Source organism: Falco cherrug, chromosome W (assembly GCF_023634085.1).
Source record: "Falco cherrug isolate bFalChe1 chromosome W, bFalChe1.pri, whole genome shotgun sequence".
Lineage (NCBI taxonomy): Eukaryota > Metazoa > Chordata > Aves > Falconiformes > Falconidae > Falco > Falco cherrug.
Genome location: NC_073719.1, coordinates 16,057,486 through 16,127,653, shown reverse-complemented (window position 1 = coordinate 16,127,653; position 70,168 = coordinate 16,057,486). Strand labels below are relative to the sequence as shown.

Here is a 70,168-nt window from a genome sequence, read left to right as displayed (position 1 = left end):
TTCCAAACGATGCTAAATGGAGCAGGTGTCATTCTTGGTTTTGTTGCTGTGTTCTCCCTGAAGCGATCAGAACAAAATGCACAGTTGAAAAAGAGGAGGATTAGAGTGTCTTGGTGTGACAGTAGTATTGCCCTTTCTGGCCCGTGCTGTCAGACTGAAAAGTTGTGATTGCTCTTGGCTGAAGCCTGGGAAAGATTTGAGTCAATCTGAGAGAAAGCTGTTCTGTTCCAGTGCCTCACCTTGTCCAGTTTTAAAACGTAGAAAGTCTCTCCAGTGCCATGCGTGAGTGTGCTTGAAAGCATTGCCATGTCAGTCAGGGCTGAGTACTCTGGTGCTCACCTCAGGTCTTGGAGCAGGAGGAGAAGGCACACTTTCCACTGTCTGTCTCCAGAGAGTAGAGTGGTGTGGTAGATGTTACCAGAGCGTGTGTAGCTGCTGATCAAATGCTACAGAGCGGGCCTGGCAGAACCTGCTGTATTCCAGGTGTTGTGCCTATACATGCTCTTCTGTCGGTGCATTTTACCATAAGCCTGCATTTGGCACAGTGTAAGTAGTCCTAGCTGAGGCTGGAACCAGCAGTTCCCCTCTGCTAGGACGGGTGCCCTCACTGGTCTCTAGCTCCTTTCCCGTTTTTTGTGTGCATGTCTCCACGAGAGCGAATCCTGAATAAGTTTTACCTAACGGACTAGCTTAAAACAGAGAAATGAAGATAGTTTAATCTGGCCAGGAACCTACTGAGACTGAGCCTTGCGTGTGTCTAGTAGAGAAGAGATTGGGATGTTGGCCCCTGAGATAGAGACAAGTTGTGTGTTTGGGGTGAGTTTTTGGGCTGTGAGCCTCTCCTCTTTTTAAATGGCAATGCTTAGGTGTCTACCTTCTGGGAAGGTGCAGGGTAAAAACTGCTAGTCAAGGAAGATCTTTTCTGGTAGTGCTACAAAAGGAGCATTGTTTCTTGGTGATTTTAGCATGAAGATGTCGGGTGGTGTTTCTATGGTACTTCTTGCACAGTGGATGGTGGTAGTCAATGGCAATTTCTGGAGCTGTGGACTGGAGAGCAGGTGACCTAAACTCCGTATGCCACAGGGCTGCAGCGTGCTGGAGCCTTTTCCTGAGTGTGACCCAAACACGTCTTCAGTGCTGCTTGTAGCTGTGTCAGCTGTTGTGCATAGCCATCTTCTGCTGGAGAGGAGGCCAGAGAGGTGGCGATCTAAAGGAAATACCATGATGTTGTGTGCTGGGTGTGAAGAAACCCTTGAATAACACTCACTCCTTAGTTTGTCCTCAGCAACAGAACCGCTGTGCATCTTTTGGGCGCAGGGGTGATGGGGAAAAGCAGAGTGAAATAGAAGGGCTCAGTGTCTCCCCTCTTCCTGCATTTGTAGGTGCCCTGACAGCAGTGGGAGCAGAGGAAGAGGAAGATGCTGAATCTCCCTGGGATTCTGAGGTATTTCCTGTGAAGGAGACCAGGGTTCCCACTGGTGGGGGTGGGGAGTGAGATCCAGAAGCACTCGGAGCTTGGGCCCGGCCGCGGCTGAGGCTTATTTCCTCTCTTCCTGGTTCTGCTGTATGTTTGTAACTGGGGGCCCTTGAAATACTTGTGCTGTGTGCTAGCTGTTCAGCGAGGCTTGGGATGCTGGTAGGTCGAGCTAATGATTTGGGTCTCATGGCAACTGGCCCTTGCAGTTGGGTTTCTAGTACAGTATTGCGGCAGTGAAGTTTCTTGCTGCTTAAAATACTCTTGAGCTCCTCACGGGGGCTGGCGGGATTGTTGCTTTTTCACCACACAGCTCTATTCCGCTGACGTGTTCAGTGGTTGCCCTTAGGGTCTGCAGCCTAGATGATTAGCTGCTTCGGAAAAGAGCCTTTCTACCGTTTTGGCCCTTTTGGAAAGTAATGCTCAACAGAGATACCACACGTGCTGGCTGTGTTGGCCCTTTTAGTTCTTCCTGTCTGTGGTAATGGGTTAGAAGAAAACGAGCAGAGTCTGTAGCTTACCCCCTCTGACTTTTCTTGTGAGGAAGAAGAAACTCTTCCCCATCTCCTTCTTACAAATACAAGGCTAAAATATTATTGGGGGGGTTTAGGTAGCTTTGGTTTCTGTAAGCTTTGTCTTGCTCGTCTTTGTTCAGCCCGTGCAACTGGGAGTAGCAACGTGTTCGCTCCCCACTGCAGGATGTGTGCCTGGGGAACATCAGCACAAATTTGAGTGTCGGGTGCCAGTTCAGTCCGAAAGTTGGGTCCCCCCCAGACCTGCAGTTACAACCCACAGCTCGAGTTACCGTGTTAATTCTCTCTTGCGGCTGTGCAGTTTGCCAACGTGACAGAAGAGTTTAGATGAGTTGTGAGGTTTTTGCCTAAGATCTGAAAACACACAAGTCTGCTGTGATTTTCCAATAGACTGTGTCTTGACGTGCCCTTTCCAAGGGGCTTATCAAAGGCTTTTGTGATTCCATGCTGTGCAAGTTGGCTTAGCAGGAACATTTTGCGTAGAAATGAGTTGAGAATTTGTACCGATGCTCACGCCCGTGTTTTATGTTACACAGACGGATTCTGAAAGCCCGGAAGAAGGATCACCTGGTGTGTTGCTTCCAGCTGCAGACAGACACGGAGCACGCTCGCGGATTGTTTCAGGGGAGCGCCAGACTGGTAACTTCGTGGTGGACTAAATGTTTGTCTGTAAACACGTATAGGCTGAAGTGAGCTGTTATCGATGTCTGCCTGAGGAATGCGCTTACGGTGTGGGTGCGCGCTATAGCAATGAAGTGCTTAGTATTTGTTAATTAACACCAGCTATCATGGCGCTTGCTGGCAAGTTTGTAAAGGAAGTTACCTTGTTTGCATGATGTGTGTTCTTTGGATGTGTCTGTATTTTTTTGGATTCAGGTTCTTGTGGCATAGTGATGAAAGTGTATGTGGTTTAGGGCTGACCTGTCTGAACACCTAAACATCCTTGGATGATGATGTAGCAGGAGAAAGCTATGATCTGGCCAAGCATTTTTTCCCCCCGCCTTAATTTTTTTTTATACCTTTCTGTTATGCTTTGCCTAGGAGCTAAAATGTGAGTTCAGGGTTTCTGCCTGTACTTTGTGATGCTGTCTCTTGAGCATCTGGAGTGTAGAATGGCAGGGAAGTTTTGCTGTTGGGGTAGAACTGTCATCTGAAGGATTTCTTTTTTACTAGATGGTCAGTCCTGCTTGTAGTGTAAGTACAATAGAATAGCTGAAGAAGCTAATCCAGTAAGCTGGAAGCAAAACTTTAAAAGCTCCTGGGAGTTTGTAAATCTACTTGTCGAGTAGTTGTCATGAAAGTCTGCTTTGTATGAATCTACTAAGATGAGTTTAAAATCAGTGTAAAAAGGGGATAAAAGGTGATTATGATAATCTTGCTAAGGTATTTCCATACTGCTAGACCACCAAGTTTCCTGAAATCCAATGCTGTTTGTTTTTTAATTATTTTTTTAAATACAAAAGTTTTGCTATGGAGCCATTCTTAATAACGTTCCATACACTTCTTTCATGAGAGGACTCAAACTGTAAGATGGCTAAAGCAGAGGACCTGAAAAATATAGGTGGGCCAGTAGATTGTGTGGGTTTGTAAGTGATTTAATGTTGGAAAAGAATCTTAAAAAAAATGAAACTATTTGGAACTGTGCTATAAATGCAGATTACAACCAATTGTCATTTGGGTTTTTTCTTTTCTTGCAAGCTGAACCAGAACAACCTGATAAGAACTAGTTTGATTCTTCCTCATTGAATGATGTGTATGAGATTTCTATGTCTGCACCCATGTTTTCTCTGTCCTGTCGATGGAAAGGAAAATATCCCTCAACATCACGGTCATAGAGCTGTTATTTTATATAATTCATAGTGTTCTTTTATGATAATTCATTACAGCAGACCAGCGTTGGCTTTTGAAATAATCTTTGTAGAAAGCAGGATTCAGCTCCTCCAAATAAGTATTTTGATCTTGTTTTGTTAACAAGCAAATCCTTATTGCTTCCTATGGATTGTCCTAGTTCTGTGAGTAGTATTTCTTAAATCCAAGGTGCATGATGGGAAGCATGCACTGTCCCTTTCTTGTATACCGATACCAATGCTGGAGGATAAGGTAAATTGAGTGTTAAGTATCGCAGTCTCGATGAAATAATGCTTGCAACTAATACTTAGTTGTAGAAACTACTGATGTTGAATGGAGTAAAAAGTTTATAAATTAAATAAAAATTGAATAAAATAACACTTTCTGAAACATTTTTCACTTCCAGGCTTTTTGGAGAAACCCAACAATTCCCAGGTAAGTATTTGTTCATGTCAGACTGACTGCTTGTTCTGCTCATTAAATATTATGGAGTTACTTTAAGTGTGATTGATTTTTTTTTTTTTTTTTTTTTTTTTGTCATTGGATTGTCTTTCATAGCTGAAGGCCCCTGAATCTGTTTTGGAAAGGAGTGAAACCTCTCCTAACAAAAAGCAACAGAAATCAGGTAATGTTCACTTCATGTGGCTCTGGGTTTAGCTTCATAATCTTTCTAGACAGGAGTATTTATTAAGGCATCTGATTTGTTTTGCAGATCTTTTGGAGGAATTCGGCTTAGGAGATGCAGAAGATGTTGAAGGTATTCGTAACAATCTCTTTGTAGTGTTCTTTTATGGACAGACCCATTGTACTTGCAATTTTCTTTCTAATATTAAATTAATGGCTCTAGCAAGGCATCCCGGGAGCAGAAGGTCTACTGAAATATACCTCGGTGTATGTGTTTGCTCCCTCCTCTAGTCTGCTTTTCCGCACTGTCCATACCCTTCCATGATGTACGCTTCCTACACCGTACTTGCTGTCATTTCCCCTTTTCAGGCAGTCCTGAAGTTTGCTTCTCTTTCAGTTTCTCAACCCCCCCCTTCCTGCCTTTCCTGGGTCTCTGAGCATGTGCTGTGGCTGATTCCAGGCTAGGGATCTGTAGGCTAGGCTGTCCAGGAGCTGCAGGTGAGCCACAAAGGGTAATTCTTGGGCTCGTGCCGTAGCTGTAGTTTTCAGGAATTATTACTTGCCTGGCTTTTCTCTACCTGCCTGGCAGTTGTTTTGAATCATGTACAAACACGTTCCTCTGAGGCTTCCCTCTCTTGTTTCATGGAAAATGACCAGCAGGCTCAGAGGCAGGGGAAGGAAGTGAGGAAGAGAGACAAGACGGGAGGAAATGAGTGTCAGCGTGTTTCAGGAATTCTCTTTTCTTCGGAAACAAGGCCAAAGTTGAAGCGGCTAGCTGGTCGGCTATGTATTGGAGACAGGATATGTAACCTGAATGGGTTTTTAATGTCTTTGTTCTCATGTTTATCAATTTGCATATTTGATGATTTGTGTTGTATTTTGTATTAATCACACTTGTTAATCAGATGAGAAACAATTTGCCACTCAGGTTTTAGAGTTTCTACAATTGGCTATTGACAATATAAACCAGAGAGAGGTGAACAGATATGTAGACAAGTAAGTGGACTTGTAACTTCTAAGTATAGAATACAAATAGTTCCAAGTTCTTTGGCATCTTCGCTTTAGGGGAAGAAAGAAAAAAAGGATTGTTGATCTTTTGACAATAATAGAGGTGCAGCTTCTCTCTAGAAGTATGTCCCTCCTTCTCCTCTCGCTCTTCTCCCTTTCATGTGTTTGCAATGGGTAAGCAACAGGTCCCCTTTTGCCCTTTATTTTGCACTGACGGTGTTCTGGTAAGACACACAGATATTGTTAGAGGTTGTTCAGTTAAAACGTGAGTTTTGGTTATGTCTGTATTCCACAGTAATGTGGAGTGTAGCCCCATAATGGACCAGTACGTTACAATTTTACAAACACAGAAAGGAAAGGTTGCCTTTTCATGGCTCGTTTCATGTCAGCTGTTTTTCCTGTGTGGCTTTATTCATTTGCGTCATGCTGGTTTTTACCCATATGTTATCTTGAAGGTCAGGTGCTAAGAAGTAGATGTAAAAATTTTTCTTTCAAACATTTTATGTTGGGATTTGGGTTTAAGCAATTTAGATTGCTTCAGCAAAGCATCCTGATTCCTGCAGCACAAATATTTCTGACTCTAAAGGGCTTGAATGCCATCCGTGACAACTTTATTTGATAAATCTGGAGAACAGGTACAGTATCTTGCATAATTAAATATCCAATGAGAGATGGAATTTCCCATTCTATTTACTTTGTTACTGACTCATAGGAATACATTCTTAAAATTATTTTTGAGTCAAAACAAAATAGCGGTGTTCTCATGTTTTCTGTATAGCAAAGTAGGTGCTGTCCACTGTAATCTGCAAAAAGTCGTTATGTACATTATGTACAATTTATGAAGAGGGAAGTCTCAGAACAGAGTGGAGAGGTAAAGACTAAGTGGAAAGAACGGCGATGACTAGAAGTCATCTTTCAGTGCTAGCTAGAGAGCAGACAGAGTAAAAGGTGGGGGAATGACAGGCAAAAATACTGGAATCTGGTTTACCCTGTGAATTTTTTATATACATTTTTTTGAATGACGGGCTCTTCAGAAGCCTTGGAGTAGGGTTCTGCCAGTGTTTTAACTCAGAATTTCTCCCTGTGCTAAAAGTGAAGAACTCTTGACGATGAGGAGTCATCCTCTTTCACAGTGTTGACAGAAGCCAATAACACAGAAAATAGACTCGTGAATTACTGCTCCAAGAAAAGAAGAAATTTTACTTGCAACAGCTAATGGGAGGAGTCCTTAGCTTTTTAGTTGATGTTTTTTGAGTTATTTTTCCAGTGGTTGGAAAAATAATTACTGACTAGAGTTACTGACAGGGTGAGAACTGGGATTTTGCAGGTAGGAGAACACTGTAGCCTTTCACCTTTCCTGCTTCTTCCTTGTTCTGTACCCATCATACAGAAATGTCAAGATTGATTAAACCCTATGGAAAAGGATTCTTAGGGGCTCCAATGTTATCAAAATCTTACCTCAAAAGGGAGACATCAGACTCAAATAGCTGCTGCTGAAATCTTTCCTGTTGACCGTGATGGGCAAGGCTGAACAGGAGTTAGGGTTGCTTTTCATTCTAGCAGCATGGTGCCTAATTTGAAAGTGACTGCACTCTGAAACAGAATCCAAAAGACGAAGACGCCTACGTACTCTGAACAGAGAATGTGACTTGCATCCTTAGAAGGGCAGTACAAAACTCTGGGTGCTCGCAGGTCTGCTTGTATCCAGTTTTCAGGCAGATACAGTTGAGCAGAAAAGCTTATTCGGTCTGTGTTGTGCAGACCGGAGAGGTGTCACAGCTCTCCTGCATCCACAAAATATTGAAGTCTATCTTCTAAGCAAAATTGTGGTGCCCATGTTACATGATGGGGGTGATGGCGCATATCAAATTGTATGGTAGGAAGCTGCCTGCTTTTTGCTGTTTGTGACCTGAGTGAACATTGGTGAAGTGACAGAAGAAATGTGGTAAGCATACCTTCATGGAAGCAGAGTAGGAGCAGCCCCGTCTGTCTGACCGACTGACCACCCGCTGCTGTACTTGGGTGGAGAGGCTTCTAGGAGTAGCACGTAGACAATGAAAGTTTGTAAAAGGAGTCACCTACAGGAGAAAATGCCAAGAGTGAGGTTGGCCTTGTGACTCATAAATAGCGGACCCTTTTGTATTTTTGTGATTTTATCTATGTTCTTCCTGTCTTGCTCGCTTTTCTTGTGGGAAGAATGTTGTGTCCCTCTCCAGCAGCGAAGCTTTGTGTATTGAAAGGCTATTAGGTAGAAGCCATAGGATGATGGAGCAGGAAAGGAGATGCAGAGTGATTAAGGTGAAAAGAATCCATCTCTGGTTTTAGATGCCACACTTGACCTGCTGGGACTTGTTTCTTTCTGAATACTTGTTCCTTCAAAATGTTCCATGTGCCTTCCACACAAACAATACAATGAGTTGCTGCTTCTAAATTGTGTCTGGAACTATCTGGAGTCCAGTTCTCAGATATAACAGAGATTCAAGGTAGGCACCCCAGAATGGGGAGCCCAGACTGAGTGAGTGACTGCTTCCGAGGAGTTTGTGACCTGTCCAGTATTAGGTAGAAATTCTGAGAGAGGAAAGGATGGAATCCAGTTTTCAACGGTAAAAACATCCGGATCGTGGGTGATTTCTCCACATTTCACAAGCCTGTCTTTCATTCAGCGGCCCGTCCATGTCTTCTGGGACAGATGGGGCAGCAGTTTGACTGAAATACTCTGCCTAGATCCATGTCTAGAGACAGATTTGTGTCGTGCAAGGAATAAAGCTGGGGTCTTCAAGATTTCAAGCCTGTGGCTTTGTTGTTCGTGATTTTCTGTGCGCAACACATAGGGAAACTGAAATTGCGGGAGGAATACTGTGTGGCGCACAGTGTGTCAGAGATACAGAGGTGTATATCTACGTATGAGAGAGAGATGTTGTGCATGTTTAAGAAACAGGAATGGCCTCTTTGTGACAATGTGTAGTGATTTTCAGCACATTTCCCTTATACATTAAAAGGTAGAATGCCTTGGAAGACAGGAATTCACCCAGATGCATCTTAAATCTGTGTTACGATAATTTTCTCTCGGAGTGCACAAATTTGAGGGGATTTATTTTATGTTAAGATTTTTGTCACAAGTAGGATGATTCAAGATGCACTCTAGGTGTAAATAAGTAGTATTAAGTCGTGCTGGTTATAAAAATGTGTGGTTTTTCACTGCAGGTGAGAACTCAGGATCTACCTTTCATATGTCATCATCAGCTGAAAAAGACAACGTGAAGGATGCCATTGAATATTATGGGGTGCAGGTATGTAAGCCCAAATATTTTTGGATTACAGTCTGATTCAGTAAGTTGTATTATACACTAAGGTAAAGAAAACTTACCAGTCTGAATAATGCTGAAGGGAGAGTCCTGTAGGTGAAGGCTGCGTTACAGTCTGAAGGAAAGTTGGATACAGTCGTCTTATGGTGGGGTAAAATCCTTGTCACTATGTCGGATGCTTGCTGTTATGCTGATTTGTTTTCAGTTGGTTTGCTTAAATTTTGAGGGGTGTTTTTCCTCTTGTGCACTGCTGAGAAACAAATGTGCGGCCACATGTGGGGTTTTTTTTTGCCTGTGCAAAATGCACATTCAAGTGAAGAGGGAGATTTGTCTGTGATATGCTGATCTGTTTGATGAAACATGCCGGTCTTCCTCTTTGTAAGACAAAGATCAAAGAGAGCACCTTGAAATGTGGTGACCTTTCTGAGGCTTCCCCAGCCTCTGCAAAATACGCTCTTGTTTGGCCACGCGAAGTGTTTGAAAAGGGTTTTCTCAGAGGGTATCCTAGAGGGGAATAAGGCAGGCGTCCTGCTTGTGTTGGGCGTGCGGGGCAGGGCTGCACAGAGGGGTCTGGCGTCCTCTGGAACACCCGAAGGGACAGCGTAGCAAATGATTTCCACCCCACAGCCGGGCATCACGAGAGAGGGACGTGCCTAATTCTAGGAGGCAAAGCGCAGGACTTAAGCCTGTTGCAAGGTGGTAGTAGTTGGCCAGTGAGCTTGGGAAGGGGGAGGGTGAGACAGGTGGTGTCTGGCTGAGGTGCTCCTTCCCTCTTGTGAGCGGAGGGGTCTTTGCCGCGGGAGAACAGGGCCTGGCTGACAAGAGAGGAGTGCGAGGAGCGTGATGGTCTCAGCCCGCTGGGACACCAAGGCTGCAGGCCCTGTTCAGAAGGCACCGTGAGGGGAAGGAGCGTGTGGGCAGGACTGTGACACGGGGCAGAAGCAGAAACAGAGCGTGGGGACAGGGACTTGAGGGGGCTGGGTAGGGTTAAGGCGTGGTGCGGTTTTCCTGCGAGCTTGGGTTCCTGATTCCTGGGATGAGGGCAGGAGCAGGCAGGTTTCCCTAATAAATCCTTTCCTTTGCACCTTGGAGTGGAATTTATTATTTCTGAAGCTTGGGTGAAGAAATAATCCTCCCTTAGCCAGTTCTCTGTGTGGTGAACGGTAAGAAGCTTGTCATGTTCATTCCCGTTGGGTTAGCTTAGGTGGCCGGGGACTGTGCAATGCCAGACGGTAGAGCGCGATGGAGGGAGGAGGGTGGGTGAGAAAAATGTTGGCAGTTTTAATGAAAAATGGTATTACAGCAATAAACCGTGAAAAATAAACATGCTCTGTGACAAGCGCCGGCAGTTACAGAAAGCCAGCAGGCTAAAAGGTAAAAGCAACCCTAATGCCTAGGCAAACCTAACCCAAGAAACTGTTGTCTCTGAGTCCTTCTCTTGTTAAGAAGATGGTGATGCAGTGAACCTTTCATTTAGCGTCCCTTGATTGTTCTTATAAAAATGGCTTTCAAAATGCCTTATTTCTATTATATGATGAGTTTGCAACAGAAGTTGCATAGATCAACTGTAATATTTTTTTTCTTGATAATCTTTCTGTCTGTACCTGTTTACTTAAGGATAAATATATTTTAGAAACTATCAACTTGATAGAAAAAACAGCACATGAAAATCACACTGATAAGGCAGAAATTTCACATCAGAAATTTCACAGCAGAAAATGAGGAATTGCCCAGTGCTGACAAGCAGTTCTAAGTCCAAAACCTTGGAAAGAAAGAGATGCAAGAATGTGGGTTGAAAATGAGAAGGGGGAATTGAAAACAAGTTTTAAAAACGTTACAGCAGAACTAAAGCAGCTGCTTGGTGAAATTAATGAAACTGGGAAAACTCCTTCCCTTGTGGAAGAAATGTCAGAAGATGGCTTCAGTGCCGAGTTGAAGAGTTCTCATGTTGTTTCATCTCATGCAACAGAATCAAGTAACAGCTTAGAAAGTAAAGGTGAATTTGGAGACATTAAACTTATGCTAGGTGGAAAAGTACCCAAAATGGAAACTGTAATCCGAGTCTTGGTGTCCTTTCTGATCAAGATAACTGAAATGCAAACATGGAAGATACCTGGAGTACAGATGAAGAAGATTGCACGTATAATATGGATGATACGAAGGTGCCTCTAGCAAATGGAAGCAGTAGAAACGTAGTGGGAGGTCCTGAATACTCCCCGAGATACAGCTTAAAACCCAGTCTTTTGGATGACATTTCTAATATTATTCCTACAATAAGACAGTTTCTCCACGTGGTGAAAATGGACTTTTTGTAACAGCGAGGGAACTTGGAAAAGACTCTGGATTTAGTGATGTTTTTCCCAGGGACTGCTTTATCAACAAAACAGGAGAAGCAGAAATGGGAAGTCTTTTTGCAAATGCTCAGCAATCATACGTCATGCTGAAAAGGAATCTTGATGAAGAGCTAAAACAAGATACGGGAAGATTAAAGGGTAAGGTAGGAATGCTGCAAATAGTATTCCTGGCTTTGGAGAAAGAGAAGGTACAGCTGCCAGAAGAGGTAGTTCACCTGCTGCTCTTTATTCTTTAATCTCGCTCTGGATCAAGGGTCCTGTTCACTTTAGCTATTCATCATTAAAGGAGGATGCTTCCTACAAATTGGGTTTTGTTCTAATGGAAATAGGTGACTGGTGAACAAAGGGAGCAGTGGAGAGTTGTCTTTTTCCTCATTTTTGGAAAACGGAATGCATTATTGCTCCAGTGTAACAGTAGGTGGCACTTGGTTCCAGTGCAAGTAGTTATCACTACATTGCCTTAAAAAGAAATCCATACAATTCTGTCTGTTCTGATTCTGAGTCAAAGAATGAAAATAGCTTCTGAACAGGGTCTTGACTAATAATTCATGTGCTGTGATATCTGCATGGTGTGTCTTCATTGCCTTTCACTAAAATTCCTCTTTCCTGTGAAACCATTTGTGTTTGTGGGTTTGGGATCTTTTTTTTTCTTTCCTCCCCTTGTTCAGGGAGCAGTACAGTACAGTTCCACTTGATATTCTTTTCTGGCGGTGTTCCAACTGACATTGTGCAGTCCTCCTAACTCTTTGTCCATCAGTAATGCTTTCCCTTTTTTGTTGTTCTCATGTTTTAAGAGACGCCATTGTTTTCTTTCTAAGGGCTGTATTCTTGTTATCTTTAATCATGAGTGAATTCAAAGTACTTTCAATGACATAATATGCTTTGTAGTGTAATTTTGTGAAAATGCTTCTCTAATTTTATATTGTTTCAGGGGTAAACCCTGAATTAATCAGTCTTGGATGTGGTGTTTCTGTCTTTTAGAAATACTAAGAAATACATGAAGCTTAACTTTCTTTTTATAGGTTGAGAAGGAAAAAAGCAAACGAAGAATTTCAAAAGTGCAGGCGGTGGCAAAACAGGAATGTCTTGGTAAATTAAATATACCATCAGACAACATCACTAGTCGGCAAATGAAAGAAAAGATTACTGTAAGGAAGAATGACTGTTTGAAAATGGAGAATGAAAACACTCTAGAAGAAAAAGACAAAAAGAGTTTTTCATCTGAGGAGAGCTCAAAATTGATTAAAATGCCAATGAAATGGTAAGCTAAGGAAATAATCTCTAATTCTTATTTGTAGTACTACGTAAGTGTCTTAGGTTTTCTAATATTGTAGTAGTTGAAGTAGTTTCCTCAGTGGTGAAAGCCATAGTGAGTAGTCCACTGCTTCTCAAAAAGTGAAGAAAATGTCTTTTTAGAAAACACGACGCTCACGATATTCAAATTTATTGCCTGCTCTACAAAAAAGAAAAGGGGAAAAAAAATAAACCCCCCACCCAAATTGCTGTGTTTTCCTTGTCAATACTGAGGCAAAATGCATCTTCAAAACCAGAACTGAAGACTGGAAAAAGCAGTTATTTTTGTAGGAAATGGCCACCTAGAAAAGAAAAGTAGGAACTTGGGGTTTGCTGCTACTCCCTTTTCTAGGTGATTTTAGTGATCTCCGTGCAGTTGGTGTTTTCATTAAGTTAATATGCCCTTTGTCGGGAGAGGGGAAAAGATGATATTACCAAACCAATCTCAAAAGCCTAAAGAAGGCACACGTATTTTTATGTAAACCTAAAGCAGGAGTTTCTTCCTATCTGTCCTTCAAAGGAATCTCTGCTCTAGATGCTTTCTGTAACATGGATATTACGGGTATTCCAGCTTAACCTGGATCTAGCTCAGATTCCACGTGTCCCCCCCACTCCTAGGGGCAGGTGTTTTAAGTACTTGGGTATCTTCCACGATCTTTGCAGTCAAGTCTGTGTTTTTATAGTAGATATTTTTTGTCTCAGTCGTTTCTGGACATCATCTTACGTCTGTTTCACAGAGATATTTTTTGTAAGCCTACTCACTTGGTGATTTTTTTTTTTTTCCCCCTTTCTGTTTAATGCAGTAAAATGGCCCTGAATGCCAAAGTTGCAAAGAAAAGTAGAAGGCAGCCTTCAAAGCAGAAGGCTCAGCAGCAGATGAGCTCTTCCAGTGGCAATCATGGTCAAGTACGGGATGAGAGCACTTCCAGTGAAACATCTGAGGATGAAGGAAGGTATGCATATAAGGAATGCTGAAAACAAAAACTTACTTAATGATGTAAGTTGACCTAAGAGCTAGAGGCAAGTTTGGGTTTTTGTTGTGTGTTGAGGTTTTTTGTAAACCTGATGCATATGAAGATTCTTGTTCTTTCTTGTGACCACTCTACCTGGTGCACTTTGTGTTGACAAACACTTTGCTTTTGTTTAGAGTGCTTTGAGCATGCTGGCCAAGTTAATGATAAGGTCACTGTGCACAAATTCTGATTAATTACATGAGTGTGTGCACAGGCATAGAAGTATTTTATGTGTTTAAAAAGGGCGAGGCGAGACTTACAGAAAAGCAACATCACTCTTTCACTGCAGGTGTCTCGGGATTTTTTGCCCTGCTCCCCGCTCCACCTTTTCTCTTGCAGCTGTGTACCCTCCTGACTTCTTGCCCACCCTGAACTTACTTGTGTGGGTTGTGGCAAAGTGAGAAAGAGAAGTTGTTGACACTGTTCAGCACTAGCTAAAAATCTGGTGTGTTATCAACGCCGTTTTGGTCAGAAATCTAACACACAGCGCTGTGTGGGCTGCTGTGAAGAAAATAAGCTGCATCCCAGCCAGACCCAGGACACCAGAGAATCCAAAATTACAGTTCTTTGACCTGTAGGAGAAGGATTCTCGGTACTGAAGAGAGCTAAACCCCTGGTGTTAAACAGGGAATGCACGTAACCGTATAGCTCCATGTCTGTAGCTGTAAGATTTCTGTCACTTTGTGTGAAGTTTAGGGAACAGTTATTTCAACTGTTTGCTTAATATCTTGCGGAAAAAATAGCCTTCCAATAGACATAATAGTACACAATAATTGTTTCAGTCTTGATCTATATCTAGCGAAGTTACTATACTAGATTTTCATTTAATTCACTTCTGAAATGAAGTTTTCAAACGAACTTCAGGTATTATTCATACTGCAATGTAAGCATTCCAGTACTGAAATATATTTCTGTTTTCTAGACCTGCAGCAACAACCAGGAGTGAAAAGAGCAAGGTACTGTAAACTAAGTTCTTGATAAACAGTTTCTGTCAACTTTTAATCACGTAGATGGGAGCAGTGTTTATGTAGTGATCAACCAGATGTACGGATTGCTGCTGGTATGCAGCTTTATTGTATTTGAGACAAATCTGTGGGCTGTGAAGGAGAGAATGAATCATTCCTGCATTTGTAATGGTCTGTAATCCTAGACAGTGGAATTACAGAAAGTACTGTATTTTTTGTAGGTCAGCATACCAACGGAAGTAACTGATGACCCTGGTTTAACTCACTCATCTGACCCAACTTCAGAGGATGTGGAATTACGAACTTCAACCTACAAGGAGGCTATGCTGCTGTTAGAACAGCTTCGTGTGGATCATACGGGTATGTTTTCAAGTCACCGTCTTCAGCTGTTACAAGTTCCCCTTAAAACATGGTTTCTTTGTATGCATTCCTAAGTATTTTAGTTTCGTATTTTGATATAATATCTCTTTATGATTAGAGATCCCCCTCAAAAGCTGTGAGACTGTCACCTGACCTGAGACGTTGCCTGCATTACCAGCCGATGTGCCCTTATGTTGTCATTGGTTCTCTGTCTAGTCAGAGCTGGAGAAGCAGCTTCTTGCAAAGTACAGTTCAGCTCCTTCTAATGGGGTCATCAAAAGTCAGCAAGAGCTTTTTCTTCTTTATATCCCCTTGATGTGGTTTAAGCCCAGCCACACCAAAACACCTAAGCACCACACAGCCACTCACTTGTTCCACCCCAGTGGGGTGGGGGAGAGCATCGGAAAGGGAAAAGTGAGAAAACTCATGGGTCGGCATGAGGACAGTTTAATAGCAAAAGCAAAAGCCACGCACGCAAGCAAAGCAAAGCAAGGAATTCATCCAGCACGTCCCATGGGCAGGCGGGTGTTCAGCCATCTCCAGGACAGCAGGGCTCCGTCACGCATAACAAATACTTGGGAAGACAAAGTGCCGTCACTCTGGATGTCCCTCCCTTCCTTCGTCCTCCCCCAGCTTTATATGCTGAGCATGATGCCGCGTGGCATGGCACATCCCTTGGGTCAGCTGTCCCAGCTGTGTCCCGGCCCGGCTCCTTGCGTACCCCCAGCCTGCTGGCTGGTGGGGTGGGGTGAGGAGCAGAAAAGGCCTTGGCTCTGTGTGGGCGCTGCTGGGCCATAACGAACACATCCCCGTGCTACCAACCCTGTTTGCAGCCCAACTGCAAAACATGGCCCCGTACCAGCGACTGCGAAGAAAATTAACACTATCCCAGCCACAACCAGCACACCCCTCAACAGCTAATGACAAAGAGTACAGCAAAATAATGGCTTTGCTTAAAAATAATAAATAAATAAATGTATAACAGGAATCAAGATGCTTGCATATATGCACAAGGCATTATATAAACATAAGCATCCCTTACTAGGGCTCTTAAACTATGCTAAAATTTCATTAGGCAAGTGTTAACCTTGGCCGAAGGCCAAACTCCCCCCCCAGTGCTGCCACTGCCCCTCCTTGACAAAACGGGGCGAAAAAGCTGGTGGGTCAGTGTGAAGGCAGGGCTGTCACTTCCCAGTGACTGTCACTGGCAAAACAGACTCCACCGATTAAAATACATTTGGATAGTGAGAAACAAAGACCCCAAACCTGAGAAGGACACGTCGGCACCCCCCCTGCTCAAGCTCTGCTGCGCTCCTTCCCTGCCACCTCCCCAGGCAGCGCGGGGAGGCTGCGGTCGGCAGTCGGGACGTAGCAGTTTCTGTGCTGCTCCTTCCTCGTCCCTTTTCCCTGCTCCAGTGTGAGTCCTCCCCCAGGCTGCAGTCCTTCGGGGAAAATCTCCTCCAGCCTGGGCCCTCCATGGGTCGCAGGTCCTTCGGGAAGGATCCGCCTGCTCTGGCACGGGGTCCTCCGCAGCACTGCGCTGTGGGTATCTGCTCCAGCATGGTTCTCTCCGGGGCTGCAGGGGAATCTCTGCTCTGGCACCTGGAGCAGCACCTCTCCCTCCTCCTTCGCTGACCTGGGTGTTCGTTTGCGGGGCTGGTTTTCACATGCTTTTCCCCTTCTCGGCCCATTTCGCCCTTTCCTGCATTTGTTTTTCCTGAGGTGCTGCCAGCACGGCTGAGAGGCTCAGCTGTGCCCTGCGGTGGGTCCATCGAAACCGTCCATGTCCAGCACGGGGCGACCCCTGGCTGCTTCTCAGAGGGACCTTCCCACTACTGAGACCTGCCACCTGCACCTAATGCAGCAAAGCGTTGAACAGCTTATACATTGGGCAGTATTTGTGCAGCTTTGTGTCTTTTCTATCTCAAAGCAGGTTCTGCTATTTTGTTGAAACTGCAAAACATACTTCTTGAATATGAACAGAGAATAGAACGTGGGACAAATCGGTATACAGCTCTCTCCCGCGAAGTAAGGGAATTGGAAGATGAAAAGAGGGAGTCACGGTTCAGAGCGGAGAAGACTCAAGATTTGAAATCCATATTGGCTCACCAAGAAGCAGAATGGAAAAGTGATATCCAAAGCCTTAAGTATGTAAACTTGTGGTCTGATAATGTATTATCTTGTCAGTGGTTTTATTCCAAAAGGCTCTGATGGTGCGGGCAACAGGGTGAGAAGTTTCCAGTCTTTTGGGTTTGGGTTTTTTGAATCCCGTGGGCCAGTTATGCTATGAAGTACATAATGTGAGAGGGGAAAAATGGCCGGATATCAGCTCCATGTACAATGTTCTGGATGATGTTTTAACTTTGTTTTCTAGCAAGAGAAGAGGACAAGAGAGTGTGTATGGGGAAATCGGATTTATAAGAGAGATTTGAGAGATGGTTGGGTTTTGGGTTTTTTTTTCATTTTGTCCTCGCGGCTTCAGTTGGCCTATAATACTAGGATTTCTGGTAACTCCACCCAGTGCAAGTCAAACCAGAGCTTAGAGCATTTGTTTGCTTACCTGTTTGTTTGTTGGAAAGGTCAAGTTTGGGATTGCCCCTTTCCCCACACTCCTGAGCTAGACCCGGAGGCGTGAGGTTTCTCATCGCTGTTGACATCACGTCAGACAGGGGTGGCCAGCAGGCACCGTAGGCAGTTGAGCAAGGACAGCTGCAGAGCCCTGGCCTGGGAGGGGAGATCTCCTCGTGGTGATCCCCGGTGGGATGGCGTGGCTGGGGAGCTGGCCCAGCAGGGCCAGGCGGCCCAGGCAGAGAGCGAGCTCAGCAGGAGCCACCGTGAGCTGGCAGCTGGGGCGGCCCGCAGCGGCCTGGGCTGTCTGGGGGGCAGCAGTGCCAGGGCACTGGGGGCAGGGAGTGCCCACCCCTCCTCAGGGCTTGCTGAGCTGTGTCTCGAGCCCGGGGTCCGGTTTTTGGCCGCCCAGCCCAGGAGATCTTGCCCAGCCCGTGTGAGGTCGGCAGGGAGATGCCGGGCTGGCGCGGGGGCAGGAGCACCAGCCCTGTGAGGGGAGGCTGCGGGAGCTGGGCCTGGGGGAGTTGGGCCTCCCAGCGCGGGGGAGGGGAGTACGAGGAAGACGAGGCCGGTCCCAGCTTGGCCTGGGTTTGACTTCAGCAGGTGTTCAAAATCCTCAAGCATCTGTCAAGTATAAAGAAGTAGTATTTTCATTCTAAGTGAATTCTCCAAGCAGCGTTAAATTTATACTTTCAAAAGTTACACTTTTTGTGAAATTACGCTAGAAATTATATGTAAAGCTTTTTCCTTGCAATATACGCCATTCAAATACAAATGTTTCTGTCAGTCTTTCAAGTAATTTTAGTGGTGGTTGATTCTTGTTTTGCAGAATTTCTAAAGCAGGCTTTCAATTGGCAGTTCTTTCCTTACGTTGTTGCTTGGTTTTTATTTTTTTCTTCATCATTGCAAGTATATCGGAAAAAATAGTCAAAATAAGGATCAAACACAAAGCTGCTTTCTTGTTTGGGTACCGTGGGCACACCATGGACCGTTTTTTACCATGTCAGTGCTCATTGCTGATTGTTTCAGTTGGTAAAGAAGCTGACCTTCCATAAGGCTTTCCTTATAAATCAGCTTCAAAATGAAATTGCTGTAGTTTCTCCCAGAGGTAGATCCACTGAGGTTTAAAACTGGTTTTAATCGTATCCAGCTTAAACCCCATGCATTTCTGAATCTGGTTTTGAACACTGACATCCTTCTGGAGTAAATAGAAGCTGCTTGTTCTGTCTGTGGGCAGCCTTACAGAAGGCTTGCTGAAAAATTGTTGGGTCTGCCGTAGATAAGTGGCGTGCTGATTCACCAGTATTGCTTCTAGTCACTGAATCCGTAATATGTAGCCTCAGTATACCAAGAAAATGTATATTAACCATAGTAAAAGTTTATGATGCTTTGATCCGATGAGACAACAAACTCCTTTTTCAACACAATGGCTTTAATATGAAGAGGATTTATTTTTTGATTATAGAAGTGTACACACTAGTGTGCATTTCCCTGTGTAACCTTACAGAAAACTGGTACATCAATCAATGGTTTATTTCCGTATCTTGTACAACTGATATCATGGACAATGGAATGAAGTTAGAATTCTTTAAAAAGTTGAAAAGTACAGTAAAAATATGGAATCTGGAAACATTTAAGTTTTTTTATGGTTTGAGTTGTCTCTGCAAGTTCATCATGTGGAACATCTACTTTTATATCAGTGCTTTTGTTTCTCAAATACTCTGTTAAATCCCAGGTGTTCTTTGAAACAAGAAGAAGCAAAGAGACTCAGAGTAGAAGTGCTCTGTGAGAAAGTGAGAGAAAAACTCCAAAGGAAAGAAGATCAATATTGTAAAGAAAGGGAGGGGAAACAGAAACTTGAGTTACACTCAAGGAATTTAGAAATGGAGATAAGAACACTGAGAAAGCTCTTGAAACGGGTATATTAAATAATGAATTAAACACTTTCTTTTCTGCTTCTTTTCACTTGTATTCCAGTATGCCTAGAGAAGGAGGGGCTTTGTTCATGGAAGAGGCATTGGATAACTATTGCCAAATTTTGAGGGCAGTAGAGAACAGTTGGTTCACAATTGGTCTGTTCTTTTTTTTTTTTTTTGGCTTTGCAGTTTATTAATCCTTTTTTTTCTTTTTCAGAATTTAGGTTTCATTTGTATTTTGGGCAAAGCCTGACTTTTTTCTGAATTACTACAAAACATCCTGTATTTCTTCTTCTTATATTTTCAGAAGAAAATTAAAATTTATTCTTTATAGGTGGATTATCATAGCTGTGGGGAATCAAAAATCTTTTCAAGTATTCTGGGGAGAGTGGGAAGGTGTATTGCTAGCTCTGATTTTTCTCGAGATGGAAGCAGTTGTATTACTGTAGGTTGAAGAGGAACATGATGAAACACAGACACAGCGCTCTCAGGAAAAGAGTGCCAGAGCCCTTCAAGAAGGAATTTTGAACAACCACCTTGGGAGACAAATGGAACTAGAAGAAGAGACAAGAAGATCTATAGGAAAAAATTCAGAGGTAAGCAGATATTTTTTTTTCTAATAAGTCAGATTTCACCATGTTTGTTTTAAAGTCATCATAAATCTTATATAACTTTCCGTGTTTCTTGACGGATTATTTACAACTTACCAGTGGAACTTAACTGTGTAAATACCTTTCCTGTTTTCTCTTATGTCTTTAAAAGTTCTGGAAAGCAGCATCACTCCTGTATGGACCTGAATGACTTGTGCAAGTCGGAAACTAATAGAACACACTATTTACCCCGTTTCGTATCCTATCTGTTATTTGTCATTTCACAGACATTTTATTATCACTTTTTAGGGTTTCTAGCAACGAGACACCTAGCTACCTATGTCAAGGTTGACCAGGAAGAAAGTTGTTTGACAGTGTTTGTGTTTCCATTGCTTTTTTTTTTAATTAGTTATTCCCTTATTGAACTTACTTACTTCAAGTATGCCTTTCTTTTCCACCTCCACATACTGAAATTTTATGATCGAATATCAACAATGAATTCAACTCTCTGTAGGAGTTAGAGTAACTGGAGGAGAAAAAGCAACCATCAACACTGTATTAAAAAAGATCTTGAAAAGAGTTTACTGAATTTCCTAAGAATGTGCAGTGCTTGGAAGCCTCGTTTGTTCCTGGCTGTGCTGCCCAATAAATGTAGGGTGAATGTGTTCAAGTGGAAAAAAGTTACACATACAATAAAGAGGAAATATCCAGGACTATTGCATTCTGGGGGTGATTGAGTTTTATAGCTAACTTCCAGTAACACAAAAGGATAAGTGTTCAGAAGACATTTGAGAAGGAAAATACCCTTTCTAGCCTTGTTTTTACCAGATCTGTAGCACAAGTAATTCAACCTTAAAGGCAATATTATAAAGGCATGCACATACAAGAAAGCACTGTCATTTTAAAAGCTTTACACTTGAGATGTTTTAAATAATTTTATTATTTGGTTGTAGGTTTAAGGGGGTATTGTGTGTTTGGGATGTTCACTTAGGTTTTAAGGAGATGTTACACTTCCGTTGTGTACGTACATTGTACATGCGCGTGGGTTCACAGAGTAGCTTATTGCCTGAAACTTCATCTTTGAAGTCACCCTTCAGTATTAGAAATGTTAAAATGCAGTTTATTGCTGAAGTTTTTTTTGTAGATTCGTTTCCCAATTGGCTCTTTATTCATGTTCCCTGTCATTCAGGAATCCAACACTGAGAGAGAAAAGGATCTGTTGTACAAGAATCAGTTACTACAAGATGAGATTGCTGTGCTAAGGCTAGAAATCAATCAAGTAAGACTTAAGCACCAGGAGGAAGAAGGAAAATCTTTAGAGGAAAATGAGACCTTGAAAGAAAAAAATGAAGCTCTCAAAAAGGAACTTAAACTGCACAAGGAAGCATTAACACAAACGGTTCTTCAGTACAATGCGCAGCTGGACTTCCTAAAGACAGAATCTGCAGTGCTGACTTCCAAACTTGAGCAGACAAACGAAAGTAAAGACAGACTAGAGGCAGAAATCAAATCATTTCATTCCCGCCTGAATGCTGCTGTTCAAGAACTTGAACGTCATCGGTCATCAGAAAAGGATGCTGAACAAAGATTTCACAGAGAACGTGATGAATGGCATCGCTTGCAAGGCAAGCTCCATCATGACCTCTCCGACACGCAAGAAACCAACAAGAGCTTGTCTCAGCAGCTGTGTAAAGCTGAAAGCAAAGCTAATAGGCTAGAAAATGAGCTTCACCCGTTGGAGCAAACCCTCAGAGAAAAAACTTTGCTTGTAGAAATGACACAAAAAGAGTTAAGTCAAGCCCAGCGTCAGGCAAAGGAATGTGATCGTGCTCAACAACTTGAGAAAGATCCAGTAAGCGAACTTGTAATAAAACAGGAGTCCTTGCAGGGGCGATTGGCCCAGCTCCAGAGTGAAAACCTTTTCCTGCGTCAGCAGCTGGAAGATGCACAGAGCAAGAGGATCATGAAAGAAGAAGTAGTGAATGATGTGCAGGACCGGTTGAATGATACTCTGAACAAACTCAGAGCTGATAGGGAAAAGCAAATTTATCTCATAGAAGAGCAGAACAAGGATTTAAATGCCAAGAGTACTGATTTAAGGAAACAAGTCTTCGAATATGAGACTGACAAAGTAGAAAGAGAGGTAAAGGATATGCTTAGAAAGAACAATTTAAAGTTTGTCCGTTCTTGAAATTATTTTGTTTCTACAGTGCACCTGGTATGTTATGTGCATGGGACCAAAGAATACCGATTTGTTCTGGTTTGTTATGTTTCTCTCGGAATTGCGGAAGGTTTTGGCAAACGGGATATTAGTCCTCAGATCTAAGCAGAGAACAGAAAAAAGGTATCCAAGTCTAAGCTTTGATCAAGAAAGGTGATTCTTCTTACTTAGTTCATAAAATGTTGAAGAACTCCAAAAGATCAGATTCCTCTAGAAGCCCCTGCCTGCTGGTTGGTGGGAGATCCCATGAAAGCTTTAGATGGGTCAGTGTTGTCCCATGAAGTGCATTCCTACGTAATCCCTACTGTGAGCAGAGGCACTGCCAAAAGTGTTCTCCAGCATCTTTTCCACCTCTTTGTCTAGAAGAGGATGGCCTTTGCTTCAGCGAGGGCATCTGTTTCTGTAGTTACGTATTGGTCTGTTTGATGTGAAACCTGAAGGGATGGAATATCCTCAGGAATTCTGTCCCATGCCGTTCTGTGGAACGTGGCTAACGGATAGAGACGTCCGGCAGCTTCTCTGTGGAGAACGCTAGATGCACAGACTGTACGTAGGTATTTTTCCTGTGCTCTGTGTGTGTGATACATCTTTCTTTTCTCTTTTGAAAGTGCGAGAGTGAAAGAAAGGAAGGAAAGCAGCTGGTAGAGTTGAAACACCCAGTTGAACTACGTCTGGACCAAGAAATGAAAAGAAACCTCGATCTGCAGAAAGACTGTAAGAGGTATGGCTTTTTAGCATGGTGAAGTGGTATCCCTGCGTAGAAGTCATGTTTTATTAAACTTTAGTGTAAAAATAGGTGTACCTAACTGTGAGCAGATGCCGGCCTCGTGCTAGTTCTTGCAAGGTACTTCTGTACATCAGCCCCTAGTTTTCACTAGCTGCCAAAACAACTGCAGCTGCAGGTTGCCCTGCGGTTCTCCTGGGAAAAAGGGAGTCTTTCATTCCTCTTTTCAGGTGAAATCTGGACTCCCCAAGTGTATGTGGCACAGGAATACTGGTTTTTCCTGGTAATTCCTGGTGTGTCAAGCACGTTAAAGATGAAGCAAGCGGTGTCTGTGCTGTTTACATGAGAGTATGTGAAAAAGTCCAGTTTTGTTCCTTTGCTTCATTGTTTTTGTGACTCATTTGCTGTGCAGGTTGAAGAGGCTGCTGAGCAGAGCTACGAAGAAACTACGGGTGTATGAGGAGAGAGGGGGACTGTCCCAGCTTAATTTGCAGGCAGAAATGAAGAACAGGTATTCTGAAATGGTCAATGAAGCTGACAGATTAAGAACAAAGGTGAGCTTTGCTTTGTTTGGGTTATTTTGGTGGTGGTGGTTTTTCTTTTGGAACCTCTGTTCTTTCTTCGTACTTCTTTTCATGTTGTTGATTTTGACTTTTGTTTTCTTGGCTGTGTTTCTGAATTGATTTGACTGGTTTTTGATGTTCCCTCTATGGTCACAGTAGTAGACGGCTGTGATACTGATGTAGTTCTTAAGGGTAAAGATGGAAGTGTTACGTACACAGCAGTATCTGCGAGGGCACGTCAAGGGCAGGCTGTCGTGCAGAGGAAGGGCAAAGCAAGAGCCACAGCAAGGCTGGCAGGGTCTGTGACCACACAGGCCGGGGATCAGCCCCACAGGCTCTCACCAAGAAGAGCAGAAGAGTTCTGGGGACAGTAAGCAGAGTGCGCCAAGAGTGCAGATCACCAGGCCGGTCCATAGGGATGGGCAGGTCTGCAGTCCTACTGGGCCGTCACGTCCATGGGTGAGTGTCAGGGCTGAGAGCAGTGAAGGCCCAGCGCAGGCCTGGCTGCAGCTTGAGGCCGTGGCAACATCGTCGGGCTCCGACGGATGCATTCCCTCTCGGAAGAGGGGAGTAACGCCACCATCACTCGGAACAGCTCTGTGCAGTTGGCCTTGCCCAAGGTCACCCCCTGAAGCCTGTCTCGGGCACGAGTTGAGCAGGAGGCAGGTGGGGGTTTGCTTTTCGGAATGGTGTCTTTGCTTCCCAGGGCACAATGCAGTGTGAGGTGATGCAGAAAAAATGACTGCAGTAACTTATTGCTTACTAGTAGCTGACTCAGTCCGTCTTTCCTGGTCTTGGAGACCCAGAAACGCTTTTGAGGTTGCTCTGGCTGTTTGGTAGCATGGAACCTTTTATCTGCTTCTCCGCTCATTACTGAGATTTGTTGCTAAAGTAGCTGTGTTTCAAAATTATGCTCCTTTTTAGAAGATGATATTGTAGAATGAGTCAACTGCCTTGAGAGTGGCTCATTTTTAGTTCACAGGTTAGCAGCATGTTTGTGTTCCTGTTGGAAGAGTTATTTTGAATGACAGGGAATGGAATTACGTTTGGGCAATTTTAAATAAGTGTAAAGTTTCTACTTGTTTTAGAGACTCTTTCAAGTGTTGACTCTGCTGGTTTCCCCCACTTTTTTAAAAACAAAAGAGGATGGGATATCATGTTTTATGGTTAATAGGTATAGACAATGGATGTTTCTGGAGGGGGAAAGAAGGGGATAGAAGCTGTAGTTGACCATTGGGACCTATGGGAAGTCTGATATTTCCTGGAAATCTTTTGAAAACAAACCGTAGCTTTGACCTAAAGAGACTGTCTTCTGCCACCAGTGCTGTAAAAGCGGTGTTCTGAACCACTATTTCCAGATCCATTAGCGTAATGGAAGGAAAGGGTATCCGTTTCTTGTCTTGTCAGTTCTGTGACGAAGCTTTGACCGTGTGACAGCATGTGACAATTCCTCTGAAGCGTGACACATGGTTTTTTTCTGATGAAACCAGAATGTGGCTGTGATGTAACTGGGTATGGGTGTGTTTGATTTCCTATGATCGTATGAACACCTCGCAGAAGAATAGCCCTGGTGCTTTTCAGCCTAGCCCTGCGGGTGTCATGCCGCTGGTTTGGTACCTCTCGGTCCGTGACCCACTGCAGAACTGAGGAAGGATGGGAACCTGAGGAATGCTGTCAGAAATTATGTGAAAGCTGTTCTTGTTTTAAAAGAAGAGCCTGGTTTCACTTTTGTTTTAACACTGAATCAGCAGATGGTAAATACAGTGTTGATGGCCAACTCCTTTACCAATTTTCACAGATTTGACTAATTTTAGATCCCTCTGAGTTCCCTGGTTTTTTTCCCCTTTCCTGTGTACAGGTTGATGAACTTTCCCAGCAGCTGGAGATAAAGTCTAAAAAAGGCATGCAGCTAGAAGCACAAAATCATGATTTGCGAGAGGAGTTGTCCACCATGCGTGGGAACCATGAAGAACTGGAGAAGAGCAAAAGCCAGCTGAAAGAAGAGGTGGCTAATCTCAAACACCATATGGAGACTAACATGGTGGATCGCAGCCAAATAGAACAATACAAAAGAGAGGTGGAAGAACGAGCTGCACAAGAAATAAGACAAAAACTGCAAGAAGTCAACCTGATTTTGCAGGTAAGTTAATTTCTTATGTGTGTCTGTTATAGACTTCTGTTTTGGTTGTCATTTTTAGGGGTGGTGGTGGTGCCTGATTCCATGTGTTACGCTGTACTTCTGTTTTTCCTGAAGGGCAGTGGGAGAAGGGAATATGGTTGGGCAAGACGCTTTCATGTGCGTGCAGTGTGCCTGCAGGCCCTGAATCAAAAACTTGCCCAAGGTGTGGATTTTCATTTTGCAGTTCTTGGAGGGGTATCACTGTCCACTGGTCTTGTTCTCATTGTTTATCCTTGAATGGGTATTGCAACTTAGAGTTGTCACAGCCAGGCATACGCATCTTCCTTAGTCATTGCACAAGGGGCAACGCTCAGAAAAGAAGTCACCAAAGCTGCAGGGTGGGGGCTGGGGGTGCGGCATCTCCATAATTTCTTTGAGGAATGCTATGCCCTGTCCTACAGAGATAGTGTTTCTTCATCAGTAGCTTTGATGAAGAATAGTGCTAAGATGGGGGTTCTTTCTGAATGAAAAGAATCATTCAGTGTGGTAGTTCCAGGGTTCTGCCCTGGTCGCTGATGGCAGTGAGGAGGCACAGTTGCCTCGCTGAATAGAGCTGGGCCCTTGAAACTGGGTACGTGCAATTGACTGGCGAGGAGAGTTCTCTTTTTCTTTGCGGTGGTTGAAAGTGTGTATCTACTTCAGATGCAGGCAGCCTCCCAGGACAGATTAGAACAAATCAGAGCCAGTCATCATGCTTTGCTGACAAGCCAGCTAGAACAGAGAATTGGAGACCTCGAACGTGAATTAGACAGGATAAAAAATACCCAGCGAGACAGTACTTTTCAAAAAGAATCCGCACAGGCAGAAGTGGAAAAGTACAAAGACCTGTATCTGGAGGAAGTTAAAAATGGAAGGTGCCTAGCAAAAAAACTGGAAAGGTAAGTCCCTGCTCTTTTGGGGTGATAATAAGATACTACTTTTTCCTCAAGCAGTTTTCTTCATTAAATACCTTTTCTACATCTGGTCAGCATTATGCATAAGATAGCATATTTGTGATGAAAGTACCTTAAGGCTCCCCCCTGTTCATTGGAACTATCTTCGCTTCTCTTCAGTGTTCCAGCAGTAACACCACCGATCATGGGCGTTAATAGGATATTTTTGAAGTTGAGTTTGTTTTAACAGGCAGCCTTTTTGCCAGTCTCTAATCTCCGCTTCTTCTTCTAAGTATGGCAGAAAAGAGAATGTCACGTCCTTTACTGCTTGAATAAGGATAGGCCCTTCAGAGAACGGCATTTGATGCTATGAAGAAGAACAACAAAAATCTTTTGGCTTCCGTTTTAGCAGCATGTCATAGGTTTCAGCTTTCTTTGGGAAGGGAAGGGTAGCCCAGAGTTCTTACGCAGGTGATGTACCTTTCAGAAAAAGCTATGTAAACCCACGGTGTGCACAGACTGCTTTGAGGCCTTAATGCTGAGAAGTCCAAAGTATTGGTTAACTCTTGCTGCTTCTTGCAGGTAGAGTGACTACTTAGAAATAGGCTCTCCAGAAAACCCCCAGATCCAGTTATGGAGATTTTTTTGGACTCTCTTAATCCCTTCCACTTTCCGAAGTCAGATAATAGTCAAAGACCTGGAGGGTAACTTTGTGGAAGTGTTATTACCAAAGATAATTCTTTGTATGCTTCTGAATGTTTCAGAGCTAATGAGAGACTAGCAGAAGCCAACGCTGAGCTCCTTCAGGAGTGCCATAGAAGCAAACCTTTAATTGCAAGCAGCGCTGTCAGTGGTCCAGTTCTGTATTCAACTGAACTGGGACATATTAGCAACAATCCGGCACTGAATAGAAGTCTAAATCTAGGAGGAAGCTTCCTAACCCCGACCGGGAATACGTTACCATCAAGAAACAGAGTTGAAGCCTATGTGGCTAAGGTAAGCGTTTTTAAATACTGTTCTCAACTAGTGTTGAAGAGTATCTGTAAGCAAGGTTGTGCTTTTCAGTCTAAAGTTAGAATCCATTTCTAGTTCCAAACCATATGCTCTAATATGCTAAACCAAATTGCTCATCAAACCAGTATACAACTAGGTGGTAGAAATGAAGACTTCTGGTCATTAGGGTTATAAAATTTCCAGAAGCGCTCAAAGACCAAAAAATACTGAGTTCTAAATGATGAACTGCGTAACAGGTTTTTTTTGCAAGTTCTCTTTTGCAAGAGAAACTGTGGTGAAGAATACTGTGGCATAGGAAGCTCCCAAATAAGCTCTTCAGTAAAATTTAATGCGGATGCCCCATCCCTGGCAGTGCTCAAGGCCAGGCTGGGTGGGGCTTGGAGCAACCCGGTCTAGTGGAAGGTGTCCCTGCCCATGGCAGGGGGGCTGGAACTGGATGATCTTTAAGGTCCCTTCCAACCCAAGCCATTCTGTGGATGACCTTTTTTAAAACAGCTATCTTTATGATGAGTGCAAAATCCCATCAGACTTCTTTGTTTGAGACACCTTTTCCCCCTTCACTGATGTTCATGCTAGCAGTTTCTTCACCGGAACTGGTTTTAGTACAATACCAACAAAGGGATGCTTCAAAACTAGGATGGTATGAACAGGGCACGTTACTTCTCACTTGAGTGCGGGACGAATGCTGTGCCTCGGAGGCATTTGATTTTGGGGGTCCTGCTATGTGGTGTTATATGTAACTGCTCCTCAGGAAGTCTACAGAGCTTTCTAATTTGGTAAAAAGCTGCAACCTCTGCAATACCTCTGGTCAAAATATGCCCTGTAATTAGCAGTCAGCATGATAGCACATCCCTCACAGAATGGTAAACGTGATATCATGAGACTTGGAAACAGATGTCAGTAGTTGTAATCGGTTTCCCACCTAGCATAGGACTGAGGCATGGGCAAGCTTGCCTGTTCAGTCAGTGTCTGTCCCTCGCACATTCTGTTGTTGAATGGATGTGAGAAGCATTTGGTCACCTTTAAGCCTTACCCTGGTTCAGTGGTCCCACCTACATTGGAAAGAATCCATTTAAAATAACGTGTCTACATACTGCACATGGTTTAAGAAAAAGAAAAAAACCAAACCAAACAACAAAACAAAAATAGACAAAGCAGTGTGTAGGTAGTGCGTAGCAGCAGCAGTTAAGAGATGAACTTTTCTGTATCGTTGTGAATGTGGTTTTTGTGTCAGAGGGGTGGACATAACACTACCTAAAGAACGTGGGAGGCAATTAGTACTGTACCACCTGCAGGGATTATTCTGCACGCAAGCAGCAGAAAGGAGGCGAAATTCAGGGATCCACTGCAAAACTGAAGTAAGGAGAAAGCCAGGACAAGGGAACAAGAGGGACAGGGAGCAGGGAGCAAGTGAGGGCAGGGAAAAAAGAGAGAGAGATGGGAGCGAGATGTTACAAGAAGAAAAAGGCAAAGGAGGAAACCATCCCACTTCTAGGAAAAAAGCTGTCCTAGTTTAAAAGAAAAGGGTTTAACAGTTGTGGTTTCTTTTTTTGAAGAAGAAACAGGAAAAAAAAATAACCTCCCTGTTACTAAATCCAGCTGCACATCTTTTTATGGTATTTCTTCCTGTAATCACCAGTTAGGGAACGACTGAGACTAATTGTAGTGTCACTGCTTGTAGCCTCGAGTCACCTGACGTTCAGTGTATTCAGGGAAGTCTTAAAACCTGATCTTCTCTGGAGTCCTTCAGAAGAAAGGAACTGAGTTCTCAGAGGTGCAGTAGTTGCTAGAGGACTAGGCGAGTATTTCGCTTAGAACTGCGGGCTTAATTGTTCTCAGTCGGGTGCAGTATGTCATGTGCATAACATGCATCTGAGAAAAGAGGATTGAATTGCAACATAAGACTTTGAAGTCAGGAAGTAACAAAAGGGAAAAACTGCATGTATCCCTCTGCATACAATAATGGGTGGCAAATCTCAATCAGTTTCCAAATGCAAAATCACCAGATGCACAGTCTGTGCAGTCATTTCCACAGGGGTCCCGTGCCATTCAGGAGGCAAGTTGGAGCATGAGGGAAGAAATCAGAGATTATAGTGTTAGTCTACTTTGAAATGCTTTGCTGGTTGTGCTGCCTGGTATTCTGTCTGTTCACCAGACTGTTTCAAAGCAGAAGAATTTCTCTGACTCTAAGCCTTTTCTTCACTTCACTGTTTACTTCAGTTATGCCTCAGCTTTGTTTTCCCACTAACCTGGTTCCCTTCTACAGAATTTGCCTTGCCTTTAAATTCAGGATGCGCAGTGCTGCCTTGGCTGGAGATGACAAATGTTTCTGCCACTGAAGCTCTAAATGACAGGGAGTTAAGAAGCTGAAATTGCAGTGTGCCTCAGGCAGTCCTTTTGCACTACTTTTTTTAGTCAAAGCTCTCTGCAGATTTGGTGTTCCTTGTAGTAGCTTCCTCAAGGCGAGAAGGGCTATTGGAAGTAGGGAACATGCCAGCCATTCTGAAGAGGAAGATGTTTGTGTAAATTTCGTTTGTGCACAAGCTTTGAAATAGCTTCAGGGGCAAAGAGGTGAAAATAGTTCACACTGCTCTTATTCAAAATGATGGTGATCATTGGTCCTGCAGCTGTTGGAAAAAACACTGGTAAATGATGCTGACAAGAGGAAGGAGTGCTCCACTAGCAAGTGGACACAGTTTCTTCTTTAGACTTAACTAAGGAATTTGGTGTTTAAAGGCTTGAAAGATTGCACCGTTTTCCTAAACATGAGGCATGACTATCAGTGATTACACATAGAGCCGTACATGTTGAAGATGGTAATATCACAAGTTCAGCAAAAAATGAGCGTGTTATTCTTAAAAGAGCATAAAGAAATGTGTTCCATTCCAGTATAGCCCCTTCCCCTTTATCAAATATATACGCTACAGAAATGAATAACCTTGAAGTGCAAAAGGATCTTTAAAAATAGAAAAAAGTTCATATTGGCACAAGCTTATTAACCAGTAGAATCCCAATCCCATGCAAATGTCTTCGGGTTTTTTTGGTGTTTTTTATTTGTATTAGAGCTTCAGTAATGTGGAATAAATTACAAGTACTTGACAAATTCTGTGCATGTCATTAGACAGTGACTGTAGCAACTAGCAATTCAGCATTTCAGACCTGCTCCCTTAGTCCATAGCCTAAGGCAAGGAATGTCTCCTGCAAGTGCTGCAAGGAGGTTTTGGGACTGGAGTCCTGCTGTTAGGTTTAACAAATGTCAAGCTTAAATCCTAACAGCTGTGCCAAAGGCTGGTGAAAATGAACGTGCGTGTCTTGACAGACAAGAACAGTGAACTCTGCAACCAGGGTGAATCAGTGGGTAAATGAAACCAGTTTAATGTGGGAAGGGAAATGTCTGCTTCCTCTTCATCTTTCAATTTCTGTTCCATTTCTGATTTGGCTTTCTGCACTCTTGTAGCAGTCTTTGTTGTTAGCTTTTTTACTTGCTTCATTTACATGTAGGCCACGTTCTTGTTTCTCACTGAAGACCTGTGAACATAAGGCCATTTTTCTTTCTTCTTCAGCTCCTTCATCAAAAATCTGTCCCTCTCTCTTCTCTGCAGCCAGATACATGGCAAGGTTTGCAGCCAGCATTGTTTAATGTTGGGATGGTATTTTATACTGGAAATGTTGTCTGTTTACGCTGTTAGGTTTTGATTAAAACTTACTGATGTATTCACATTTTCCTAACACTGCGCATATTTTGAACTTTAGTTTGTCCAAGTGAAAGAATGACTGCTGCAGGGGACTTCTCTGCTTTATGTATTTGTAGTGCAAGGGCTTCGGTGGTAGTTAACCGTCTGTGAGGTGTAGCGCAAGGGCTTCGGTGGTAGTTAACCGTCTGTGAGGGGTAGCGCAAGGGCTTCGGTGGTAGTTAACCGTCTGTGAGGGGTAGCGCAAGGGCTTCGGTGGTAGTTAACCGTCTGTGAGGGGTAGCGCAAGGGCTTCGGTGGTAGTTAACCGTCTGTGAGGGGTAGCGCAAGGGCTTCGGTGGTAGTTAACCGTCTGTGAGGGGTAGCGCAAGGGCTTCGGTGGTAGTTAACCGTCTGTGAGGGGTAGCGCAAGGGCTTCGGTGGTAGTTAACCGTCTGTGAGGGGTAGCGCAAGGGCTTCGGTGGTAGTTAACCGTCTGTGAGGGGTAGCGCAAGGGCTTCGGTGGTAGTTAACCGTCTGTGAGATGATAGTCTATGGATTTAATCTGTTATAATGGAACTTTGAGCTCTAGGAGTAGGCTGGTTTACCCTCCTTGCCACTTCTGATATACAAAAAGTTCTTGGTGGTCGCAGCAGTTGTGTCTAGGAACTCAACTTCAGAACAGTACTGGTACTCCAGACTCGGAGCATCATTTCACGGAGTCTTACAGGATCCAGCTTACTCTGTGCTAAAGCAGCCTGTGTGGATAAGTAGTAAGTCAACACCACTTTCTGAAAAAGAACTGTTGAGAAGTTGCCTGCTGCAAATGAACACCTGGTGTGTTACCGCCTGAAGAGATGTGCAGTGAGGTGAGAAGTACCTGCTCAGGAGGTTTGGGACACTCAGCTGTGATGCCTTTCCCAGGGGTTTGGGGGGAAGGAGAAAAGTGGAGGCAAGTTAAGGTCCTCGGAGGTGTATTTTGCCTGGCTCTTCATTCATTCCCTTTTCAGAAATCAGTGTGTTGGCTTTATTTCCACCTATTTCTCTTCCCTCAGACATGGATGAGAATCACAAAGACGTTGATGGAATGAATAAGAGGAAAACAAGACCTTTTTCTTCTCTTGATTGATTTGTACATGTTGCGGAGGGTCCTGTGGACCTTCTAGTCATTGTGAAGACTCAGGAAACCAGGGAAAGTGGTTTCTTCTAACACCACTAAGTACTACGACTTTGCTTGGGCTTGGTCCTGGGTTTGGGCCGTATTTTGGTCTAGGCATTAGTTTTCCTGCTTTTCTCTGTTACCTGTGTCTCGTCTCAGGAGTTAGGGGGTCCTTTCTCCCCGGAATTTTGCTTCTGCTTGTACCTGCTTGAAAACAATTAGAGATTTGGGGGGTCCTTTTCCATTGTTCATGCGGCTCTGTTGGCACAGAGTATTTCAATGAAGTATCACAGAGTGGTGCTTCTCCTGCAGGATCCGGTGAATTTGGTCCCAGCTTTCCCTGTGTTCCTGGAGAGAGAGCCCTTCCCTCCGCTTCGCTGGTTTACAGCCCCGCTCCTCTGACCCTTGCAGTTACTGCCTGTTACTGCTGCTCTTGTGAGGGTAAGCAGAGTGGTTTCCTTCCTGAGGCTCTTGCTCTCTCTGTCCTGTTGAGTACCCTGTGCAGTGTTTCCGTTCTTCTTCTTGTTGTTATGCTGCTAGGTGGGTCTGCTCATTTCATAAAATAAATGCTCCTTCCCCCAGGAATTCAGTACTAAAATCAAGAGAGTCACAGAAGGAGTGAGGGTGGAAAGGGGCCTCTAGAGATGATCTAGTCCGACCTCACCCCTGCTCAAAGCAGGGTCAGCCGTAGCAGGTTTCTCACTGTTCTGTCCAGCCAGGTGGTGTACATCTCCAAGGATGGACCCTCCACAACCTTTTCTGAGCAACTTGTTCCAGTGGCTGTCCATGCTTACAATTTTTTAAAAAATAATAATTATAAAAATCCTTGTGTTAAAATTTCCTCTATCTGGATTTGTGCCTATTCCTCTTGTTCTTTTGCTTGGCACCGCTGAGAAGAGTCTGGCTCCATCTTCTGTACTCCCCCCACCAGGTACTTATACACATAGATAAGGTCCCCCTGAGCTTTCCTGTTCTCCAGCAAAGAAACAGTTGCAGCTCTCAGCCTCTGCATATAGCTCACAAGGTCCAAGCCCTGCAGCATCTTCATGGCCGTCGTAGCCCTGGAAGCTGTATGATACGTGTTTGGAAATTCACTTCTGTGTGTCACAAATTTGATGGAAAAAATGTAGGAGTAGCAAGTACCATCAAACGTAAACAACAGCGTATAGCGCTTGGACTGTGACTCTTAAATTAGGAGATGTGATTCCTTCTTGTGAAGGCTTCTGAAGGCAGAATCATAAGTGAGAATAACTTAATTGGTAACAATACCCACTTTCTAGGGGAGAAGAGGCGTAAGTGCTCCTTTGCAGTGATCCAGGCTGATTCCAGCTACATAATAAACCCCACAGCACTCGCTGCGTAGAAGCTGTAGCTGCGGTTGTTTTTCTTAGTACACAGTTTGCAAGAAAAAATTGTGTGTGCTTTTATATTTTTATAAATGTGTGTCGTGGTATTTGCAATAACAATAAAGAAGTTTTGGCGTCATCTGTAGGAGCTCTTTCAATTTCCCATCTTAAGGTGGAGAAAAGAAGAATATTGGCACACGCTTTTTTCTATACAAATGGTGTATGTCAATCCTGCAGCAGCTGCTGGTGCAGCTCTTCTCTCTGTGAAGTTGCAGAAGCCAGCCTCAACTGGCTGATTTGTCCCTGTGGGTGGCATTTGTACATATCTCGGCATGTAGCTGACATCCTGTTTGTGTGTTTGATGATAAACTTCAGCCGTACCTTCACTGCTATAACTGCGCTAGGCTTTCTTGCTTTCTTCCTGTGTATTTTGTTAAATGCCCAGTAATAATCCAGCTGGCGAGTTACAAATTGTTTTGTTAACGTTGCTGAGCAATGAGGCAGCTGCAGCCCGACTGACCAAAAGTTTCTCTTCAAGAAAAATCAAACCCCAAACCAAGGTGTGTCTACTTGGAATTATATTTTTAGGTTTTCTCTCATTATGTGTGGATTTTAAGAATGTTTTAGAAGTTTAATATTAGAAAAATGTGACTGTTAAAGTATTAACTATATTTTCTGTATAATTCTAGGTACGGCAGGAACTAGATGAAAGAATCGCTAAAGAACTTAAACAAGGTAATGTGTCACTGTTAGGGGCATTTTTAAGGAAAAAGAGGAGTGTTCCTAACTCCTGAATGTAATGGCTTGAAAGCTGTCAAGTTCCTGTGCTAAGCACAGGGAGGTTTTTCTGCTAGCTTTCCAGTTTAGACTTGAATGTGAAAATTTCCTGCTTACCAAAAGATTGTGTAGAATGTTATGCCGTTGCCTGAAAAAGACAAGTGCAGAGAAAACTAACCCACTTCCTCTACACGGGTGCACTTGGCTTAAGCTGAAGTCACGTTTTTCTAGAGTGAATCCTTGAGCACAAACATCAAACGTAAAAGAAGCCCTGAGAGAAGACGTTTATAGACTTCAGCCATCGCTGCTTCTTCCATGTGCGTCGGTTGCATTCCGCACTACATCATACCGCGCCCATTCTCTGCTGTTGGGTCTGGATTTTTGCTGTTTCTTGTCCATTGCTTGTATTTGTAGCTTATATGTTGCAGTCTTTTTTGAATAAGCAAGAAAAATATAATCAGTGATGAAAGATACCCTTTCTTTGGGAAAAGATCATTTAGTAGCACTTAGGCAAACATCAGATGAGTTGAATGCTTTTAACACATAGCATGAAACATGCTCTATAATATGAGGCCAGGTGTCGAAAGAGGAATTCCACCTGTTTCAGGGTAGTCGTTCCTCCAGAGTCACTGCTTTGCTTTGCAGTGACTGGTGCTATTTCAAAGCAGGTAGCCCCTGCGAGAATTTCCTTCTGTTCCTGCATGCTTTTGGTAATACAGAGAGTGTTCAGCTGTAGCTTCACAGCTCGTTCCATGTGTCCGAATGGACACAAAGCCGTTGCATTTCATCCGTGTGCATTTTGAACCTGACTGTGCGTCTGCTAGGCTTGTTTGCAGAGCACAGGGGAGTGGGAGACGGATGGCGCCAAGGAAAGGTAACACCTTGCTGTTAATTGCTGGTAGTTAACCACCAATCAGGGATTGCCTAGCACATGCTTGCGCCATCAGGGTGGGCAGGTCCCATGGCAGGCAGCGCATTCCACAAGGCTCTGTCGGGGTGCGCGATCCCAGCTTCTGCCTCCACTCCTGCTTGGGACCCCTCCTATTGCCTCCCCTCCCTCCCCTCCCCCCCCGCCCCCCCGACACCACCACGCCCAGCACCCGGAACCAGGCACTCTGTGACATCAGTCCCACGTCCAAGGGAACCCCGGGCAACGGGAATCCTGCGGGCAGTACGTCAGCAGCCGTACTGGTGGCGACAAGCCCTCGTCCTTGCAGCTGCCACATGTCGCTGGCAGCGATGGGTTTTCTGCGTCTCCTCGTTGTCCTGCTGGCCGTGTGCTGTCCTGTGCACGGCACATGGGACAGCTGTGGGTAAGTGGCCCGAGGCTCTGGGAGGGAGCTTGGGCAAGCCTTGTGGGCTTCACTGGAGGGGGCCTGCTTGTCCCCCATGGCCACCCCCCAGGTTCCTGAAAGCCATGTGGGAGGCTCAGTGCCTTGACAGCAGCCAGGCTGCCGGCACAACTCGTCTACGGGCTGAAGCAGAAAGCGGGGCGAGGGGAGCGGGTTTTGGCCCCACGGGTTTCCTCGGCCCGTCTGGCCATGCCTTGTGGGGAGGGAAGACGGCTGGCCTTCAGCCGCAACGGCGCAAGCCATCCAGCAGCACAGTAAGGAGTTTCTGGTTACAGAGGGAGCTGCGGGCTTCGTCCCATGGCTTTGCACTATGGCATGTCGCGCGTCGTGGGTGGCACAGATGCCCAGCCAGGGGCCTGGCCCTGGATCGTCAGCATCCAGGCTCTCGTGGAAGGAGGCACGGCGCACATCTGCGGGGGCTCCCTCATCAGCCCACAGTGGGTCCTCACAGCAGCCCACTGCTTCATCGAGGTCAGGTAAGGAGGACCAGGGGTCGGGGCTAGCCCCACAACACTAGCAGGTGCCCTGAGCGCAGCAGCACGTGCTACTGCCGTCCCGTTGCCCTGCAGTACGCCCAGTGCCTGGGCACTCCGGAGCCCCGCCGAGAGGCTGCTCAGGAGAAGGCTGGGCTCGTGCCACTGCTTCTCAGCAGCCTCCCGCTCGACACTGCTTGAGCCCAAGGCACGCGAGGGCAGTCGCAGCCTCCCTAGCGCTGCTTGCCTCTCTCCCTCGTCGAGCAGAAGGCAGGGCAAGTGCCGGGCTGCTGCAGCACGTGGCTGCGCTCCCTCTGAGCCCTCTCTCCATCTGCCTTCCAGGCACATCACCGTCTTGCGCGTGGTGCTCGGTGCTACCCAGCTGACTCAGCTGGGCCCTGAGGCTCAGGTGCGCGCCGTCAGGCGGCTGCTGGTTCACCAGCACTACTGGAACGTCACACAGAGGAACGACATTGCCTTGCTGGAACTGGACCAGCCTGTCCAGTGCAACAGCTACGTACAGCTTGCCTGTGTGCCCGACGCCTCGCTGAGAGTCTCAGAGCTGACAGCCTGCTACGTCAGTGGCTGGGGTGCCAGGAAAGCAAGAGGTGAGTGGCCCAAACGCAGTGGCGGCGCCAGTGCAAGCTTGGCCAGCTTGGGGAAGCAGGATGCGCTTCCTGACGGCAGAGGCGAAAGCCAGAGTCAGGCTGTGGGGGCGTAAGCCTCTCTCTTCGAGAGAGGGGCCGGCGCCATTGACCCAGAGCAAGGCAGAAAGGCAAGAGCGGTCCAGCGCCTGTCCGCATGCAAAGCCAAGCCCCGGGGGAGGGCTTCAGCCAGACGGGGGAGGAGAACTGGCAATGAGCTGCTGGGTGTTCATTCCTTTCTGTGCTCTTCACAGCTGGAGGATCGGCATACGCGCTGCAGGAGGCCCAGGTCCACCTCATTGATGCCAGGGTCTGTAACAGCAGCGGCTGGTACAGGGGAGCCATCCACAGCCACAACATCTGTGCTGGCTATCCGCAGGGCGGCATCGACACCTGCCAGGTAGGAGCGTGCTACAAGCCAAGCCCTGGCAGCGCAGGCAGCCCCGCCACAACCGCCCAAACGTGCGCCATCACGGCCTTTTGCTGGCCACTCACACTCCCATGGCTGGGTCCCCACCGCTGAGGGCCTTACCCGCCCCTCCCCATGGGCAAGCCCTTGCCCAGGGCCTGCCCGCCTTGTCCCAGAGGCCTGGCACGCTGCCCAGAAGGCCCGCCCGGTGCCCCTGGCAGCCCACAGCTTCACCATCCCAGCCGTCTGACACACCTTCACCACCACCGTGAAGAGCGGTGAGAGCGAGCCCTGCCTTACAGGCCCACCGCCCCCTGCCAGGCAAGCTTCTACAGAGCTTGGCTGGCCACTGAATGCAGCTCTGGCAGGTGCCGTGAGAGAGAAGGAGCCAGCCACCGGGCTGAGGGTGGCCACCCAACAACCCCTTCGTCCTCTCTCCTGTGCTGCAGGGGGACAGCGGTGGGCCTCTCGTGTGCCAAGACAAGAGCGCCGACTACTTCTGGCTTGTTGGCGTGACCAGCTGGGGGACGGGCTGTGCGAGAGCAAGGAAGCCCGGAGTCTACACCTCCACCCAGCACTTCTACGACTGGATCCTGGCGCAGATGGGCCTGCGCCCAGCAGTAACCACTACTGCAAGGCCACAGCCAGTCTTCACCTACACCCCCGTTCAGAGGCCAAGGCCAAGGCCAAGGCCAACAGAATCGAGCCGGTTTCCACCCTGCCCGTTTCCAGTCCAGAAGCTGCTGGACTTCTTTACTCGGCTGCAGGAGCTCCTGCAGTACCTAAGAGCGAAATAGCTTGGAGCAGCACGATGAGGAGCATCCAGGGCAGGCTGCAGCGCACAACGACCGTTTCCTGCTGGGGCAATGCCTGCTGACGAAAGGCAGCCTCAGTGACAAAGGCCTGCTCTGTCCTGTCCACGCTCCTCGCAACGGCAGAACCCAGCAGGCTGCCTTCTTGCAATAAAGTGTTTCCGTTGGCATGGCTAACCACGCGCCAGTGCACTGCAGTCTCCTGTGCGAGGCAAGGACTTCCAGAGCCGGCACCTGCCGAAGGAGGCAGGCTGCCAAGTCGGGCACAAAGGGTCACCGCAAAGGGCTGAAGCTCTGCCTGCTCCGAGAGAAGCATGAGGGAACAGTGGAAGGAAGGAAGGCAGGTCATAGGAGGGCTCAGGGCCTTGGGGGTGGCAGTTGGAAGCAGAGAATGCCTTGGGCTGGCTCCTGCTGGCATCCCTGTGGGCTTCTGTACGAGGCGCAAGCCAGCTTGAAAGTGGCCTCTCAGGGCCAGCTGGGCTTCAGGGGAAATCCACGAGCTGGGGCCTTTGCTCACGCCACGGAGTTCCTGGGCTTCCCCAGGCTGCTCTGCTTTCACAGCTGCACCATGTTTCCAAGCCCAGGCCTACGGCTGCAGTGGCTGCAGGGAGCGCCATGAGCTTTGAGTGGGAGCAAAGAGGCTGCTGCTGCTGCTGCTCGGCAGTTGCCCCCCTCCCTGGCTGCCTTCTGGCTGTAGTAGCGGCCACGCTAGAGGAGCAACCGGAGGCCTGGGGCATACCAGACCCCTATGGAGGGGTGCCGCGGGGACTCGAGTGGAATGGTCGAGACTAGGGGACCGGGCCCCCAGTCCGGTGTCTTTTTGAGGGCTTGAGGCTCTGCAGAGGGGTCTGGGGTGCAACGAAGGCCTCAGAAGGGGGCCTGAGTGGACTAGAGAGAGCCTAAGGCAGCCTCCGGGTAGCCAGGGGAAAGGGTGCCCAGTGCCAGGTGGCCTCCACAGCCATCAGGGACCTGGGCACAGGCACTGTCATGTGGGGAGGCAGGGAGCGTGGCATGGGCCTGTTGTGCTCATCATCTCCTTGCCCCTTTGCGGTGCCTTGATGTTGCAGCTAGCCCAGGCACTGCCCCCCACCAGCACAGGGACCCTTGCACAGCACTCCAGCTTAAGATCACTGGCACCGGCTGCCCAGAGAGGCCCTGGAAACATTCCAGCACCACCTGCACATGATTTTGTGCAACCTGCTCTAGCACAGCCTGCTTTTGCAGGGCGTTGGACTCGATAATCTCCAGAGGTTCCCTCCAACAACGACCATTGTGTGATTCTGGGACTCGTGGCACTTTGGCTGAGGAAGAAGAGGTCAGGATCCTCAGGCCACCCGACACCTGACTGCCTTCCCAGTGTCTGTCCAAGAAACCTGCCAGTCCTCACTAACAGAAGTTGGGCCTGCACACGTGGGCTTGCACATGTGCATGAGCACTGCAGGGCAACAGCCTTCTCTCTCTTCCCCGTCCTCTACTGCAGGGCGAGCGCAGATGTTCTGCCAAGGGAGCACCAGTCTGCACAGGCCCTGCTGCTGTCGCTGTCATGCAGCGGCTCTTCTACCCCGGGCTCCCGCTACTGTGTCCCACACCACTGGCCTGGTGTGATGGCAGAGCCAGTGGCACTACCCGGCTCTGCACCTTCCCGGTCCATCAGGGCAACCTGGGTGCCAGTGAGGAAGCTGGGAATTGCCCTTGGCCAGGCCCTCTCCCTGGAGTTGCCAGAGGAGGAATTCCTTGTGGATGGCAGGGATGCCAAAGCATGAGGAGTTCCCCATTGGACGGCAGGGACAGTGCGTAGAGCCCCATCGATTTGAAGCCAAGCCCAGCAGCCCCTCAGCCATGGCCACGGTCACACAGAACCTCACCGAGGAGCTCATCCATATCGTCCAGGACACCCTCATAGTAACCAGGCAGTACCAAAAGTTTCTGCAAGTAATGATGGCCAAGTGGCAAGAGGCGGTCTGTAGTGGGACACACACCACGCTCACCACCACCCCACAGTTCTCTCCCTCCCCCGCCACCAGGAAAGAGGAGCAGCAGGAAAGAGGATCAGCTCTATCCAGGGCTGCTGGAGCCCAGAGGGTTTTTCCAGGGCCTTCGAGTAGAGCTGCTGGGGGCAGATGCGCACATGGAGAAGATGGCAGATGGGGACAAAGGCCAAGGGGAGGACATGGGGCCAAGCAGAAGCAGCCCTGTGCAGGTGGGCAGAAGGAGCCCAATGGGGATGAGGAAGAGGAGCCCCATGACTCCAGACAGAATCAGCTCCATGGGCCTGGGCAGCACCATCCACGTGGGGCCAGGCAGCAGCACCCCAGCAGAGCCCAGGCCCCAGCACCATGTCCCCATGGGCAGGGCACGTGGGCAGGCAGCCTCAGGACCGTGCTGGGCAGGATTGTGCCTGCAGGAGGGCTGCTCCCAGCTGTGGGGCTGCCCAAAGGCTTGGTGGAGATGCGACTGCTGGCACCACTGTGTCTGTTTCTGCAAGCCCCCGTGGTGGCAGCGCTGCTCCCACAAGAGCAATGGGTTCCCCTGCCAGTGGGCAGCTTGCAGGGTGCAGGGCTGGGAACCCTCTGGGGTGCACCCCCATCTGAAATGTTAAATCTTGCAGGAGCGGGCTGGAAGCTAGGACCATGTTTTGTCTCAGCATTGCTATGGCAGGAAACGCATGCCATCCCCACAGGGAATGATCTATACATTGTTAAGGCAGGAAGATAACACCACTGGCACAGAAGGGATTTAAGGCAGGAGGGTAACACCACTGCCACCGCAGAGATTGGTCTATACATTGTTAAAGGAGGAAACCGACGGACACCATGGAGCAACGGGGGAGGCTGATCCTGCACAACCAAACCAAACCCTTGTGCATGTGCCCAGACTTGGGGTCAGGGGGGTCAGGGTGCCCAGAGGCCCCTGAGGAATGTTGGGCACGTACACCATTGCCGGGTGGAAGGTGTGGTTAAGCAGAACAGCTTATAGCAACTCCATAAAAAATGGAACCAACTAACATGGGACAGAACGTTCCCCCACCGGACTGGGAAACGAATCAGGCTGTTGGGACGCTGCAGCTCCGGGGTGGTAGCTATTGCCGTGAACTCTTTCTTCCCTTATTTCTTTCCTTCCTTTCTCTCACTTTAGCTCTCGCGCTCTCTCCCTTTGCATTTGCAGATTTATTGTTAGGCAAATAAAGTTCCTTGGCTCTTGACTCTGTGTCTGTCTGTGTGTGTGTGTGTGTGTGTGTGTGTGTGAGTGCGCATGCGTGTGTGTGTCTGTGTCTCTGTGTGTCTGTGTGTACCTGTGTGTGTGTGTGTGTGTGTGTGTGTCTGTGTATCTCTGTGTCTGTCTGTGTCTGTGTCTGTGTCTGTGTCTGTGTGTGTCTGTGTCTGTGTCTGTGTCTGTGTCTGTGTGTCTGTGTGTCTGTGTGTGTGTCTGTGTCTGTGTGTGTGTGTGCACCTGAGATGTGCCTTGGTGCGAACTGAGTGCGGAGTCTGGATCCACGGTTCTGTTTGTCCGTGAGGAAAACAGCCGAAGGACAAAGCCATAGAATTGAACAAGAGATGAGTCTCTAAAGAAGTTTACAAGTGTGACCTCCTGAGAGTGAAGGGCGGCGGCAGGGGTGGGAAGTGGTAAGAGAATTTACAGTGAGGCCCTCTCAGGATGAAATAACCCCTCTTTGGTGAAGTGTGTGCCCACACTTCTACAGATGTTCATGATGTTTCCCCCACTGAAGTATGGGGCGAAGATTTCTATAAACTGGATGACTTTTGGGAACCTATCACGCTCGCCCAGCTGCCTGAGGGTGAGAATGGGCAAAAAATCAGTGGTTCCAACCGCAGAGTATAGTGGGTAGGATCACAATATTGCAGAAGGAAGCTAAAGTTAGGCCTGGCAAGGGAAAGATCCATAATTTGTGCAGTTTTAGGGGCAAGTTTGCAGCAGCCATAGAAGATAGGAGCCAAAGATTGTGTCAAGATGATGCCGTGGTAGATTCCTTGAAAATGGCAGTTAAAACACCGCCAGAGCAGTCAGAAAAGACCAAACAGCTATTAGAGCAGGAGAGAAACCAGAATGCTTTGTTAAAAGACACATTAAGAGAAGAATTGTGGAAACAAAGTGACTCGTTTGGGGAGGTGGAGTTGAAGTTAACAGAGAAAGGGATTAGACAAATATATGCCCGGGGGAAAAAGAGGCAGCAGAAAACCCTCCTCACATGTATCCCCTAGTTAAGACTGAGTGTTTATATGAGACAGACAACGACACTTGTGCCCAAATTGTGCCCAAATGGTTATTAAAGAGGCTCCGTTTACAGCAACTGAGTTAGTAAAATTAAGGAAGGATTTTGCAAAGACTCCAAAAGAATCTGAAACAGAGTATGTTTGGAAAGCGTCCTTGTCAGGAGGGGATGGGATTTTGTTGTCAGAGAAGGAAGCAGAAGGATACTGGGGCCCAGGTGTGTTTCTAACTGCTGGCAACCATCAGGCCCCATGGTCATTAACGCAGAGGGCAGCGTATTGGGCCGGGGGAGTGAACCCTCTGGAAGGGGAGACCCCCTAGCCATAACAGGTACGGTGGATCAGCTGGTAGAAAGTGTACAAAAGGCAGCTTGTCTGCAGATGATGTATGACAGGAGGCTTGAATCTCACCAGGGCTCCCCCATGACGATGCCTGTGGACCCAGAAGGGATGACTCTTCTAATTCGAGGACTTCCTGATTCTTTAAAACCCATTGGGATCCAGCTACAGGGGAAAATACAAAATACCCCCATATCAGGCAGAGTTATGTGAGGGGAAATTGCTCGAGAGCTAATTAACTTTGGGACAAAATACGGTCCCGTTGGTAGGTCCTGGCAAAGACCTGAAATGAGAGCCGCAGAACTGCGGGAAAAGCTGAGGGACGCTTAGCACAGGCTCAGGGAAGTCAGAATTCTAAATCGGTCCGATGTACTGATCCTAGGGGAGGGAGACCCCTAAGCCGGCAGGAATGGTGGCAGCTGGGGCTCCAGAGAGGTATTCACTGGGATCTAATGGATGGGCTCCCGACCCAGAAACTGGAGAAATCTGTACAGACATGGTCAGGGCACAAAGTTAGTTTCAAGCCAACCCCTAGTGCCCCACCATCAATAGGCATCGGGGAAAAAGCTGATGAAGTGAAGAAACTATCCTCCATCCCCCGAAGGTGGGGGGGGAAGGGAGGGTGAATGTTTATTAGGCAACTCACCTTAAATTTGAGAGGAGATTTAATGATTACAGTGGCCGTTGGAACACAGAAAAAAACAATCTTGACACAGGAGCACAAATCACTGCACTGACGCAGAGTGAGGCAGAGCAATGTGGAATTTTGACTTTGTCTAAAACCCCAATTGTCCTAAATGCTTTAGGGAAAACTCAATCAGTACCTGTGGCCTTGGTAACATTATGGATGCCGGGGGAGGCAGGCCCAGGTAACACCCAGGCTGCAAAAGGCCCTTTCCCGACAAATCTTTTGGGCATAGATGTACTGAAGGGCAGGCAGTGGTATGATACCCAGGGGAATTCATGGTCCTTTGGCACTCCTCAGATCAGAGAATTAGCTGAAACGTCCTGGGCAGAAGAGCGCCTGTTGCAAGCAGCACCTACCCTCCCCCCTTCCAGGCTGACTAATGTGACAGCCTGTCCCTTGCCATTAGGGGCCCGGAGGGGATAGCTCCTGTGACCGAGGATCTTAAACACCAGGGCATTTTAACATTCACCCACTCCCCATACAATTCCCCAGTGTGGCCAGTTGGTAAATCAAATGGGAAGTGGAGACTGACTGTAGATTATCGTCGACTTAATGCAGACACTGGTCCCTTGACAGCAGCAGTGCCTAAGGGAGCTGAGCTCATCTCACTCGTCCAGGAACAGGCTCATGCGGTGATGGCCACAGCTGATGCGAAAGAGATGTTTGTCATGGGTCCCCAGCAAGGGGAGGACCGTGATCGTTTTGCTTTCACATGGGAGGGACCGCAGTATAGCTTCACTCGCCTCCCTCAGGGATATAAACATTCTCCCACCTTAGCACGTCACGCTTTGGCACAAGAATTAGCCCAAATTCTCCCAGAACAGGGAGTTAGAGTTTATCAATACACCGATGATGTTTTGATAGGAGGGGATGAAATTATTCCAGTACAGGTGACACAAGGAAAGATTGATTATACAGCACTTAGAGTCTCTGGGACTCCAGGTACCAGAGGGAAAGATACAAACTGCTGCAAATGAAGTGAAATTTTGAGGGATACGGTGGAGAGGAGGTTCAGCCTGTATTCCTCAGGACACCCTCTCAACACTAGAGCAGGTAAAAATTCCAGAAAATCAAAAGGAGCTGCAGCATGCCTCACGCTTATTGTTCTTTTGGAGAAGACACATCCCAGACTTTGCAATAATTGCACGACTCTTATATGGCCTGCTGCGAAAAGGAGCAGCTTGGGAATGGGCTCCAGCCCACGATGAAGCGTTACAGCTTTTGGTGTCCGAAGCCAACACCCACCATGCTTTGGGTCCTGTTCACCCCACTGACCTGTCCAGATTGAGTGGGGGTTTGCACACTCAGGATTGTCCGTTCATCTTTGGCAAAAAGGACCCGAAGGTCCTACCCACCCAATCAGATTTTACTCCAGGAGCTTTAGGGATGCTGAGAAACGGTACTGTAATTGGGAAAAAGGATTGTTTGTAGTGAGTGTTGCTCTCAGAGAAGCGGAGCGAACCATACGCCAACAGCCTCTAATTTTAAGGGGACCTTTTAAGGTAATTAAACCTGTGTTAGCAGGAACTGCACCCTGCACCCCCCCACGCCCCCACCCCCCCACCCCCTCCACCCGGGGTTAGGGTTAGGTTTTTGATTCAGACTATTAAGTACAAGACCAGGTGTTGTCCATGATCAAGTAGTCTAAAAACAGTAAAGCAGCAGCACTGGAGTCTACCCCAAAACAAACCCACTTGTTTAAAAAAGGTTTGATGAAGGAGTATGGCATTATACAGGAAGATGTAGCATTTCAAAGACAGTAATAATATTGGTGAGCTATGGATTTACGCTAATGTATTTATTCAAACAGTATAGTACAAAGTACAAGTAATTAAGCTAATGTTCCAGGAGGTGACACTGCTCTGGTCATTTTCAGCTGTTCACATTATAGAATTCTGATCATTATAATCAGTGATTATTTCTTTTACTTGAATGCCTTTTGTATTGTTGACTTCCATTTATTATGAATTTTCTAGTCTACCAGTGACTGAAAAAGTGTTAATTAGATTATGCTTTCTTTCAAGGAAAAATGAATTATCTGAGAAGAGGCCGATGCTTGTTCATAGTTTTAGCATTTTTGATTTTATTTAAGACTTTATAACAAATTACTAGATATGGCGGACTATATTCGGGTTGTGATTTGATACGCATGAGCAGAATATACTTTCATTTTATATTATATATTATATATTAGACTTCTCTTTTCCTGGGAAGGTAGATTGAAATTGTCATGGATAGAGATGAAGAAGAACTTGAGGAATTGCAATCCAAGTGGTGGTGTCAGCTTTTTGTAAATGCTAAGGTTTTTTTCAGACTAAGCAAAAGTATTTGGGAGGTTATATATCTATTTTCAGCATCCAGTGCTTAAAGTGAGTGGGGGACATAACCTTAAATGTAAACCTCCCTCTTGCCAGTTCAATAGAATTACAGGTGAAATGGTTCTAATTTCACCTTTTTATACTACCCAATTTAATGAATACCAAGGTGGGGGAAGTATATCAAATTATTTCAGGTGAAAAGTGATACATGCACTTACTCATTTGGTTCTCTCCAGATTTGGAATTAAAAACTTTACCACTTATTACATGATTCAAAAATCTTTGTTGAAGGGAAATGCAACTGTTTCATACTCTTATGATTCTGACGCTTTTGATAATTTGAAAATGACTATTATAGAAATATTTAAAACTCCGTTTCCAAATCTGGCTAGTTTATGTTACCATCGACTTGTTCCTCTGTTATGTAATTAGTTCTGTGACTAAAAAAATAGCCTGAAATTTACTGTCCAGTGAAATGGATAAGTTCTGGATACCTATTAATTGTAGAACTTGAAGTGTAGCTATTTAGTTATTGGACTTGCCAGCGCTGGCGAGAAGAGCCGGCCACGCAGCCTCTTGCTGCTCAGCTGCTCAGCACGAACCGCATCTGACCGTGCAGTTTGTCTAATCCAGTCCAAAGGTCAGTTGTCCCAAACAGACCCTACTCAGCTGTGCAGCACTTGGAGTACACCAGGGTGCTCAGTGGCTCCAGGGACTCTGCCAGCGATGAAACCTGCTACTGCTGAGGCGGGGGAGCCCCCAGGCTTGGTGGAGGAGCGAGGAAGAATGGCACTGAGAAAAGAAAGGACAGGCACCTGGGAATTCTTGCTTCTTCCTTCTGCTCCCCCAGTTGCTCTCAGCCTAAGGGTGGCCGCTTCAGATGAGTTCCCTGAAGGCCATCTTCTTCAGTCCTGTTGGCCGTCAGTGTTTCTGGAGCTGTCGAGCAAGAGTGTTAGACTCTCTAGACACAGAATTCTAGAAAGCTCTCAAGAAACAAGCTCTGTTGTACTTCCAAAATAAGATGCACAACATTTTGTGGAATTCTGATACTGTTTTGTGTTTAAATTAGCATGTTATCAGTTTCCTCTTTTCCCCTCCCTGTGATAACTGGAACCCATATTCTTTCCTGAAAGGTGGAATTTTAAGAGGTATCTTTTTAAGGTAATATGGACGATGTTGAAGTATTATATTAGTCACTGTTTGTCCACCAGGAAAAATGCTATCAGAAGAAATTATTCTTATTTAAATGAAGTTTTTTTCATGCTGTCACAGCTCTATTTTCTGTATCAGCTGCCTTCATGTATAATAGTAAAAATAATACAGGCTTATAAGTATGATACTGTTAAAGCAGAATACCAAATTTTGATATACACTGTACATACCCAGCAACACTTCTGCAGAGTTGTACTGTGTAATATTAATAAGACTCATATGCTTATTTTTAATCAGTTTGCATGGAATAGGAAGCTAGTATAGCGAGCTTTGGTGAAAATGGCATAAATGCTAGAAGAGTTTAATGGGAATTTTTAAATAATCCTAGGTCCAAAGCCTAGTTTTTTGTTGGGTTTTTTTTTTCAGTCTTGGGGTTGATGGAGATTGGGTTATAGAAATACAGAATTTTTTTAGAATAGGATTTTTTTAATACCAGCCTTTTTTATTTTCTGTTGTGCATTTTTTTAAAACAATTTTGCAGTATAGAGAAATACTAAAGTAATCATGACAATGAAAGTACCGTATTTCTTTCAAGGACTTTTTTTTTAATAGTCAGTGCTTCTCAGGGCAGGAATTGTGCATGTCTGCATTGCTGAATAGCATCTAGCATGGTAAGGCCTTAACTGGGGTCTGTGGTTACTCTTGGAGTCTAAACAAAAACTATGTAAAAAGCTCCAATGTAAAAACGGTTATACTGATGGATTGCGGCGAATGAAGAGACGGGACGCAGCTTGATGCAAGCAAATGTCAATTTATTGTACAGAAGCACAAGTTTCTATGCACTTTCAGAAGCTGCGCGTTTGAAACAGATTGGTTCCTGAAGCTAAGCCTTGCATACTAGGCAATCCCTGATTGGTGGTTAACTACCAGCAATTAACAGCAAGGTGTTACCTTTCCTTGGTGCCATCCGTCTCCCACTCCCCTGTGCTCTGCAATCATGCCTCATCATGTTAATTGTTGTCTAGACAAGCTCGAGCACATTCCCCTCAGCTAACCGATTGCCACGCATGGTCCTAGTTTGCAGACCGCTCCTGCAAGATTTAACATTTCAGATGGGGGTGCACCCCAGAGGGTTCCCAGCCCTGCACCCTGCAAGCTGCCCACTGGCAGGGGAACCCATTGCTCTTGTGGGAGCAGCGCTGCCACCACGGGGGCTTGCAGAAACAGACACAGTGGTGCCGGCAGTCGCATCTCCACCAAGCCTTTGGGCAGCCCCACAGCTGGGAGCAGCCCTCCTGCAGGCACAGTCCTGCCCAGCACGGTCCTGAGGCTGCCTGCCCACGTGCCCTGCCCATGGGGACATGGTGCTGGGGCCTGGGCTCTGCTGGGGTGCTGCTGCCTGGCCCCACGTGGATGGTGCTGCCCAGGCCCATGGAGCTGATTCTGTCTGGAGTCATGGGGCTCCTCTTCCTCATCCCCATTGGGCTCCTTCTGCCCACCTGCACAGGGCTGCTTCTGCTTGGCCCCATGTCCTCCCCTTGGCCTTTGTCCCCATCTGCCATCTTCTCCATGTGCGCATCTGCCCCCAGCAGCTCTACTCGAAGGCCCTGGAAAAACCCTCTGGGCTCCAGCAGCCCTGGATAGAGCTGATCCTCTTTCCTGCTGCTCCTCTTTCCTGGTGGCGGGGGAGGGAGAGAACTGTGGGGTGGTGGTGAGCGTGGTGTGTGTCCCACTACAGACCGCCTCTTGCCACTTGGCCATCATTACTTGCAGAAACTTTTGGTACTGCCTGGTTACTATGAGGGTGTCCTGGACGATATGGATGAGCTCCTCGGTGAGGTTCTGTGTGACCGTGGCCATGGCTGAGGGGCTGCTGGGCTTGGCTTCAAATCGATGGGGCTCTACGCACTGTCCCTGCCGTCCAATGGGGAACTCCTCATGCTTTGGCATCCCTGCCATCCACAAGGAATTCCTCCTCTGGCAACTCCAGGGAGAGGGCCTGGCCAAGGGCAATTCCCAGCTTCCTCACTGGCACCCAGGTTGCCCTGATGGACCGGGAAGGTGCAGAGCCGGGTAGTGCCACTGGCTCTGCCATCACACCAGGCCAGTGGTGTGGGACACAGTAGCGGGAGCCCGGGATAGAAGAGCTGCTGCATGACAGCGACAGCAGCAGGGCCTGTGCAGACTGGTGCTCCCTTGGCAGAACATCTGCGCTCGCCCTGCAGTAGAGGACGGGGAAGAGAGAGAAGGCTGTTGCCCTGCAGTGCTCATGCACATGTGCAAGCCCACGTGTGCAGGTCCAACTTCTGTTAGTGAGGACTGGCAGGTTTCTTGGACAGACACTGGGAAGGCAGTCAGGTGTCGGGTGGCCTGAGGATCCTGACCTCTTCTTCCTCAGCCAAAGTGCCACGAGTCCCAGAATCACACAATGGTCGTTGTTGGAGGGAACCTCTGGAGATTATCGAGTCCAACGCCCTGCAAAAGCAGGCTGTGCTAGAGCAGGTTGCACAAAATCATGTGCAGGTGGTGCTGGAATGTTTCCAGGGCCTCTCTGGGCAGCCGGTGCCAGTGATCTTAAGCTGGAGTGCTGTGCAAGGGTCCCTGTGCTGGTGGGGGGCAGTGCCTGGGCTAGCTGCAACATCAAGGCACCGCAAAGGGGCAAGGAGATGATGAGCACAACAGGCCCATGCCACGCTCCCTGCCTCCCCACATGACAGTGCCTGTGCCCAGGTCCCTGATGGCTGTGGAGGCCACCTGGCACTGGGCACCCTTTCCCCTGGCTACCCGGAGGCTGCCTTAGGCTCTCTCTAGTCCACTCAGGCCCCCTTCTGAGGCCTTCGTTGCACCCCAGACCCCTCTGCAGAGCCTCAAGCCCTCAAAAAGACACCGGACTGGGGGCCCGGTCCCCTAGTCTCGACCATTCCACTCGAGTCCCCGCGGCACCCCTCCATAGGGGTCTGGTATGCCCCAGGCCTCCGGTTGCTCCTCTAGCGTGGCCGCTACTACAGCCAGAAGGCAGCCAGGGAGGGGGGCAACTGCCGAGCAGCAGCAGCAGCAGCAGCCTCTTTGCTCCCACTCAAAGCTCATGGCGCTCCCTGCAGCCACTGCAGCCGTAGGCCTGGGCTTGGAAACATGGTGCAGCTGTGAAAGCAGAGCAGCCTGGGGAAGCCCAGGAACTCCGTGGCGTGAGCAAAGGCCCCAGCTCGTGGATTTCCCCTGAAGCCCAGCTGGCCCTGAGAGGCCACTTTCAAGCTGGCTTGCGCCTCGTACAGAAGCCCACAGGGATGCCAGCAGGAGCCAGCCTAAGGCATTCTCTGCTTCCAACTGCCACCCCCAAGGCCCTGAGCCCTCCTATGACCTGCCTTCCTTCCTTCCACTGTTCCCTCATGCTTCTCTCGGAGCAGGCAGAGCTTCAGCCCTTTGCGGTGACCCTTTGTGCCCGACTTGGCAGCCTGCCTCCTTCGGCAGGTGCCGGCTCTGGAAGTCCTTGCCTCGCACAGGAGACTGCAGTGCACTGGCGCGTGGTTAGCCATGCCAACGGAAACACTTTATTGCAAGAAGGCAGCCTGCTGGGTTCTGCCGTTGCGAGGAGCGTGGGCAGGACAGAGCAGGCCTTTGTCACTGAGGCTGCCTTTCGTCAGCAGGCATTGCCCCAGCAGGAAACGGTCGTTGTGCGCTGCAGCCTGCCCTGGATGCTCCTCATCGTGCTGCTCCAAGCTATTTCGCTCTTAGGTACTGCAGGAGCTCCTGCAGCCGAGTAAAGAAGTCCAGCAGCTTCTGGACTGGAAACGGGCAGGGTGGAAACCGGCTCGATTCTGTTGGCCTTGGCCTTGGCCTTGGCCTCTGAACGGGGGTGTAGGTGAAGACTGGCTGTGGCCTTGCAGTAGTGGTTACTGCTGGGCGCAGGCCCATCTGCGCCAGGATCCAGTCGTAGAAGTGCTGGGTGGAGGTGTAGACTCCGGGCTTCCTTGCTCTCGCACAGCCCGTCCCCCAGCTGGTCACGCCAACAAGCCAGAAGTAGTCGGCGCTCTTGTCTTGGCACACGAGAGGCCCACCGCTGTCCCCCTGCAGCACAGGAGAGAGGACGAAGGGGTTGTTGGGTGGCCACCCTCAGCCCGGTGGCTGGCTCCTTCTCTCTCACGGCACCTGCCAGAGCTGCATTCAGTGGCCAGCCAAGCTCTGTAGAAGCTTGCCTGGCAGGGGGCGGTGGGCCTGTAAGGCAGGGCTCGCTCTCACCGCTCTTCACGGTGGTGGTGAAGGTGTGTCAGACGGCTGGGATGGTGAAGCTGTGGGCTGCCAGGGGCACCGGGCGGGCCTTCTGGGCAGCGTGCCAGGCCTCTGGGACAAGGCGGGCAGGCCCTGGGCAAGGGCTTGCCCATGGGGAGGGGCGGGTAAGGCCCTCAGCGGTGGGGACCCAGCCATGGGAGTGTGAGTGGCCAGCAAAAGGCCGTGATGGCGCACGTTTGGGCGGTTGTGGCGGGGCTGCCTGCGCTGCCAGGGCTTGGCTTGTAGCACGCTCCTACCTGGCAGGTGTCGATGCCGCCCTGCGGATAGCCAGCACAGATGTTGTGGCTGTGGATGGCTCCCCTGTACCAGCCGCTGCTGTTACAGACCCTGGCATCAATGAGGTGGACCTGGGCCTCCTGCAGCGCGTATGCCGATCCTCCAGCTGTGAAGAGCACAGAAAGGAATGAACACCCAGCAGCTCATTGCCAGTTCTCCTCCCCCGTCTGGCTGAAGCCCTCCCCCGGGGCTTGGCTTTGCATGCGGACAGGCGCTGGACCGCTCTTGCCTTTCTGCCTTGCTCTGGGTCAATGGCGCCGGCCCCTCTCTCGAAGAGAGAGGCTTACGCCCTCACAGCCTGACTCTGGCTTTCGCCTCTGCCGTCAGGAAGCGCATCCTGCTTCCCCAAGCTGGCCAAGCTTCCACTGGCGCCGCCACTGCGTTTGGGCCACTCACCTCTTGCTTTCCTGGCACCCCAGCCACTGACGTAGCAGGCTGTCAGCTCTGAGACTCTCAGCGAGGCGTCGGGCACACAGGCAAGCTGTACGTAGCTGTTGCACTGGACAGGCTGGTCCAGTTCCAGCAAGGCAATGTCGTTCCTCTGTGTGACGTTCCAGTAGTGCTGGTGAACCAGCAGCCGCCTGACGGCGCGCACCTGAGCCTCAGGGCCCAGCTGAGTCAGCTGGGTAGCACCGAGCACCACGCGCAAGACGGTGATGTGCCTGGAAGGCAGATGGAGAGAGGGCTCAGAGGGAGCGCAGCCACATGCTGCAGCAGCCCGGCACTTGCCCTGCCTTCTGCTCGACGAGGGAGAGAGGCAAGCAGCGCTAGGGAGGCTGCGACTGCCCTCGCGTGCCTTGGGCTCAAGCAGTGTCGAGCGGGAGGCTGCTGGGAAGCAGTGGCACGAGCCCAGCCTTCTCCTGAGCAGCCTCTCGGCGGGGCTCCGGAGTGCCCAGGCACTGGGCGTGCTGCAGGGCAACGGGACGGCAGTAGCACGTGCTGCTGCGCTCAGGGCACCTGCTAGTGTTGTGGGGCTAGCCCCGAGCCCTGGTCCTCCTTACCTGACCTCGATGAAGCAGTGGGCTGCTGTGAGGACCCACTGTGGGCTGATGAGGGAGCCCCCGCAGATGTGCGCCGTGCCTCCTTCCACGAGAGCCTGGATGCTGACGATCCAGGGCCAGGCCCCTGGCTGGGCATCTGTGCCACCCACGACGCGCGACATGCCGTAGTGCAAAGCCATGGGACGAAGCCCGCAGCTCCCTCTGTAACCAGAAACTCCTTACTGTGCTGCTGGATGGCTTGCGCCGTTGCGGCTGAAGGCCAGCCGTCTTCCCTCCCCACAAGGCATGGCCAGACGGGCCGAGGAAACCCGTGGGGCCAAAACCCGCTCCCCTCGCCCCGCTTTCTGCTTCAGCCCGTAGACGAGTTGTGCCGGCAGCCTGGCTGCTGTCAAGGCACTGAGCCTCCCACATGGCTTTCAGGAACCTGGGGGGTGGCCATGGGGGACAAGCAGGCCCCCTCCAGTGAAGCCCACAAGGCTTGCCCAAGCTCCCTCCCAGAGCCTCGGGCCACTTACCCACAGCTGTCCCGTGTGCCGTGCACAGGACAGCACACGGCCAGCAGGACGAGGAGACGCAGAAAACCCATCGCTGCCAGCGACATGTGGCAGCTGCAAGGACGAGGGCTTGTCGCCACCAGTACGGCTGCTGACGTACTGCCCGCAGGATTCCCGTTGCCCGGGGTTCCCTTGGACGTGGGACTGATGTCACAGAGTGCCTGGTTCCGGGTGCTGGGCGTGGTGGTGTCGGGGGGGCGGGGGGGGAGGGGAGGGAGGGGAGGCAATAGGAGGGGTCCCAAGCAGGAGTGGAGGCAGAAGCTGGGATCGCGCACCCCGACAGAGCCTTGTGGAATGCCCTGCTTGCGCCATCAGGGTGGGCAGGCCCCATGGCAGGCAGCGGCGCCTGGCTCCCAGCTCTGCCTTCTAACAGCTCACAGGACAAAAGCGAGCATGGCCTCACAGCCTCTTTGGGAAGTTCCCTGCCGCCCTGCTCTCCGCAGCCCCATGCCACCAGCTCCTTCCCAATAAAGAGACGCCAGAGAACGGGGCTACTACAGGCAGCACGCGCATGCCTGGGTGTCCAAGAGCCAATGTCTCTTACGGCTGCGGCTGGCAACAGTGCTGGGCAAGCCAAATAAGCCAAGCGTAGCCCAGCAGTGTCAACCTTGCTGCACAAAGAACAGTGAAATGCAGGTGCAGCACAGTCCTCGCTGGCTATGTCAGTGACAGCAACGCCCTCTGGCAGGCCTCGTGTCCTCCTTGCTATCCATGAGTCTGATTGCAGTTCTGGGCGCACACTGAGCAGGGCATTTGTGGCAAGGACAAGCAAGGTGAAGCTCTCGAGAGACAAGGATGCTCCTGCTCTTAGCCGTACGTGCCATTGCTGTCCATGGCTTTGGTAAATCCTGCATCAGCCTTGTCTCAGGAGTCTGCCTTCTGCCACTGCCTGGGGGAGCCTTGCTCACTCACATGCTGGAGTGCAGCAGAGAAGCAGGATCCAGGCACGTGCACTGCATTTAAAGCGCAGCAGGGCTAGGTCCGTGGGGGGCGAGGGCAGTGGCTTGAAGCATGGCAGCCTCAAAGCTTGTGAAAGGTGCGGCAGCTCCCTGCTGCCACCCTGGCTTGTGTGGCGAGGCATAAGGAACACAGCGGAGGGAGCAACTGGGTCCCAAGGAGGAGGAGCGGGCAGGCTCTGCCTGAAAGTTGAAGAGCTGCTCTCAAGGCGCTTGAGGCGCACAGGGCTTCCTAGGCCCCAGAACTGGGCCTCCAAGCCAGCGGGCTCAAGGCTGCTTTGTGTTTTGACAAGGGACCTGCTTCTGCTTGGCCCCATGTCCTCCCCTTGATCTTTGTCCTCATTCGCAGTCTTCTCCATGTGCGCATCTGCCCCCAGCAGCTCCACTCTAAGGCCCTGGGGCCACCCTCTGGGCTCCAGCAGCCCCGGCTAGAGCTGCTCCTCTTTCCTGGCAGGGTGGAGGGAGGCAACTGCGGGGAGGTGGTGTGTGTGGTGTGTGTCCCACCACAGGCCGCCTCTCGACACTTGGCCATCATTTTTTGCAGGAACTTTTGGTACTGCCTGGTCACTGTGAGGGTGCCGTCAATGATGCGGATGAGCTCCTTGGTGAGCTTCTCCTTGACTGTGGCCATGGCTGAGGGGCTGCTGGGGGTGGCTCCACATGGCAGGTGCTCTACGCCCTGTCTCTGCCATCCAATGGGGAACTCCTCATGCTTTGGCATCCCTGCCACCCACAAGGAATTCCTCCTCTGGCAACTCCAGGGAGAGGCCCTGGCCAAGGGCAATTCCCAGCTTTACACTGGCACCCAGGTTGCCCTGATGGACCAGGAAGGTGCAGTGCCGGGTAGTGTGGAGTGGCTGGAAGACAACGGACATATTATGAGCAATGCAGACCACGTAACGTTGTTGTAATAGCAGGCCGAGCAGGCCGCAGCTGTAACAAGCTGCAGGTGTTGTGAAGGACATATGCAAGGCCAAGGGAGACAAAGAGACTGTGTATTCGCAGAGAGATAAGGGAGCTGGACAGAAAGGTGAGTAAAAACAGGACGCCTGCACAAGGGGAGAGCAGCGTGTGGGCGCCACACCAGGACTAATCAAATGGAGCGTGATGCCGCATTGGACAACAGCAAGGTGGCAAAAAGACGCCAGAGGAGACTGATGTAACCAAGCGATTAAACAAGATAAAGGACCTCTATGGGTCCCTAGCAGATCTGTCCACCCTGCATGTCAACTCCAGAAGAACGGAGAAAATATAGACGACAGCTTTACCTCCAACCAGTCTTCAACAAACTCCGTGTAGAACTTGAGCCAGTCCCATCCACCATAGAAGATGTGCTGTTGACAGCAGCGAGAAGACAATCATTTGGGCCACGAGCTTGTAATGTTGTGTTGAAAAGATTTTGTAATACCAAAAATGCTCTTTGCAGAAACTGTAGGGAACCAGCAGCAATAATATTAAGTTGTGGTAACTGTAGACAGATTTTTGTTATATATTGTAGCCGCTTGCGAAATGCTTATGTTTTGTATTTAAATTGTCAAAACAGCTTTGCTAATAGTACTTTTGAAAATGTTTGTAGGGAATTTCTGAACCTTAAGCCAAATCAACATTTTCCAGAAATATGGATGCCAGAAAATTTTGACAGCAGAAGTGAAGCTATCTCTTGGTGGGCCGTGACCAAAGCCTTAACTGTTGTTTTAGCTACAAAGAAAACATAAGCTCTTGGTTTGTGGTGCTTGTTTTGTCAGTTGGGAACAAGAATTGCGAGTTAATGACATTGCTTGCTTTGATTATAGGGCTGGTAGGAATAATCAGCATGCCCTCACAAGAACAGTGTGGGCTCCTGCCCAACCACAAATGACCATGTGGGTTACCTGGGCCAACATGACAGGGCAAGGTCCATTTTGCTTACCGTTAGCTACCCCATCTGGCCCATTTCGTACCTGTTTGACTGGGGTCCCTTTATACCATGTGATGGAGTTTGGGCACTGGAAAACAGGTAAAATATACTCCGACGACCTCAACCAAGCAACAAATGACTTTTAGACCATCAACAGTGGATCTGTGCAAGCCGATTGGTGCCAATCACTTGGTATTCCACGAAAGCCCTTGGGGGCTCAAGCGTTCAAAATTGCTCAGGGCCGGAATGTTACCGGCATGGAACCTCAGGAGCTTGACATCTTAGGATCTATGCCAGGAAACTACTGTTTGATTTTTGGGTTTTACAAGAAAGACATTGACTCCAGTAATTTTAGGATCCACAAACCAAGAAATTACAATACTTGGATTGCCCCTGGGTCCCCCTGGCATTCTAACATCACCGGTTACTGTAACAATTGGACTTGGCCTGTTTCATGGTCTGGTAAGACAAACGAGAAAGCAAAGATGTTGCCTCCGGGAGTATTCCTCGTTTGCGGAGCTGGTGCCTGGCCCGCCGTACCTGCAAGCGCACAGGGAGGACCATGCTACTTTGGCAAACTAACATTATTTGCCCCTAGTATCCATCAAATGCTTAACATAAGTAACAAGTTTAAACGCGTCAGACGTAGTGTATACCAATTGGGACCTGAATGTAAAGATGATGTTGAGTTGTGGGAACGTCCATCTGTCATTTCAGCATCACTCTTTACACCACAAGTTGCTTCTGCCAAGGCTCTCACTCAGTTGAGACGGTTAGTTTGTCGGACAGGAAAACAAATTAACATTACCTCCAAAGTATTAGATGAGCTCACCACTGATGACGACAGTATACGACATGCTTTAATACAAAATCGAGGTGCTATTGATTTTCTGTTATTAGCACAAGGACACAGCTGTGAGGATTTTGAGGGAACGTGCTCCGTGAATCTTTCTGATCATTCTGAGTCCATTCACAAAAAGCTTTTCCAACTGCAAGATAATACGAAGAAACTCACTGTTGTTGAAAATCCTTTCGACGGTTGGCTTAAGAGATGGGGAATCACCGGCTGGTCGAAAACCCTATTGATGGATGGGTTTCGATTTTTTGTTATTATCTTTGCTGTGCTTGTTATCTTCTGTTGTATTTTCTCCTGTATGAAGAAAGGTTTGGAATCAGTTGTTGATCGAGCCTGGCTTGTCCAAAAAGAAAAAGGGGGATGTGATAGGGGAATTCCTGACAGAACAAGGGCATACTGTACCCTTGCAGGAGTTGGACATCCCTAGCCTGCAGATTGCAAAGTTACTTTGAAAATCTTGTACTGTCCTTGAATAGGCAGAATAATGAATAATGAGTATTGTACAAGAACAAGGCCAGATGCCAAGCAAGATATGAAAACCGCTAGGTTAGCACATCCTTATTAGGCGCTTGCAACATGACAGCCAATCAACAAGTAACGTGAATACGTAATTGACAACCAATCAACAAATGGCATGAATACGTAATTGCTGCTGCGTGAACAGTGCATTGGAAGTATAAATAAGACAAAGTTGCTGAATAAAGGAGGACAACACGTAGCCGTATTGGTGTAATTGCCGTTAGTTGGCTGACTCCTTTCTGGGATCCTCTTTAGCTGTCCTGCCCCTCCTCAGCGCTTACGGCACTGATGTCACAGCTCTGTGGTGGCACAGGGGGCTCCTGCTGCCCGCGCCCCAGGCGGTGGGCTCTGGGGTCCATGTGGGCTGCAGCACCTCAGGTGTGGCACCAGGGCCAAGAGCAGGCTTGTCACACGGACACCGGTACCCAGGGATGGGAGCCCTTGTGTGGGAAGGGTTTGCTGCCCAGCAGAGGATGCTGGAGGGGATGGCAGGGGGCAGCAGAAGGAGGAACGAGGTTGCCACCACGAGAGCAAAGGCTGCAGTGGCCAAGGCCAGGGGGAAACAGGCCTGGGCTGTGCAGCCCTGGCAGGAGAGGGCTTTGCTCTCCCAGGTGACTCTGTAGCACCATGTGGCCTGTGCCAGAGGTGAAGCTCATCTCCAAGAAGGAAAAGCTGCTGCTGCTGCTGCCGAGCAAGTCCCTGGGGGAGGCCAGGCTGTGATCCAGCCCCCCTGTGGCTATCCTGCTGGTGGCATGCCAGCTAGAGAGCAGCTCTGCAGAGAAGGACCTTTGGGTGACAGAGGACAAGCAGCTGAGCATGAGACATCGATGCACCCTCATGGCAAAGGCCAACAGCTGTGGGGACGGTATTAGGAAAAGCATCGCTGCCCGATGGAGGGAGGTGACCCTTCCCCTCCTCTCAGCACTGCTGCGATGGAGAGACGGGACGCTGCTTGATGCAAGCAAACGTCCATTTATTGTACACAATCATGAGTTTATATATGTTATCAGAGGCCACGTGCCTTAAACTGATTGGTTCTTTAAGCTAAGCATTACGTACTAGGCAATCCCTAATTGGGTAACAACAAACAAAGGACACTTTCAGTAAGTTTTTACAGTCATCAATTAACAGCAACTTGTTACTTCTCCTTGGTGCCATCTTTCCTCATCTCCTTATCTTTTCTCTGCATGACTCAACAGTCAGCATTCTGTGGGTTGTTATCTATTCACCCTCCTTGTCCTCCCAGGGTTTGTGGCCTACAAGCTCCAGGACATTCCTCTCAGCTAACTGATTGTTACTTATGGCCCTGATTTCCAGGCCCCCTCCTGCAAGCACTACTAAGGCCACATCTGGAGTGCTGTCTAGGGCTGGGCTTCCCAGGGCAAAAAATCTGTTGACCTACTAAAGCAAGTTCTGCAAAGGGCCACCAGGCTGCTTGAAGGGACTGGAACATCTTTCCCAGGAAGAAAGGGTGAGAGATCTGCAACTGTTTAGTCAGGAGAAGAAAAAAAATCCTTGTGAGGTTCTTATGAATGTATACAGAGGTCCATCTGAACCCAAGAAAACACTTTTGACTCTGAGGATGATCAGCCACTGGAAGAGTTGCCAAGAGAGTTTGTGGAATGTCCATCCCTGGAGATACTCCAAACCTATCTAGCCAAGGCCTTGAACAACCTGCTTGAGCTGACTGTACCTCGGCTAGCACATTTCACTGGATGATCTTGAGAGGTCGCTTCCAATGTCAACATTTCTGTAATTCTGTGAGTATCAAGAGGAAAAGTAGACAGAAAAAATGAACACCACATACCCTTTGAGCACAAAGATGTTGGGGTCCCTGAAGAGGACCCAATCTGGAGAAGGGCAAAAGTGTGAGGAGAAAGGAGCAGTAGAGACGTTCTGTACCATCAACCCCCTCTTTGCTATCCCCCCAGTGCCTCCATGGCTGTGGGTGTGTAGATGAACTGGGAACAATGGTGTAATTTGGCCCCTGGAGAAACTGTGAGGGGCATCGTCTTTAATATTTTGGTCCTTGTTTCTCACAATCAAAATCCGGTTGAATTAGCAATAAATTAAGTTGATCTTTGGAAAGACAACACGCCATTGGCTATGACAGTGATGGGTTAATAATCTCTCCGTCTTTATCTTGACCAATGAGCATTGCTGGTTTATTTTCTCCTTTGTCTTGTGCAGTCAGGGGAGTGGATGAACAGCGGGGGACTGACTGGCCACTGCCTAAGGTGAACCCACCACAGGACCACATCAGGACTGCTATGCCCAGAATGGGCTCTCTAACAAAAAAAAGACCCTGACGCATCGGGGCAAGTCCTGCAGATGCCAGAAGAATGGTTGGGGCCTCGAACGCATTATGGACAAGGACACTCAAAGCTGGGATTTTATCTGAGAAATTGTTAAGAGTGAGAGACTGGAGTACTGGACCCAGGCCATCTGGTGGGACCTCACTCAATGGCCTGTATCAATATTTCTGAAAACACAGCCATGAGCACATGATGTGGCTGAAGGTGTCTGACCACGCCATTGGCTGAGAGACCAACTGTGGCAAGAGCTATGGGACATGTGTGGAACAAGTGTCAGCAGGAAACTGGCTCCCATTATATTTCAAAATGGCAATGCAGTTTGATGTCACTAAGTCACAGAGGATGACAGAGGTGATGATGAAGGAAAGGTCCCTTTTTGGGGCTACGATGTATGACCGCAGATGGAAATGAGCAGTGTTTGGGACTTCTTGAGGAAAAATTTCCCTGCCACATCTTCCCCAAGGTGTCCAAGGTACATGGCACAGACCAGGCTCCTCAGTCCCACTCCTTTGGTGCCTCGCTTCATTCACCATGACCCCTGGGTCTGCACCAGGACCACCCTGCTGTGTGCCCCCACCCTGCACACTCACACAGCTGAGCTCTCACTGGTGTTTCCCTCTCCCAGGCCCTTCCCAGCCCAGCCCCCCCCCAGCTCTGCCCACCTCCCCTGCCCTCTCCCCAGCCCAGGCAGACACAGCAGCCCACGCTGGGCTGGCCCCATGCAATTGCCCACCCAAAGGGGGCTGCAGAGCTCTGGGCACTCACCCCAATAACCCTAACAAGGGCACAGCAGATGCTAGTGGGCAGAGAGGGGTCTCATCCTGCCAGTCAGCCCCAGGGCTGGCACCAGCCATGGCATGAGGACACAGAGGCCAGTGTCTCCCTCTGTCTGCTGCTCTTCTCTCACAGGGACCCTGATTGCCCACTCCTGACAGCCCCTCGGGGCCAGTCCCTGTCCCCAGCACCAGGCTGCTGGCCTGGGGGCTCCCCAGGCACCTCCTGCGGCACCAGGGACACAGCAGCCTGCCCCAGCTGGGGCATACACAGAGACACCTGCTCTTGCCCAGGGATGTGGTCTCAGGCATGGCCCTGAGCAGGCGGTGCTGCTGTGCAGGGCAGCGGTGCCTGAAAGCCCAGGGAGATGGTCCCAGGCACATCCCTCTTGGTCACCCACCGTTCCCATGGGCACTGGGCACCCACACGCCAAGGCTCAACACAGGCCCATGCCCTAACGTGTTGCCCCATGCCCTCCTCCCCTGAGCCATGGGGAACCCAAGCCCAGCAGCACGCTCCTGGGGGCAATTCCTTCAGCCTCTTCCTGAGCTCAGCTTTGGAAGAAGAGCCAAACCACCAGACATGGGCACTGAGAAAACTGCCTTTTATTACAGAGATGTGAAACAGAAACCAGGCGCATCATCCTCGAAGACACATGTTTAAAGGCTGCTGGGTCAGACAGTCTGGGCTCCTGCCTTTCAGGAAGTGGAGTGGATGCAGACATACTGGGACAAACAGGACTGTCTCAGATAGAATGCTAACAGCACGGGAGGTTCCACACATTAATTAAAAATTCCTTCTGTATATATGTAAACAGTTGATGTCTGCTGAGAGACACCTGCCTGCCTCAGTTTCTTCAGTGCACCCTTGAGCTCCTGGTTCCTCATGCTGTAGATGACAGGGTTCACTGCTGGAGGCACCACCGAGTACGGGACTGACACCCTCAGGTCCAGGGATGGGGAGGAGGTGGAGGGGGGCTTCTGTTAGGCAGATATGGCAGTGCTGACAAAAAGGGAGATGACGGCCAGGTGAGGGAGGCACATGGAAAAGGCTTTGTGCCATCCCTGCTCAGAGGGGATCCCCAGCACGGCCCCTAAGATCTGCACATAGGACAGAACAATGGAAAGAAAACAACCAATAAATAAACAGGCACTAACCTCAATAAGCCCAAACTTCCCTAAGGTAGGTGTGTAAGCAGGAGAGCTTGAGGATCTGGGGGATTTCTCAGAGGCGGTCCAGCGCATTGCCTTGGCAGAGCAGCAGTGAAAGCGTATTCACAGAATACAGGAGACAATTGAGGAAACCACCATCCCAGGCAGCTGCTGCCATGTGGACACAAGCTCTGCTGCCCAGCAGGGTCCCGTAGTGCAGGGGCTGGCAGATGGCTGCGTAGCGGTCATAGGCCATGACAGTGAGCAGAGAAAACGCTGCTGAAACAGAAAAGAGAAAGAGAAAGACTTGGGCAACACATCCTGCATAGGAGATGTCCCATGTGTCCCAGAGGGAGTTGGCTATGGCTTTGGGGAAAGTGGTGGAGATGGAGCCCAGGTTGAGGAGGAACAGGTTGACGGGGAAGAAGTACATGGGGGTGTGGAGGCAGTGGTCACAGATTACAGTGGTGATGATGAGGCCGTTGGCCATGAGGGCAGCCAGGTAGATGCCCAGCAAGAGCCAGAAGTGCAAGAGCTGCAGCTCCCATGTGTCTGCCAGTGCCAGGAGGAGGAAGTGGGTGATGGAGCTGCTGTTGGGCATCTGCTGCCTCTGGGCCTGGCGACTGTCCATGAAGGAAAATATAATGAGCTGTTAGGGAAGACTTCTCTGATCAAAACCTAACACCTTTCTCAGAGAAAGCCCACTGAAAGGGCCTCTCTGCTTTTTGGAAGACCTTGGGCAGGTCCATCTCAAGAGTTGGTTCTGACTGAGGGAGCTACAGGAAGCAGGGGGTTCTGCTGTGGGCTCTGGAGGAGTCACTCCTGCCCTATTACAACAGGTAATAGGAACATGGGGTGACAGAAGATTAAATCCACTCATGGCATCAAAGGCTTTTCAGCATTGTCACCTCCAATTCACCCCACCACCGAGTGGAGTTTAGGGGATTTTTCTCTGTGTATTTTGTTCTGGTTGCCCCACCACAGCTGAGGAGTGGTTTTGGCACTGTCATTCCTGCTGCACTCCAGGTGCCATCATGTGGATCCTGAGAGGCAAAGAGGCAGTCCGTTTGTGCAGACTGAGGACAGCCAGGCTGTCCACCCGCCCTGTGCAGGAGCGGGCTGGAAGCTAGGACCATGCGCGGCAATCAGTTAGCTGAGGGGAATGTGCTCGGGCTTGTCTAGACAACAATTAACATGATGAGGCATGTTTGCAGAGCACAGGGGAGTGGGAGACGGATGGCGCCAAGGATGGCGCCAAGGAAAGGTAACACCTTGCTGTTAATTGATGAAAGTGTCCTTTGTAGTTAACCACCAATCAGGGATTGCCTAGTCTGTAATTCTTAGCTTAAAGAACCAATCTGTTTAAAGCACGCAGCTTCTGAAAACATATATAAACTCGTGATTGTGTACAATAAATGGACATTTGCTTGCATCAAGCTGCGTCCCGTCTCTTCATTCGCCGCAGCCCATGGCTTTGTGTTTCAAGGAAGAGCCAGTGAGAGTGGAGGTACCTCAGTGAACACATGGAACTGCTGGGGTGAGAGCAAGGCAGGGCAGCGAGATGGTGCCTACAGCCTGCACGGAAACAGGGGCAGTTGTCCAACCATGTAGAACAACCTGTGGTGGAGGTGGAAAAGGTTTTTAGCAAGGCTGGAAAGCCTGAAGAGAACCCAGCTCTTTGTCCCCTTGGCTATGGCAGCTGTTTCTGACACTGAGGCCTGTGAGAAGACAAGTTGTCCTCATGGCACAGGGGCATCGTTGCCTCCTTGCAGCCCCACCGGGAAGCTGGATGTTGTTGTGCCATTGTTGTCCTTAACACGGCATTGGATCCCCCACCTTCCATGGTCCCCAGGAAGAGCCCTGAGCCCTCTGTGAGGGACAGCACTGACCTTCCCACAGGCTGAAGGTCATGGCTTGGCCTTTCTGCTTCATCAAGCAAGCAAGCAAGCAAGCCAAGGCTTTGCTCAGCAGCAGAGCTGCCTGCACAGCGCCTTTGCCTACCTGCACTCACAGCCTCCAAGGATGGGCTCTAACAGGGCCATGGGGAGGCTTTCTCGGTCATGGCCCTCAGCGGGGATTGTTAATGCTTCCAGGGACTTTGGGGTTTGCTCCTGACTTGGTGTTCTCGAGAGGTTTCTTCAGTCTCCTCCGAACACCTGAAGACCACAGCACCACAGACACCCTGGGCTCATTAGGAGGCAGAAAGCCCTTGGGAGCCCTGTCTCCTCCATCAGGGACACCTGGTCTTCAAGTTTGGCTTGTACACTTAATGAGGTAAGGTTCAGCAGTACAGTGAAAGAGAAAGGCAGGTAATGAGCACTTTGGAGAAGTGATAGAAGGCTTTTCCAGTTGCTATTGATGCACAGTGTCTCCTGAGGAGGTGCGGACAGGTAGGGAAAGCAGTTCCTGGAGCTCAATACTGTGTGGACAGTCTTGCTCTTCACGTCTCCAGCCTCACTATTTCAGCTGAATATAGCAAGTTCTTGGCAATAATTATTGGCTACTTGTAAACAGAACTAAAAGAGGGATTGCTAACAGGGAGTGGTGGATGGTGGTGGTGGTGAGGGGACTGGGATAGAAATTAATAAATTAAAAACACATTTCTCAGCTGTATTATTGCTAGTTCAAGCAGATACCCATGAGGTCTATTGCCACAACTGAAGAGTTGCCCATAGGGAATATTAGAGACAATACTGAAAGACAGTCCAGCTGTTCCTCTCTGAACCTTAAAGCAGAAGCTACATCGGTAGAATGGGTTGGAGTGATCATAGAGGAAGAGGAGAAAGGCATCTGGAGATGAACTTCTTAACCCAGAGCTGCAAATCAGGAAACCGGGATGTCAGTGTATTCCAAATTTCTTGAATTCCATAGAAGGTCTCAACTTTCTGGGACTCATGACAAATACTAGGATGTTTCCAAATTTTTTTTATATCTGTAGAAATTCCCCCACTTTAACCTACATATACACCGCAACTGCTATTAACAACAGCACAGACTCTGCCTTCAGACGCCAGCTTCATATCTAATGCCATTCCATTTTGCACAGCTCTAGGGGCTATTCCTCACACTTCTTCCTGCAAAGCCTTCATGGCACCTGCAGGGTCCTTGGCCATCTCTTCCATTCCTGTGCATCTCTTTATCACTGCCTTCTCCAATTCAGGAACTGCTGACCAAGGAGTAACCGAGGCCACAAGAAGGCTGATGATCTGGGCTATCATTATGACACCCATTACATCTGAGAAGCTCATAGGCCACTAGGAGGCACGTGGCCATGAAGGCGAGTTTGAGGTCCCTGGAGTCTCCAGCTTCCTTGGGGGATTGGCCATCAGCAGCCCAGCCGGTTATGGCTGCAGTAAGAAAGGCACTTGGACTCTGAGACAAAGCGTCATTTCAAATGGCCTTGGTTAGAGCAAACTCTCTACACACAGAGACAATCGTGTCAGCTGTATGCCGTCCCTTCCGAGGCCGGGAACACGGAGTTTCCAGCGTTGGGAGAGTGGTGCAGCAAGTTGTGCAGATCCTGCCTGCAGAAGGCTTATCCCACATTGTCTTCTGTGAGATCTTGAAGTGTTTTCTGCCAGGGAAACCCATTCTAGTCATCACTTCTCGTGTTCTAAGAGGAGATGTTCACTTGGGAGTTGGTAACTGCAGTCCCAGGTAAAGGTAAGGGCGTGGGGTTGGCCATTCACCAGCAGCTTCCTGCAGATTTCTTCTTCCAATATGGCTTATTCTGCAACCCAGGGACACACTCAGCACAGCACAGCCTGAAGGCCAAGAGGTACGTGGAGCACAGCACAGGCCTGCTCAGGTTTCCTGTGACGCTCATCACTAACTCCTCCATGTACAATGGTCTTCTGCCCAGTATCTCCAAACCTCCTGATGAAAGTCAGAAGGAGGACAATGTCTCCTTTATACCGCTAGAGAAAGGGACCTGTACTTGAAGGCCTTGGTTGAAGGGAAAGTGGAAGATGATCCCTGTCCAACATGGTGCAAATGCTCTGCAGGACTTGTTTTGAACAAAAAGTTGGCAGGAGTGGTGAAAATTCTAGACGACAACTTTGGGTCAAGTATGGGTGAAGGTGGTAGGGTACAAAGCAAGAGAGGTCAGCAAGACAAATTGTAGCAGGGCTGAGTAGAGAGGAAGGATAACCACCAACAACCCTTGGGCAGAGCTCTTCCTAATGCAGCCCAGGATGCCATTGGCCTTATTTGAAAGGTGCAAAGCCAGGAGAAGAGAAGGTTTTTGGAACACCTAATAACAGCTTTCCCATGTGGTCTTGGGTCATATCAGCAAGAAAAGGCAAACAGGTTTACGCCTCTTGCGCATGATGGGAGGATGAGGGCCAATGGGCATCAGCTGAAGCAAGGGAAGACAATCTTTCTCCCTGTGAAGACAGTCAAGCACTGGAGCAGATGTCCCAGAGATTTGTGCCTTGTCCATCCTTTGAGCTTTTCAAGACCCACTTGAAGGAAAGCCTGAGCTACTTGCTCTGACCCTATCGCTGATCCTGCTGTGAGCAGCACATTGGCCTGGACATCTCCTGACGTCCCTTCCAGCATGAATGATTCTGCATCTCCATCCACCATGGATCTTACCTTCATGATGGGATGGAAACCACTTAGGTTCCCGGTGACTGTTGAAGTTAAACAGAAAGTTGGTCAGATGACATGTGACTTTCTCTTCCCACTCCAAGCTGTGTAGCTCAGATGCAGGGCTGCTTGGCAGGTACCCCCGAACAGCCCTGATTGATTCCTGTTCTTCACCCTTTCCTTCTTTGGTACCTCTTTTCCCATGCACAACTGATTCTCATTGACCACCCTTGTATCCTCCCACGCAAGCAGCCTGCCTCTCCTTTCCCTTTCCTCCCTGGACATTGTCTGTGTTCCTTTGGGGATTCTGAGCTCTTCACCATGGGAGTGCCTACCATGGTCAGCAATGCCACTGAAGCACTGCCTCCCTTCATTATCTGTGGCGTCCTGCAGTTCCTTATGCTGTTACCTTGCCAGCGGCACCACAGGGCAGGGTGAGCCATGTCCATGCACATACCAAAGCTGGTCCAAGTAGCACCTTCCAAATCACTGCGACTGTGAAATTGGGACCTCAGAGGTTTTCCAAGTAGACATGGTCAGCCCTTTAGTGGGGGCAGAATAACCGCACCTATGAGGGCACCTGAGTGGCTGAGGTACAAACCCAAGGAGGAGAAGGACCTGAGTATTATGAGGGATGCATATGAGCTACTGGTGCATGCTCAGCACATCTAAGGCCAACTGCATGTGCGGCTGAATTAGGGGGTGGGTGGCCACTCAGACAAGGGATTGATCATCCCCCTTAACTCAGCATCATCACCCCTGACACAGCACTGTTGTGGCCACATCGGGATTGTCTGTGTCTGGGCTTTGAGTTTTCTCATTCTGGAGGAGTGGGGAAAAACTGGAGAGGCTGTGGAGGATACCTGCCTGGAGGGAGTTTGGAGCCTGTGGAGAGAGACTGAAGGTCCTGGGTTTCTTGAGACCGGCAAAGTGGAGCCTCAAGGCACTACTGTAGTAGTGTGCACCTGCTTAGAAAGGGAGTGTGAGAGATAAAGGAGTGATTCCTGATATCGGCAGGAAGAGAACAACTCCACAAGGTGCAACTTGGAAGGATATGATTGGATGTGAGGAAAAAAACTGTCCCTCTGAAGCTCTGAGGGTTGCCCTCTGATCCCAGTGTTCACCCATAGGGAGCCTGGATCAGCCCATGGCTTTGAGTTTCAAGGAAGAATCAGGGATGAGTGCAGAGTCATCAGTGAAGGCAGACAAGCAAGGGTGTGAGGGCTGGGTGGGAAAGAAAGAAATGTGCCAACCACCAGAGTGGAAAGGGGTACCAGCAGGGACAGTGTAGGGCAACTTGCAGTGGAGATGGCCCAGGGCTGCAGCAAGGCTGAATGGCCCCACAGGGGGCTGAGGCCTCTGTCCCCCTGGCAATGGCAGTTGCCCGTGTCATCAAGGTCTGTGACAGGAAACTTGATTTGGAGGGTCTTATGTTCTGCCCTTCAAGGGCTTGGGGGTCAGGGCTTGGCCTTTCTGCTTCATAAAGAAAACCAAACATAAATGGATTTTGCAGCATTACAACCACTGACACAGTACCCTTGCCTACCTGCAGTTCTGGCCTCTAATTAGCTACTTTAACGAGTCCATGGGGACACTTTGTCAGTAAAGGCCCTCAGCAGGACCCATTAATGTCTGAAGGTATTTTCAGTATTGCTTCTGACTCGCATTCCTTCAGTTGCTGGTTCAGTCTTTACTCAGTAGCTCAGCTTCATGGCAGGAACTCCCAGTGCCCTAATGAGGTATTTATCTTTTTGTCATTTCCTTCCAGTCTTGGAGACCTGTGTAGCTAATTGGAGCTGTTCTATTCAGGTAGATAAGAGAGAGGAGTTCAAATTGCAACTGAAAATAATTAATTTATATTTCATAGGTTATATTTTGCTACCTTTAGGTTAGAGGGGAGGTTCTAGCAGCATTCTCCAAGTGATAATGATGCAGAGTGTCTCCTCAGGAGGTCTGGAGTGGTAGGAAACACAGTCCCTTGAGGTCTGACACAGGATGGACAACTTTTCTCTGAATGTCCCCAAGCCCACCCTTTTTCTCATTGTTCCCTGGGACTTACATCCCTTCTCCTTACATCAGACTTCTCCCCTCAGTTCTGCTGATGGTTGCTGCAGCTCCTTTGCACCATCTCACACCTGTTTGCCTTAGAGCTCTGGCTGCACACAGGCGCAGAAGAATTTTTCATATCTGCAAGCAACGTGAAGAATGATCAAGTGTCATAAATAAGAAAACACCTTCCACAAGCATATGCCAAATTCAAGCTCTCTCTTATGAGGTTGCCTTTCTGCAAGGGACACTCTTATAAGAAACCTTTTAGGCTGGTAGATATGGAAATATAGATCTAAACACAAGGAAAGAGTTGGTTATGGAGACAGATCGGCTGTGGGGAGACATGCAAGCTTTTCCTTCCTGAAGCTAAATACAGCAGCACAGGTGAGAGGTACCTAAAATACCAAAGAATAAGGGGAGGACAAAACTGGTGAATAACTGAAAGACCTTTGCTGAGACAGTCTGCTGAAAAGAAGACTTCAGAAGTCATATATGTCTCCTGGTCAGGTGCAAATATGTTGAAGATGAGAGAAATTAAGGACGTGGTATAACTGTAATAATAATGGTGACGTTCTGGTTAAAAATCACTATTTCTTTGAAGTATCACATTTGAAAGCTCTTTGAATTGTCAGGGGTCACTTGTGAGAAAGGACAAGCGCTGCAGCTGTCTTGGAAGGAGTCCATAAGTGCAGCTGGGGAACCACAGGCTGCACAAACCCCCATGGTGAGGGGTGTGCCACCAGTTAGAGTCCTCTTGGGTGACATTTCTGGCACCTGAGCGGGTAACTGTCCAGGTGGATTTCCCAAGGGTAAATCACACCTCACCAACCTGACAGCCTGCAGCTGTGCGTGAGGAGCTCCACAGTGGATGTCACTTCCCTCAGCTTCAGCAAAACTCTGCCCATGGTCTCCTTCTGTGTTCTGCCCAAGTGAGGCCGTGACACTCTGGGTGCGTACAGAAAGAGATGGGTAAAACACCAGCGGGATGGTCAGGCTGAGAGAGCAGTGGGGAAGGGCTCACACCCCACCTGGCAGACACTGGGACATACTGGAGCACTGTGGGCAGCACAGGGGACTGTTCTGTGTGTGGTACAGTTTAGGAGCTGTACACATGGCCCAGTGGAGGCAACTGCCACAACGTCTGGTGATGGCCCCGACTTTGGAGGACCATTCTCGGGCCCTAGGGATGCCATCCAGGGAAAAACTGGCAGGTGGGGTGGCCGCCCTGGCAGGAGCTGCACAGATGCAGGACGGACCAAGGGCAGGGCCTGCACCTCCCTCGGATGGACTAACACCCTGCAGCTGCAGGGCCTGGGACCTGCCTGGCTGGGCAGTGTCTGTGCAGAAAAGGCCCTGGTGGTGCTGGGGGACAGAAGGCAAAACACAATCCCACCCCGTGACCTGGTAGCAGAGGCAGCCAGCAGTGTCCTGGAGCATATGAAGAGGTGCCTTGACAAGAGAGTGCGGGAAGTGATTGTGTCCCCATGCTCATCGCCATTACACCATGTGTAGACTGCTGTGTTCATTTTTGGGCCTTGACTGGTGAGGGACTGAGGCAAGAAGTGTCTCAGTGGCTCGAGACAGAACCCATGACAGCAAGGAAGACGTGTATGACTGGGAGTGAGTTCAGTGAAGAGTCACTGAGATGCTCAGGGGCTGGAACACTTTCCTAGGAGGGGAAAATGAGGGCAAGGCCCTTGTTCAGCCTGCACAAGGGAAGGCCTTGGGAGCCTCCTAGTGACCTGCCAGTCCCAACGGGGAGGTGGTCAGGAGGATGAAGCCAGTCTTGGAGCTGTGGTGCCTGGCAGGAATGTGATAGGCAATCGTCAGATGCAGAAATAAGAATGTTCTTGGCAGGAGATAACGCAATGACCAGCCTCCACATCATGGGGTGCTTGAAGCTGTAAACAGAATGCAAACAAATGCTCTGCTTGGATAGTATGGACTTCTTTGCTAAAAGTGGGTGGTGGAAGAATGTCAGTGCTTTCCAGTTCTATGGAAGATTTAAGGTCTCTGGGAAAGAGCTGAAGGTAACAGTTTAGCTCCCCCCTTTCAGTCTGTGACACCCAGATGCCTGACCTGCTCTTCCTTCCCCTCTTCCCATCAACTGATGAAGGGATGAGAAGAAAGGAAGCAGAAAGGCCCTAGGA

At 48.5% G+C, this 70,168-nt stretch overlaps 1 protein-coding gene and 1 long non-coding RNA gene across 2 annotated transcripts in view; both read left to right on the top strand.

The window, feature by feature from the left end:
- The window catches only part of LOC129734604 (uncharacterized), a 5,307-nt gene extending 1,472 nt beyond the window's left edge, over window positions 1-3,835 (top strand). Inside the window, exons 2-4 of the long non-coding RNA XR_008730130.1 lie at window positions 1,383-1,444; window positions 2,544-2,646; window positions 2,884-3,835. This is a non-coding gene — a long non-coding RNA (uncharacterized LOC129734604). The remainder of the gene's footprint in view (window positions 1-1,382; window positions 1,445-2,543; window positions 2,647-2,883) is intronic.
- Window positions 3,836-16,787: 12,952 nt separating this feature from the next.
- Window positions 16,788-34,409, top strand: LOC129734138 (ankyrin repeat domain-containing protein 26-like). The gene is made up of 9 exons (XM_055698228.1): window positions 16,788-16,924; window positions 19,711-19,857; window positions 21,041-21,994; window positions 22,681-22,793; window positions 23,209-23,350; window positions 25,218-25,499; window positions 26,181-26,416; window positions 27,175-27,406; window positions 34,290-34,409. The coding sequence occupies exons 2-9, from the start codon at window positions 19,810-19,812 to the stop codon at window positions 34,392-34,394; spliced, it is 2,112 nt and encodes a 703-aa protein (XP_055554203.1). The 5' UTR covers window positions 16,788-16,924; window positions 19,711-19,809; the 3' UTR covers window positions 34,395-34,409.
- The last annotated feature ends 35,759 nt before the right edge of the window (window positions 34,410-70,168 follow it).

Excerpts from the sequence above, each read along its gene's own strand:
- LOC129734138 (XM_055698228.1), top strand. The coding sequence starts at position 19,810 with ATGGAACTAGAAGAAGAGACAAGAAGATCTATAGGAAAAAATTCAGAG. Across the intron at positions 19,858-21,040 it reads CTATAGGAAAAAATTCAGAG|GAATCCAACACTGAGAGAGA; the intron begins GTAAGCAGATAT and ends CCTGTCATTCAG. Across the intron at positions 23,351-25,217 it reads CTGACAGATTAAGAACAAAG|GTTGATGAACTTTCCCAGCA; the intron begins GTGAGCTTTGCT and ends TCCTGTGTACAG.